Source organism: Hyaena hyaena, unplaced genomic scaffold (genome assembly GCF_003009895.1).
Source record: "Hyaena hyaena isolate Hyena2069 unplaced genomic scaffold, ASM300989v1 scaffold_2, whole genome shotgun sequence".
Taxonomy (NCBI): Eukaryota; Metazoa; Chordata; class Mammalia; order Carnivora; family Hyaenidae; genus Hyaena; species Hyaena hyaena.
The window spans coordinates 8,477,562-8,549,650 of record NW_024080634.1 but is presented as its reverse complement, the minus strand read 5'-3'; the positions used below and the strand labels follow the sequence as shown (position 1 = coordinate 8,549,650).

The window sequence follows — 72,089 nt, the reverse complement described above, 5'->3', positions numbered from 1 at the left end:
AGTTGATAATAAACTCCCTGAACAACATGGCTAAAGCAGAAACATCGCATCACGGCAAGAGGCTACTTTTCATCCCACTTCATTTCTATTGGAAAACTGATGGCAAAACCAAATAAGCTAGCGCAATGGAAGGATCACATTCTAACAGTAGGAACCATCTTAAAACAAACCCATTTTAGAAAGGATGGTGTTTAGAATCCCGTTCAGCCGTTTGAGACAGCTTTGGTCCCTGGGCATTTTGGGCATAAAATGAGAGAGACTGAAAGAGCATGTCCAGACTCTGTGGATGAGCCCTAAGTGTGCTTCTGCGGGAACACGTGCGGTAGGCAATGATACCTTTTAGGAGAGGAACCCAAATCACAAGGGGAAGTTCATCAGGTTTGCTAGCATTAAAAAAAAATTTTGTTTTGGGGCGCCTGGGTGGCTTAGTCGGTTAAGCGTCCTACTTTCGCTTGGGTCATGATCTCACGGTTCATGGGTTCGAGCCCCGCGTCGGGCTCTGTGCTGACTGCCAGCTCAGAGCCTGGAGCCTGTTTCAGTCTGTGTCTCCCTCTCTCTCTGACCCTCCCCTGCTCATGCTGTCTCTCTCTCTCTCTCTCCTAGAAATAAATAAAAATATTAAAAAAAAAAGAAAAAAAAGATAAAAATTTGTTTTAATGTTTATTCCTTTTTTGAGACAGAGAGACAGGGAATACAAATAGTACAAATAGAGACAGAGAGACAGAGACAGAGAGAGAGACAGAGAGAGAGCGTGAAAGCGGGAGAGAGGCAGAGAGAGAGGGAGACACAGAATCTGAAGCAGGCTCCAAGCTCTGAGCTGTCAGCACAGAGCCCGACTCAGGGCTCGAACCTGTAAACCACGAGAATATGACCTGAGCTAAAGTCAGACATTTAACCAACTGAACCACCCAGGGGCCCTGAGGTACGCTAGCATTTTTTATTCATTTTGACATCAAATGATTAATGATGCGAAGATTGAGACTCACATCTTTCCCTCACAGGTCCTTGGGCTGAAGGTTTGTCAGCCACTGTCCCAACCCAGGGCTCTCCCGGGCCCACTTGAACACAAAAAAGGCTTTGTTATAAGAATTAGCCTCCTGGCCTGAGCGCCTTTTGCTGAGAGCTACTTCTTTGTGGCAATGCCGTTGCCATAGCTACCAGACCCCCCTCCACTCTCCTTTCCACACCTCACCACAAAAGACTCAGGGGAAAAAAAATAAATAAAGCTTTAAGCTGGGCCACATGCTAGTAAATTAGCCTAGATGATTAGTTGTTGACATCAAATATGAAAAGCTATTTTGAAAAGAGGAAAGAAATGTGCGGAGGATTTTAGAAAGCCATCCATAATTGCTAACCTATTTGGATTTGCAAATTGACAAACAGTTTGTCAGGGAATAGAGGGTACTTTCCAGATTATACGTGTTTCTTTTTTTAACTCTTTTTTCAAAGTTTATTTACTTATTTATTTTTAAAAAATTTTTTAACATTTATTTATTTTTGAGAGACAGACGGAGCATGAAGAGAGGAGGGGGAGAGAGAGAGGGAGACACAGAATCTGAAACAGGCTCCAGGCTCTGAGCTGTCAGCACAGAGCCCGACGCGGGGCTCGAACCCACGAACCGTGAGATCGTGACCTGAGCCGAAGTTGGACCGACTGCGCCACCCAGGCGCCCCCAGATATTTCTTGAAAACAGACTGGTTCCTTGGTGTCTATTTATGCAGTTTCTACTGGTTTTATTCTTGAATGGAAAACCATTGTGACCCTCTCACTTGGGAGAATAATCCATCTTCGTGCCAGCATTTGACAGTCCCTGCAGCACAGCATGGCCTTACCAGTAGGGACTTCTGCATTACATAAATGTCCTTACGTTACATCTATTTCATGCCTTAGTGGGAGTCACTACAATAAGGAAAACAAAGACTCCTCCTCTTCAAACATGGATTACTGGTAGAATAAAGTAAAGGTAACAGTCACCAACTAAAAACCATCACTTATGTTTTGTAGGCATGAATGGGAAGATTACATAGGAGACAGAATGAGGCTCCGGCGGCGTGAGGTGCTTCCGAAACTCTCAATCATTCCCTGTTCACTTCCTCCTCTCGTCTCAGTGGAAGTCATTGTGTTCCCATGTCCATTCCCCAGAGCATAGCCAAAGCGGGGGCATCAGAGGCTGGGTTCTTGCTCAGCATTACTGGGGGCCACTAAATCACCCTCTTCATCCATGAGGGGCAGTAAAATCGGGTGCTGGCTGGACTTCTAGCCACAGGAAATATGAGAGGCCATCTACTGCCACCTGCAGCCTTTATTGGCTTCAGCACTGGGCTTGGGAAGCAGGGAGCAAAGATTACCAAAGAAATAGGCTTAAGGATTTTTCCATCGTTGCTGAGACATTTCCACTAAGCACCAGATGTATTTCTCTGATTCCAAGAGCAGGTAGCTGCGCCATCCCCGCATTAGATCCAAGGGTGTGTGTGTGTGTGTGTGTGTGAGTTAAACATTTGAAACACAATTTATGGATTGTTAGAAATCAACTCTGCCTTTGCACACACATCAAACATTCTACTCGATCACAATATATATTGCCCAGAATAATAAAGGACTACACGCGGTCCCAGCCTCCACCATAACGCGAACAGGTCGGAAGGTGCGTAGAGTAACAATGCCTGCTTGACGGCCAACATTTTAGTGAGGAGCTTACTTAATTCCGTCATTGTACAGTGTGCCTCAAACAAGTAACACTTCAGTCCCTGTGACCTGAAGGTCTGGTGTCCTTGAGGATTTGTTCAGCATCTTCATAGACTTGAGATTCATATAGACTTGGCTTGGTGGCTGCCATTGCTTTTCAGACCCATCTCTTCAATGTGCGGCCACCTTACCCGGCCACCACGCCGATGGCCTCCAGGCCCATTTTAGCAGTATTCTCTAGTACTTTGGTGTTCCCAAAACAAGGCATTTCAGTGTTATCTAGAGTCTTGAGGTCTAAGATTTAGTGCTATTTACCTTCCTGATATATTAGCCATGTCTTCTGCTCTGTATTTTTTTTTAAACGTTTATTGTTTTGAAAGAGAGAGAGACAGACAGAGTGCGAGCAGGGGAGTGGCACAGAGAGAGGGGGAGACACAGAATCCCAAGCAGGCTCCAGGCTGAGCTGTCAGCACAGAGCCCGACTCGAGGCTCGAACTTGTGAACTGTGAGATCCTGACCTGAGCCTAAGTCGGCTGCTTAACCGACTGAGCCCCCGGGCGCCCCTTCCTCTCTGTATGCTGATGCTCTGACACCTGGGTCTCTGCTGACCCTGAAGAGACTGCCCTCCCCGGATTAGTCACTTCCTGCAGACAAGTAAACAACGTGCATGCTTTTCAAGTGCAAACCCACCAATCCAGAGCCCACACCCCTGACCACTTCCTCTCATACTCTGGGCCCCTAGCCGCCTGGCCTCACCACCTGGGGTCAGGTACCAAACAATGAGGGACAGTCTCCGTGCCCCAGAGGCTGCCGAAATTGTTCCAACCAGCCTGTACGATGCCTGCTTACCCTGCCAAAGTTGTGCCTTCCTGTGGGAACCAGGGGAATGGCTCCTGCCCACATTTCCCCCTCCGTCTCCTGACCCACCTGGTGCTTATCCACGTGGCCCCCGTGGCATAGTGTGGTGTGCCCCTTCTTTGGGATCCGTGAATAACAAACTGTCATCTCGGTGGCGATCTATTGGCCTTACCGAACCTCATATTTCCTATGAATACACTATATTTGAAAACATCAAGGCAGCAAAGTTTTCCTGGAGGGAAGCGAGTCAGGGATTGAATGTTAGTGGCTGGGACCACACAGTTGCAGGCAAAGTGACCCCAGAAAGGAGTCTCTGGCTGTCACTGAGAGGAGTCTTCCATCTTACCAAGTCATAAGTCCGTGCTGATGTTTTCAGCCCAAATCTTGTGTCACTATTTCTTACAGTGATCAGTATGCATCTCCGTTTTTATTCTCTTTTCCTTTGTGAGCAATGACTTTTTAATGACCTTTTTGAAATGACATTTTTGTGCCAGCTTTCATGTATATAGTGTATATATAATCTTAGATCTCAGGACTCTAGATAATTCGAAAATGCCTGGTTTGGGGAACCCAAAAGTACTCAGGAATACTTCTGGAACGGGCAAAAAGGCTATTGGCGAAGAGGCTGCATAGGGTGGCCCCACATTGAGGAGATGGGTCTGAAAAACAATGTATATATTGTTACAGATACACAATTAATTATTCAACATAGTTATTGGGCACCTATTATATGTACTGTTTCAGACCCAAGTGATACAGCAGTAAGCAATACAGACAAAAACCTCCAGGGGCACCTGAGTGGCTCAGTTGGCTGAGTGTCTGACATTGACTCAGGTCATGATCTCATGGTCCATGAGTTTGAACCTCATGTTGGGCTCTGTGCTGACAGCTCAGAACCTGGAGCCTGCTTCAGATTCTGTGTCTCCCTCTCTCTCTGCCCCTCCCCTACTCAAACACACACTCTCTCTCTTCGTTCAAAAAATAAAAACATTTTTAAAAATTAAAAAAATAGATGTAAACAAAATTTCCTATGCTGAAAGTATATATATGAATCACGAAGGGACAAAACAATGGTTAGTTGGGGTTTTTTCATACTAAAAACTGGGGTGAGAACAAGACTGACCTGATGCCTGTACATTCCTGTTTTGAAAATAACTTATAGGGGCACCTGGGTGGCTCAGTCCGTTAACTGTCCGACTTCGGTTCAGGTCATGATCTCATAGCTCACGAGTTTGAGCCCCATGTCGGGCTCTGTGCTGACAGCTCAGGGCCTGAAACCTGCTTCAGATTCTGTGTCTCCTTCTCTCTCTGCCCCTCCCCTGCTTGCTCTCTGTCTCTGTCTCTCAAAATAAAATACAGACATAAAAAAAACATTTTTTAAAAATAAAAAAAAGAAAACAACTTATAGCCAGGAGCTATAGTCAAACTACTTAACAATGTTGTGTCATGGGGGCCAACGAAGGGGGAATGGATATGGCCAAGGCATTGGAACAGGGTTCTGGAGGCCTTCATGCAGAGATGGAGGCTAACGTCTAGATGCTGGATCCAGGGGCAGCAGAGGGGAAGGGCCAGGGCAGTTCTCCACCTGCTGCCACCAGAGCTCAACCCATTGTCAGTGTGGCCGCACGGGTGCCTTGCAGGGCTGGTCAGGCAAGCCTGAGCCCACTCTGTCCTCACTCAGCACTGCGGGCCGCGCAGAACTTGGTAGCAACCGCTCTTCTGTACTTCACTTGGAGGAGGTGGGTGAATATAGGATGTTATAGGACCCCAGATCCCCGCAAACTCTTCCTTCCAGAGATCCTGGTGGCCCAAGAAAAAGGCTTCAGAAGAGCCCGTGGATACGGTGGAAGCGTTGTTCACTATGACTCAGCACAAGAAGAGAAAATTTGTCTACATTTCCATGAGGTGGCAATTCTTGAGGGTTTTTTTTTTTTAATATTTTTTAAACTTATTTCTGAGAGAGAGAGAGAGAGACAGATAGAGAGAGAGAAAGACAGCGTGAGCAGGGGAGGGACAGAGAGAGAGGGAGACACAGAATCTGAAACAGGCTCCAGGTTCTGAGCTGTCAGCACAGAGCCAGATGCGGGGCTCGAACCCACAAACTGTGAGATCATGACCTAAGCCGAAGTCGGACGCTTAACTGACTGAGCTACCCAGGCACCCCGCCAATTCTTGAGTTTAATAGTCAAACACTGATAACATGGAAAATGCAGGTAAACTGTAGCAGATGACTCTCTTTTTTTAAATGTTTTATTTATTTTTTTGAGAGAGAGAGAGAAACAGAGAGAGAGCATGAGCAGGGGAGGGTCAGAGAGAGAGGGAGACACAGACTCTGAAATAGGCTCCAGGCTCTGAGCTGGCAGTCAGCACAGAGCCCGACGTGGGGCTCGAACCCACGAACCGCGAGATCATGACCTATGCGAAAGTCGGACGCTCAACCGACTAAGCCACCCAGGCCCCCCCCCTCTCTTTTTTCTAACCCTAGTAAATGCTAGGGTCAAATGGTCAGTGTCCCAGTGTTACAGGCTGACTCAGACTTCATGGTAGCAGGATGCGACTTGCTTCAGCGGCCGGAAAGACTTTGCTTCTCCCACAGAGGCTCTCTGGAGATTTTCAGGATTCTCCTGCAAATTAAATTGCCTTAACTGTTTGGGTAGGCAGCCAAAAATAGTAGCGACAAATAAATCTGGCCTTTAGAGTCAAACAGAGGGTTTGACTCCTACTCCTACTCCCTACTAGCTGTGTGAGCCTCGGCAGCCTACTTGACATTTCTGAGCTTCTATTTCCCCCGTAGAAATAAAGCTCTATAAAAAAAAATAACACTTAGGGGGCACCTGGGTGGCTCAGTCAGTTGAGCATCCGACTTTGGCTCCAAGATCTCATGGTTTGTGAGTTCGAACCCTGTTAATAACATTTAGTTCTTATGGTCATTGGAAGGGTTAAAGACAATAAATTCAAATCCTTTAAAGAGTATTGAGCTCATATCAGTTCCTTTCTCCGACCAAGAAATTCATTTAAGACGTAGGCTCAAGGTAACCGCATGGAGCCACAAAGATGAATGGCATGTGAATTGCGTCCTCAAAAACCTATAGTCTAAATTCCACTACTTGGTATTTACTGGAGAGAAATAAAACATTTGTGCACAAAAAGACTTGTGCACAAAAAGACTTGCGCACAAATGTCCATGGCCGCTCTGTTCAAAATAGCCCCAAACCGGAAATGACTCCAATGTCCATCCCCGGACAGAGGAACAGACTGTGGTAATTTCATACTGAGCAACGAGAAGACACAAGTGCTGGTATTCGCACAAACATGGATGCGTCTCCAAAATATTTTAAGGAGGAAAACAATCTAGACACAAAAGAGTAAATAGTTATTTTGCTCATATATATGAAGCTTTAGAAAAGGAAAATCTATAGGGTCAGAAAACAGAATAGTAGTTTTCTGGCGAGCAGGTGCAGGGGAGGGAGCAGCTATCAAAGGAGCACAGGGGAACTTTACTGGGTGATGGAATGTTCTGGATCTTGGTAGGGGTATGGGTTACATGAATATACACATTTGCCAGAACAAATCAAATGGATGCTGTGGTCTTTGTTTCCAGTTCCTGACAGAGCTCCTAAAACCCTTGCAATTTCCTGAGTGAGAAGAGTGTCTTTTGTTATTCATAATGAGCCCCACTGCATCTAGAGAAGACTCTTGGGGGTGGGGGGGGGGAGGTGTTATGGGAACTGATTGCCAAAAAAACCAACCTGTGATGAGAAGGTTAGACCTTCCTGCCCACCTTACCCACACATCCTGGAGTGTGAGTTCGATCATCAAGGGCCAGTGATTTGTGCCTAGATGATTCATGCCTACATAGAAAACCTAGATAAAAAAAGCTCAGAAACTAACCCCAGGAGTATAGCATCAGAACTGAATTGTAAGATACCTGGTTGATATCAAAAAATTGGAGAATTTGCCAGTGTTAGAAAAGCAGCACAGGCGCATATTATCGTATAAAGTACACCTCAGTGAAGCTGATTTAAAAAGAAAAGCCTACAACCAAGCAAAGAGCTTCAAAAGTGCTCTCTGCATTGGGATCCTCTTTGGGGCCAAGGTCCATAAAATTCCACTACTTCCGTCTGATTTTTACTCTTGGAGATCCATTTAAACTGAGAGCTCCATGGCTTTAAAATATGTATTTGAAAACCACGGGTTCCTTTGTTAAGAGTCCCTTGGGAGTGATTAGGCTGCCTGGCCCACACAGGTGAGAGAATGAGGGCTTGATTGTTTCCCAGAGTCTAGATTCCTTCTGGCCAACATTTCTTAAACCCAGAGGCGCATCTCATCGTTTGAGGCACTTCCAAAAACACTCTGGTGCCTACGTGGTGAGTCAAAGACACCACTGTTGTACAAAAAGTCCCCAGGAACGTTAGCCAGGCGGAGAGCGATCTCCAAGTGTGTGTTCAGAAACTATCCAGAACTCTCATTCCCCTGCCTAAATATCTCACAGAGAACCCCCTCAGAGCCCTGAAATCCCTTGTAACCGCTCTCAGACACCATCCAGCTGCCTGCTTAGTGGATTTGGCCTAATGGTATCTCAAGATTTAAATCTCTATGAATCTAATTAAAGGCTGGAGATGTCTCTCTCTACTCCTTAGAGTAAAATAAAACCATGTTTTATTTTCCTGCTTCAGTTTTGAAAAAACCGAAGAGAAATTAGACTGTGAGTGTGAAGTTTTTAATACGAGCTTCATTTTCCTCCCTAGATAACTCTGTTTCCTTTCAGTGGTAGACATTTTTTTTTTTTTTTTTAATAAAGGGAACACAGAAATCCGATGTGCTACAAAACCCAGCAAACTAAAAATTGACGTCCTGGGACTCAAATGTATTTCGCCTCATTAAATCTTCCTCAATGAGGAGCCAGAAGGAACCAACATCTCTGCTAAAAATACCGTGAGGAGCTAGTTGAGACACTGGCACATCATTGGGTGGCCAGTGACAGCTAAGCCCCAGAGGAATTCTGGGTGTATCCTACAGCACCAGCGAGCGAGGTATAGCCGAGGACAAGTAGACTGGAAAAGGCAGATGACAATTTTGTTTCTTCCCTCTGCAACCTGAGACTCTGGGTCTGAAGCCGCCGACCCATTTCTAGAGTAATGTGGGCTGACGGTGCTTCACGTCCCTCTACAAGTGGGCCTGGCGCTGGCGGCCACAGCAAGCGGCCCAAGAATCTGAGAATGAAGGGGATGAAATTGCTCCCTATGGTTCAACTGAGAAATCAGCACATGTGGATCACAGCTGGGAAGTTCCAGTCCCCTTCCGCCAAGCTTGAACGTCTGGACTGTGGTACTGAGTCTAAAGGCAGAACATGGGGGACCATCGGAGGACAAGGCACCCGCTGCCCAACCAGGAACTGTCCAGGGGCTGCGACCGCGGTCAAGACCAAAGAGGAAAGGGTTTATTGGGAAGGCTGGTCCTGTCCATGGGGTGGAACACAGGTAGATCTCAGTCCCAGCTTGGCCATTTCTGGGCTGCGTGACCTTACGCAAGCACCGAACGCTCTCCCCCGCCCCACCTCCCCGCCACCTCACTTTCCTAATCTGTAAAATGAGGATGATGTCTACCTCATCAGGTTACTTGTAAGGATTACATGAAGCCCTTAATACAGAGCCTGACTCACAGCAAACACCCAACAAATGTCAGCAAATAAAAACGGTATGAAACACAATAACCAGGGTCCAATTTTAATCCTGAACTGTGAGTTTGAATCTTGTGACCCGATGAGAGAAGGCATCACACTCCTGTGCAAATGCGTTCCGCCCAAGCTACACCCTGACCCGCCCCCCCCAGTATGCACCCGCCTAGCCCAGTCATCTCTCACTGTGCACCTTCCACCCCCGAGAGCATCGCCACGTCTTTCGACAATCTCTGGATTTCTAGTCCTGGAAAACAACCGGATCTGCCGAAAGGTTTAAAGATTTCACAACTCATTTTTTCTACTTATAACAAAGTCCTTCCAAAAGGAATAGAAAAAAAGCGCCAAGGATCTTAGACAATCATGAAAGACATGCTTTTGTGAGGATCGTGAATATATCTCTAAACATTTGGAAATATGCTGTATTAGGGCTGAAGCGCTTGGAATGGGGACAGGCAATTGGCCGCGTGGCTCCTCCGGGCTCTGTTTATACTCCTGGGAGGGAATAGAAACATTTCTAGGCTATAGGAGGATCCTGTACTTTTACCAAAGTGACCGTAGGCCATCAGTTGTTGACCGAGTTTAGATCCCTTCAGTGTAAGGCAAGGATGTGAAATTCAAACAATCAAAACAATTGTTTTCATGGTATTTAAGAATGCACAACAATTTGGGGGCGCCTGGGGGGCTCAGTTGGTTAAGCGTCCTACTTCAGCTCAGGTCATGATCTTTCGGTTCATGGGTTCGAGCCTCACTGTGGGCTCTGTACTGACAGAGCCTGCTTCAGATTCTGTGTCTCCCTCTCTCTCTTTGCCCTTCCCTCTCTCTCTCTCACACAAAAATAAATAAACATTAAAAAAATTAAGAAATCTATTAAAAAAAGAATGTACAAAATTTTGCCCAAATGATCTCGGATAAAAGCGTTATAAACGACGTGCTAATTAATTGACCAACGGGTGTGCCGGGTGTCTGTTTGTCCTTCCTCTGTCCAGTTGACAGACCCCTAGACTCACCTTCTGGTTTCAACAGCACCCTATCTTTTACATGCTGCCAGGGGGCTTTGGGGACATACACTGTGTCCGGAAGCTGGTGTTTTATCACCACCTAATGGTCTCTCTCCATTATTACAATTCACTAGGGTCACTTCACACTTGCACAGGTGTTATATGAAACTGGGTTTGCAAGGAAACATTTAAAAATATTCCTCAAAGGGGGCGGTGCCTGGATGGCCCAGTCAGTTAAGCATCCGACTTCGGCTCAGGTCATGATCTCACGGTTCATGGGTTCGAGCCCCGCGTCGGGCTCTGTGCTGACAGCTCAGAGCCTGGAGCCTGTTTCAGATTCTGTGTCTCCCTCTCTCTCTGCCCCGCTCCTGCTCATACTCTCTCTCAAAAATAAATAAACAAAAAAAAGGAAAGGAGAGTAAATAAAAACACACTCATATGTTAATTTTCTGATTACAGAAAGACGATATAAGAAAAAAATAATTCAATTTAAAGAAGTGGTCATTTTTCTTATCTTGCTTATTATTAGCGCAGATGGTTATTTTCATCTGAAAATATGAGAAGCAGGAGGAAAACTAGCATCCAGCTAAATAAACCCGTCTCCTGCTGACTCCACCACAAAAGAGCTAAAAGTCAACCCCAGCAAAGCAAAAAGCTTGAGGCTTCTTATGAGTGGAGTTATTACAAAATTAGGCATGTTCTCTGGACGGGACAACATTCACTGCAATCAAGTACAAAACAGACATTAATTTTTAATTATATGAATTTTCATTTCACTGTAGTCTCAGCTCATTTTTAGCAAAAAAGAATTCTTTTGTTTTTTAATAGTTTTTATTTATTTGTTTTGAAAGCGAGGCAGAGAGAGTGAGCAGGGAAGGGGCAGAGAGAGGCAGAGACTGAATCCCTAGCAGGCTCTGCATGGCCCTGACGTGGGGCTCAGACCCACAAACCCTGAGATCACGACCTAAGCCGAAACCAAGAGTCGGATGCTTAACCGACTGAGCCCCCCAGGCACCCCAGAAAGAAACCTTTTTCAGGTAGCCTGCTTCAATGGTTAGGAACAAAGTCATCTTGATTCTCTTCAAAATGCCTCGTTTTGTTACCAGGGTAACAAGAAAAGAGCAGTTTCCAGAGTCGCCGTGATGCCTGCAACTTCAGCCACCACACAAGACGTTCCCAAATGACCCAAACAGGCTTCACCGCACAATCAATAGTCAGGCTGAGGGGAAGGTACTGTTTACGGCCACTGCAAGTGGAAGGGCCAGAACTGTCCTTAAACAGGAAAAACTCCTTTCTGACAGAACGGGAGCAATGCTCTTGCAGCAAGGGAAATATAAGGAATAGCAGAGACGCAGAGAGCAGACGGATGGCCACAAAATCGGACAAGACAGAAACACTACCTCTGATGATCGGAGATGGGGTGGGCGCGAGGAGGGACGCTGCCAGCCTATCTGGTGGACAGCACGGCGGCTGGACCGGCTCTCTTTGAACTGTGGTATCAGGAGATGCGATGGCAGCGGCGGGCTCTGCCCGCACAAGCCCTGCCTGCAAATCAACGAAAAGCCACAGGAACAGACGCATAGACCCTGGGGCGCAAGTGTATCTGTCCTCACCATCATCCCCATGCGTGCGGACCACAGACTTACATTTCAAGAAGACTTCCAAGGGGCGCCTGGGTGGCTCAGTCGGTTAAGGGTCCGATTTCAGCTCAGGTCATGATCTCACAGTTTGTGAGTTGGAGCCCCATGTCGGGCTGTGTGCTGACAGCTCAGAGCCTGGAGCCTGCTTGGGATTCTGTGTCTCCCTCTCTCTCTGACCCTTCCCTGCTCACACTCTGTTTCTCTCTCTCAAAAATAAACGTTAAAAAGAAAAAAAAAGGAGGCTTCTAAGATAATGTGCTCAGCTGGGTGTATAACACAAAATATGACCTAACAGGATGGACAGGGTCGTTGGAAAATATGGGCCAAGTAGGTGATGACAGAGGAAACACGGAGCACAGCGTGCTCAGGAAGAGTGTGCTAAGGCTTCAGACTTGGTGACAGACAGACGGAGTTCAGGCAAATACAAGTAGACGCTGTAAACAAAGAAATTAATGTTCCTTGGGACAAGATGTCTGCTATTAATCTTTATTTGGAAGACGGCTTTCTGGAAAGCTCTTTATTCTCCAAGGTCTTTATGTTCAGCGAATTCTGGGACACGTCGCATAAGGCACATACAAAGAAACACTTTGATTACATCACAAAGAGAAGCTGTATGTTGTGAAATCACTTTTCAAAATCCTTTCCCCCCCCAGGGTATTAGTAAGATCTATTCATGCAGAGCAAAAAATAAAATAAGAGAAAATAAATAAGCAAAGGCCAAAGATGTCAGGCACGTGAAGGTACGTGTGTGTCGTCCTCACAGAGAATTCCGCGTTGATACGATTAGGGAGACATACCAGCATACGTCTCCCCATGTCAGATAACACAATTCCTCAGTGAACCCCGGGTGTACCGAGGGAGGGGTGCTAGCTTCACGCCAAAGCATTTTGCTGAGGTTGGTTTGAGGGGAGACGGTTGAAGTACTGCTTCGTGGCTTGAGTGTTCTAGAAGAAAGGGAAAATATTAGGGAGAAGACTGCGGAGGAGAGACAGACAATGTTCAGCACAATCTTCATTATTTAACATGCATTGGGGGGGTTACCTTTTACTCTAACATCCACTACTCAGCATATGCCTCCAAGTGCAACAAGAAAGTGAACGCTTTTCATGGAAAACTTATATCCTTTCCCTGTGCTAACGACTATCGAACACCACAAGGATGTCAACATCTCCAATCACAGTTTTCCTCACTGAAATTCTATGGAGAACGGAGATGCCGAAACTATACAGCTTAGTCCTGGACGAGGACGTTTAAATGGTCCACACCGACACTGGAGGATTGAGAAGCAACCGTCCTGGGGACGAAGAATTCGGTTTCATACTCTATTTCTCTTGGGGCATTAATTTAGCATCAATTTCAAACCCAGGAAATGAGAATTGCTTCATATGCTGGAGCCGCCCCGGGCTCGCTGGGTGACAATCACAGTGAGGAAACGGCAGCGTTTGCGCAGCTCCTGCCATCAGAAACGAAAACTGGGATCTCCTTCTGCTACTACTGACTCATGTTGGAGATGAGCCTGCGGGTATTGACCAGGCCTCACAATATTCCAGATCAGACCGATATTCCGCACACAGATTCCTCATAAGGAAAAGCATATTCCTGCCTTTTCAAAAGAGATTTTAGATGAAAGCACTGTGGACGATTGTCAAAAGGCTCTTCCTAGGGGCCTTGCAGATCCAAGACTTAGATCATAAAGGGGGTTCAGAACACAAGAGTTACAATTGAGCCTAGCCCTGGGACAAAGAGCCTAATTTAGAGTTAAGGTACAGATAAGGGCAGAACTTAAGTTAATACTCAGACCTTTTCTAACTGGTGATGTATGGCAGTCCCTTCCCTAAGGTCTACTTTCTGCAAACACCCTCCCTTACACTGGTGGCTGGGTTGAGGATAGATAAGAGTAGCCAAAACATAAACCCAAAAACAAAGTCCGACACATTTAGGGCCTCCATGGTGTTTACAATTCAGCATCAAGTCAAAAAAGTTTCCGCAAACAGCTTATTAACCAGCTCAAAAACATTCGTGCTCTTAAGAGCCAAACAAAATGACTCCCAGCCTATCTATATACCACTTAACCTATGTCCTAATCCTAGCGTTATTAACTTAGAACAAATATGTATGTCTCCTGTTTTTCACTAAAAACATCCTGTTATTTCCTTAGTTGTAAGATTTACTCAACCTCACTATGATGGGGGTAATTCTGCAAGAATAGTTCCGAAAAACCTGTTTTTGTACACTTTGCAAAGCATCTTATCACGAAGAGTTTTCCATTGTAAAAATTCCTTTTTCTGATGCCATGTTATCCTTTGACCTATAAATAAAGACACCAAAACTGACGGGATGGAAATGCCTGCCTGGTGATCAGAAAGAATCTCAGGGCTCTCTCACTCTCTCTCGCCGACACTATCCATCCTTCAGGGACCCCTGGACCGGCTGGAGCCAGCCTCCGGCATTCATAGTTCGATTCACTGTTCTCCCCATGTTGTGCCTAAAACCATCTTTTCAGATAAAATGCCTGGATTTCCCCTGAGCTATGAGACGGGGTTGGCTTTGGATGGACAGACTGTCTCCAGGAGTCAGGGGCGGGACTTTAGGGGGATGTCATCCCCCACTTCACTATCAGGCATTTTAACCTCACAATAAACTACCACCTACTGGATTCCAAACTCTAAGAATCAGTGAAACGGGCAAAAGGTACTGGCCGCGGCTGTACTTCACTTTTCTCCCCCTTTGAATCAGCTCAGTATTTGAGCATTTCCTCCGGGTCCTCAATATCCATGTCATTAGATACTATCATTAACTTATTAATATGTTTACAAAGTGTTAGGAATCACCCAGCTAGTCTACATGGTCAGAAGTTTAAAATGACCAGACAGCAAGCACACTTGTCAACGACACCGCAAGGTGATTTGCACCGCGTTCCATGATGTTTCTACAGGAGTATTCTGGTGACTATTCGGTAAATGAAAATGTCTGTCGAGTACTTCTCGCAAAATCTCTAGCAGCGATGTTTTTCTCTCGTGACCAGCGGTCAGCGTTGTGATTTTTTAAGGTTGTGATTTATTGCCATATTGTGAACCCCAGCTGTCGTTTCCCTGTAGATGCGCTAAGTTTACGGGGAGGCAGGCGTCTGCATAATGGGAGACGGACAATAGAACACACCCGTGCTTTCACTTACATGAAGGGCACACAGAGGACGAGCGGGAAATACATACAAAATAAGCTCCTCCTTGCCTCCACGGCACGCTTTTTTCCTAGAAATCATGTGAGCCACAGCCTTCCATACCCTGGCACACGCGACACGGTGGATCGGACGGCGCTCACCCGCCCTGAGGCTCCAGGACGGGGCAGCCTGGGGCCTTGGGGGTAGACAGACAGGCCTGAATTGGGTCTCCTTCTCCCACTGCCAAGTGAGGGGGCCTAGAGACCCAACAGGGAGGGGCGCCTGGGGGGCTCAGTCGGTTAAGCTCTGACTTCAACTCAGGTCATGATCTCAGGGTTTGTGGGTTCCAGCCCCATGTCGGGCTGTGTGCCGACAGCTCGGAGCCTGGACCCTGTTTTGGATTCTGTGTCTCCCTCTCTCTCTGCCCCTCCCCTGCTCACGCTCTGTCTCTCTCAAAAATTAGTAAGCATTAAAAGATTTTTTTTAATCTTAAAAAAAAAAAAAAATCCAACAGTGCAATGAACACCAGGACTTGGCGATTACCTGGAAAAGTTGGAGAAATGAAGCATGAAAAGGCCTAAGAATCTTCTTCTCCGGCTTCTTCTTTTTCTTCAGGTTCCTCTTCCTCTGCTTCCCCTTCTGCTCCCTCTTCGGTTATTCCTTCCGTCTTAATTTTAACAAAAGTTTCATTATTTTTGAGAAAGGCCACAGATAATAGCGAGGAAACAAATGTAAAATCTCAGACTAAAGATGAAGGCTTCCCACATACCCCACCCAACACACACGCATCACATACACAATACACACAACACACGGCACACATCACACACACACTACACACAACACACATGCATCACATACACAATACACAACACATACTTGCACATAACACACACGCGCATCACATATACAGTACACAACACGTCACACATCACACAAACACACACACATAACACACATCACATACACACACATAACACGCACATCACATACACAATACACGTCACACATCACACACAAAACACACACTTGCACATAACACACATGCACATCACATGTCATACATCACACACACATACACATAACACACATCACATACACAATACACACAACACACATCACACACACAACACATACACATATGTAACACACTCATCACATACACAACACACAACTCATGTCACACATCACACACATACGTAACACACATAACACACACATCACATACACAATACACACATCACACATCACACACACAATACACACACCTACACATAACACACACGCATCACATACACAATACACACAACACACATACACATAACACATAACACATACACACCACACACAATACACATCACACACAACACATACATACACACATTACACACAAAACACACACAACATACATCACACATACAATACACACATCGCACATACACACAATACACACATCACAAATGCAATACAACAACATACACATCACACACCCACACGTCACACCCAATACATACAACACACAGCACACACACACGATAAACATATCACACACAATACATTCAACAAATCACACATCACACAAACAACACACATAGCACATACACACAACACATACACACCACACACAATACAGACAACACACATCACATACACACAACACACAATACACATTAACACACACACAACATAAGTGTACACACCACACATGCGATACACACAACACAGTATACAACCACACACAACACACACAATACACACAGTACATACATAACACAGCATACACACAACACACATATAGCACACACACATAATACACACAGTACACACACAACACACACAGCACACACATACACAGCACATGCACACATACAATATACACACAATGCACAGCACACATACAACACACAGCACGCACGCACACACAGCACATGCACACACAACATACACACAACACACAGCACACACACAACACACAATACACAGCATGCACACACAACATACAGCACACACACACAATACACAGCACACAAACAAAACACACAACACACAGAGCCCACAGTTTAGGACGGTGCGCAGAGCGGTACATTAATCTAGTGGGTTTCATGATTTCTTTTAAGCATATGGTCTTTACTCATATTAATGGACTATTCTCATCAAATTACTTTTAAAAATTCAGAAGGCGGCTGGCAGAATAAAATACAGAAAGACTCTCAGCAAATAGAATGTTATCAGGGAAGATGTAGAAGCTGCCTGTATTCTGTCACAACGAGAAGCCCAGCCGCCAGCCAGTCACACATGTAACCTGCAATTACGTCCAAATTCATAGCACCTGTGTCTTATTTTATATATAAAAACGATTTTTAAAAATGGAACCTTGCCTCGCAAGAGAAAAACTATTTTTGGAAAGGAATAACTTATAATTTTAAAAATCAAAGCATGAACAGGCTAGAAATAACCTTTAGGTCTAAAAACGGGGATTAATTTGACAAAATGACATTAAAAATAATGAAGTAGGTGACGATTTACTATCTCCTCCCCTAAAATACATACACATTCCATGAGTGAAAGTAGATTACAAGAATTTCATCGAGGTTTGATACATGTGTGAGTGTGTGTGCACATGTGCGTGTGCTTGTGCACATGTGTAGACATGTATGTGTGTGTTTTGTGGATGTGTTGTGTGTAGTAGTAGTTCTCTCTGGGTAATCAGGCTGTAAACTATTTTTGTGTTCTTTTATCTGTATTTTCTAAATTTTCAACAAAGACCATGAACTATTTATAATTTTAAAAAGCAACACAGGGCTCAGTCAGTTAAGCGTCTGACTTCAGCTCAGGTCATGATCTCACAGTTCGTGGGTTCGAGCCCCACGTTGGGCTCTGTGCTGACAGCTCAGAGCCTGGATGGAGCCTGCTTCAGATCCTGTCTCCCTCTCTCTCTCCCCCTCTGCCAGTCTCTCTCTCTCTCTCAAAAATAAACAAACATTAAAAAAAATTTTTTAAAGCGACCAAAGTTTTTTTAGGGGAATTTCTTTTGACATGTGAATTCTCTTTAATGTTGATGACCTTCACACCAATAAAGGATTTGAATAAACACCGAGCCAACACATTTGGTGGTTTTTGGTAAATTATTCTCCCTTTTCTGAGTTCTCCATTTTGATTTAGCTCTTTCTGATTAGCATTTTAAAATGATCACTCCAAAAATGTTCACTCATATGAACATTAAAACTCTTGATTACAATGAAAGTCACTGAGAGTCAGCTAACACGAGGGGCCGGAATATGAAGGGGGAGAATTGAGGCACCTGCTCAGTCGGTTAAGAGTCTCATCTTGGTTTTGGCTCCAGGCATGATCTTGCATTTAGTGAAATCGAGCCCCCCACTCGGTTCTGTGCTGACAGTGCAGAGCCCGCTTGGGATTCTTCCTCCCTCTCTCTCTGCCCCTCCTCTGCTGATGCTTGCTCTCTCTCTCTCAAAATAAGTAAGTAAACTTAAAAAAATATTTATTTTTAAAAAAGAAGAGGGAGAATCTGAGAATGTCCCTTTGGACCTGCCCTCACAATCCACTAACATTCTCTCAACTGATGCCAAAATCCCCCAGTGCCCAGCTACTAAGCCACAATCCCACCAGCACGCGGCCGGCCAAGATCTCGATTCAGCTTCATTCTGCCATGGAGTGCCCCTTGCACCCGGTCCGCAGCACAAAACCAGCATGAGCCGTTAGACTCGTGAAAATTATCATGAAGTTCCTTATAACAAAGTCTGTCCCCGGTGCCTGACAGGAAGCCAAACAAAATTTCTCCAACAGGAAAAAGATCGTTCTTGGAAGCTTTCACAATTAAACTGATGAAATTAGAACATTTCAAGAAGTGGGGAAAGAACGGGAAAGAAGAGAATTCTTCTTAGGTTAAAAAACCTAAGCCGAGTGTCAGACCTTCCTGGGTCTGGGGTCTCTATCCCCCTTCTCATCCTCTGTTACTCATTTCAATCAGCAAAAGAAAAATTAGGGTTTGGGGTTTTATTTTACCAAACACAAGTTCCTAACATAAAATCAACACTATTGTCTTTGAAATTCGATGGACTTTTAATGATGAGGGTCAAACCAGTGGCAGTTCTTGGGGCACCTGGGGGCTCAGTCGGTTAAGCATCTGACTCTTGATTTTGGCTCAGATCATGATCTCACAGTCTGTGGGTTTGAGCCCCACATCAGGCTCTGCACTGATGGCTCAGAGCCTGCTTGGGACTCTCTGTCTCCATCTCTCTGTGTGCCTCTCTCTCACTCGCACATGTACACACTCTCTCTCTCCTTCAAAATAAATAAATAAACTTAAAAAAAACTGTAGGAGTTTTTGCAATTGCCCCCCGCCCCCCTGGCAAAGACATCAGGTTACCTAGAATTTAGGTTCTAATCCAGCAGCTCTCAGACCTGATGGGGCCTCAGAAACACCTGAAAAGCTTGCTAGACCACAGTTGGCTGGGCTGCACCTCAGAGTTTCTGATTCGGTAGATCTGGGGCAACGCCTGAAAATGTGTGTCTGCAGAGGTTCCCCGGTGAGACTGTGGCTGCTTCCCTCGAACCCCACTTTGAGAACCCCTGCTGCAGTCTACATTCTCTCCCTTAAATCACGCTAGTTGGTGACCAGAGCATGGCGGGCACTCACAGGAGTAGGTGTGCTGTCACCACCCACTGGAGTCTTCACTCTCCAGGGTGCGTTGTGTCTGTTGACATACTTGTGTGTGCAAGTTAGAGCCCTTCTGTAATTGAAACACTGATGTTTCAATAAGCATCATGGAAATCAAGGAAATAAGAGTATGGAAGGATGTTTCTCCTTATGTGAACTTAATAGAATGCTTTGGAAAGGCCCCGAACATGTAAGTCACCTTAAAAACTTGTCATCGGGGTGCCTGGGTGGCTCAGTCGGTTAAGCATCCGACTTCAGCTCAGGTCACGATCTCATAGCTTGTGGGTTCAAGCCCCATGTCGGGTTCTGCACTGACAGCTCAGAGCCCAGAGCTGCTTCGGGGTCTGTGTCTCTCTCTCCCTCTGCCCCTCCCCCGCTCATGCTCTGTCTCTCCCTTTCTCTCTCTCTCTCAAAAATAAATAAAGACTTAACCAGCACTGCTAAGCACCATGCAAGGTGCATGAAGTGTGCACACGACGCAGTAAAGGGGAAGGCAGAGGGGAAGAAGGACTCGGTCGGTCCAGCCTGTTCCGACTCTCAAACAGGAGGCTCGGGAAAGGTCCGCAGCCGCCCTGCTTCTCTAGCCCCCCTCTTTGATACATCTCCCTCCCACTTGTTCTATTTCCCTTCTCAGCAGGCTAAGAGGGGCTTTGGGGGGCACAGGCTGTATAGGCTTCTTCATGTCATGAAGAAGAAGGACAGGGCGGCTAAGGCTGCGATTCTCTGACCTGAGAGACTCTTCATTAGGCATCACCGTTCAATAAGCTACTGTACCTCTTCCGTTGCCGTCTCTCCCTCTTCTTCCTGAGGTCCAGAAAGAGAAAATAAAGAAAAAATATGAATTCACTGAAGTTTTAAGTTGAATCTAAAAATTAAGCCAACTATGACAAAAGCACATTTCCATCAAAATGAAAAGACGGTAATTTATTGGTAAAATATATAAATAGCCAGTACATGATAACTAAGCAATGCCTACTTATTTCATGTGTTGTATTTCAAGCCCTTTGAATATCATGAGATTAGTTACATCTTCCACCACTCTTACTCCTGAGAAGATATAATGAATTAGTAATACTGCCTAGGGGAGCTTGGGGGGCTTAGTCAGTTGGGTGTCCGACTTCGGCTCAGGTCATGATCTCACAGTTTGTGGGTTCGAGCCCTGTGTCGAGCCTGTTTCAGATTCTGTGTCTCCCTCTCTCTGTGCCTCTCTCATTCATGCTCTCTCTCTCAAAAAAAATAAACATTAAAAAAAAGTTTCATAGTGCTTAATTACATATTTAATTTTTGTCTATATCCAGAGTATTGCCGATCTGTATCACTATCTAGGAAAACTCAGACCATACACATAAGCAATTAGAAAAATCTGAACAAAATTATGTCTTTTCTGACTTTCTATGCCCATAACTATGCCTTTACTTCAGCTTTGAACCAGCAGATAAAGATAAGTTATCAAAAACTTTTCTTCCATCAAAACAAAACAATAACATTGCTGGACCATTTAGTAGTCAAACACTGATTTCTGGTTAAAGAAAGATATTTGCAAGGTAAGAGAGGGTGAGGCCATCCCAAGTTCACACAGGTCTCGCCTCTGCCAACCCACTGGAACTTCTATTTCCCTGAAGCCATAAGACAGGCTCCATCTCCTAAAAAGGCAAAGAAAGAAGAGGTTTTGGATCCCTTTCCCGAAATGGCCCTAGGACAAGCCTCTGGGAGGCCGGTGTACTACAATCACTTTAATTAACTGAAGGGAACAGCACCTAAAAGTTCCTAACGCCTTACAGCTCAGCAGTGAGCTCACGGAATCTTAGGCTGGGGGAGATGAACGGAATCTGTATTCCCAAAGCCTCACGCTCAATCCCTCCTTTGGACAGGTGAGGACGCCGAGGCCACAGAGGTTAAGTAATTTGCCAAAAAGATCAGAGGCCACGTAAGCACCACAGTCGGGACTGACTTCCAGGCTCCTGGTCCCTGATTCAGTGGCCTCCCCACTTACATGCTATGTCTCAAGATCAGTAACAGAAAAGGCAAAATCATACAAGGCGGGTGATGGGGCCCACCACACTGCCACATCCCCTCCACCCCGTCCAGCCCCCATGTTCTCGGCTACTTCCGGAATAATTCTCTCAGATTTCTGAGGTTGGCGTGGAAAACACAGGCTGAGTCAGGAGTCTCCAAATGCATGCTCACGTTCAACACCACTGGCCACACGCCAAGTTTTAGGGCTAAGATAATGTCCGAGGAAAGAGAGGCTCACACTTGTTGCAGAATTTGGGTGTCGGTTCCTCAGCAATGTGCTGACTGAACCTCTCTAGTCCCGCCTGCTGCTGTCCAGGCCTCCCCTTCTCTGCCAGGACCCCCATCTTCTCTCACCCAGGGCGCCACTTCTCTGGGCTTCCTTACCCACGACCTCCTCTCCACACTGTGGCCACGGATGTGGTTCTAAAAGACAACACCCTGAGGTGCTTGGGGGGCTCAGTCGGCTAAGCATCCAACTTCAGCTCAGGTCATGATCTCATGGTTCATGAGTTCGAGCCCCGCGTCGGGCTCTGTGCTGACAGCTCAGAGCCTGGAATCTGCTTCAGATTCTCTGCCTCTCTCTCTCTCTGCCCCTCCCCTGCTCACGCTCTCTCAAAAAGAAATAAGTATTAAAAATAATAATAATGAGGGGCGCCTGGGTGGCTTAGTCTGTTAAGCGTCCGACTTTCGCTTAGGTCTTGATCTCTCGGTTTGTGGGTTCTAGCCCCGCGTCGGGCTCTGTGCTGACTGCCAGCTCAGAGCCTGGAGCCTGTTTCAGTCCGTGACTCCCTCTCTCTCTGACCCTCCCCTGCTCACGCTGTCTCTCTCTCTCCTAGAAATAAAAACATTAAAAAAAAAATAATAATAATAATGAAAAATAAAAGACAACCATGCTTCCCTCATGGGGATCACATCCATCTTTTCAAGGAACTTCTATCCATTATTCTCAGAATGGATTTAGATTCTTAGAATGGATTCTGAATACAGAAAATACATCTCAATGCAACCCTGTTTCCCCTCTGCCCTTGTCTCTCCCCACCCTTTATTTCAACCTTATGGACACATGCAACTTTCTCACATCGGCCACGCCTTCCAGGACGCTACTTAAAGTGACCCTCCTGACCCATAATGCTGAGTTAGGGGACCACCTTCTGCTCCCATGGCCACCATTTCTCTGTCTCTCTGACCTGTCTGTGTACTTGTTGTGGATACGACCTGCATCTGTTTTCATTCTGGGACCTCCAGGATCTAGCCGCTGCCTGGCACCGAGGTGAAGGCTTAGTGCTAAGTGACTGGATAAATGAACGTGTACTCTGCTAGTAACTGTTTGGATTAATCTTCTTTGTATCCACATGGGATCAAATTAAAATGTGCAACACCGAATTATCAACTATGTAGAGTTTCAGCTTTTTCTGAATTTGATTATATGTATGAACTGTATTCAGCTGAAACAATGCATTAACAAGATGTACATTGTGAAAAATGAGGATACCCTCAGAGAGCGGCTGGGGGACATTCCCACAGGAATACGTGCCTATCTCAACTTCTACAGGTCAGATAGGAGCAATTACCGAGGGACCCAGGACTCTCTATCAATATCTGAATTGTCCCTAATTTCCTGAAAGAGACATTAAATGGGTTAAGCAATTGCCCATGGAATTTATGGAAATACTTAGCTGCAAAAACTCAATTATGCTTTGAAGAACCCGGGATGTGACCATCACCGGCTCTGGCAGAACATAAGCTCTGTGGGAGCAGGGACTCTGTCAGTTTCATTGCTCTGTCCCCAGGCCTTGGAATCTGCCTGGCACGTGGCGGCACTCAATCTGTCAATAAAATGTTGAGTGGTTGAGTTTATATTTGCTAGTTCTGCCTCGAATCCCTTGTAGGAGGAGGTGGGGGGGGGGGGTTATGATTTCTTTTTGAAGTTTTTTTATTTTGAGAGACAGGCAGAGAGAAAGAGAGAGTGTGAACACAAGCAGGGGAGAGGCAGAGAGAGAGGGAGAGAGAATCCCAAGACATGGGGCTCCATCCCATGAACCTTGAGATCCTGACCTGAGCCGAGGTCAAGAGTCAGACAATTAATGGCCTGAGCCACCCGGGCGCCCTGAGGATGTATCATTTAAACAGAACTTAAACTTCCATCCTTAGCTCAGAGAATTGTAAAATATCAGAATTAGACAGATATTGAAAGCCCTCTATAGACAATGCCTGAACAGACATCTATGACTGGCAAATCATTACACTGGCAAAAAGGGTATTTTTTAAGATCATTGTAATCACGTGGTCCATTAAGCTAAGCTCTCGCTTATCACAGCCTGTGCACCATTCACCCGACCAAGCTACAACTTAAACTCACTGTACCTTGCTGTTCCTGGAAGAAAGCTAGCGAGGGGAAGCCCCCGAGGTGGGGAGTCCTGGAACCTTCACCAGCAGCTATTTTTGCCAGGACTTGGCCGGAGAGGCAGGTGGCAGAGACGGCAGCCAGCCAGCTCCAAGGACAGGTGTCGGCCGTGGTGAGTGTCAGGCAGTGGCTGGTGAGGGCAGGTGGCTGGTGTGGAAGGAAGCCCGAGGGCCAGCACAGGGTGACCTGAGGTGGGCGGGTGGCCTCGACTGGCTGGAAATGTCAGGGACAAGGGCAGAGTCCTCTCAATCTTCCGGGACCCAGCCTGAGATTCACCAGCCCCTCACAGACCTAGACCACCGTCTGTCCCTCAAGAAAGCAACTGCCCTCAGGACTGGCTTTGGAGGAGGCCAGGTGGGCTTTACAAGCCATTGTCATGTAGCCAGTCAAGCTAAGATCTTAAAAGGTTTTGGAGAGGACCGCTGAGCTGGCAAAGCACACAACTTAAAATAATTTTACCTCCAGGGAAACCGAAGACAAAGGCAAACAACATTTCCAGGCTCCTGTAAAGTCCTCACGATGCTCCCAGGCCCTCACTGTGCCCTTCCCCCTCAGCTACCATGCCCAAGCCTCCCTCCCCAGCCCCTGGTCCCTCCCGGATCCTCAGGGAAGGGGACCACCAAGTCCCCTCTCTACAGGGACCTGAAGCAGCAGGCGAGACCTTCTTAGGCACGAAAGAACGGGGTCTCCAGTGTCCACCGCCCTGTCTCCCCAATGCCCAGCCCCCCCACCTGTCAACATGTAGGTGACACCCATCTCAGCATCTGGAGCTGAAAGCCCGCAGGCTTGGGTTGGGGGGGGGGGGTTCATTGCATTAAAGGAGATAATGATTTGTTTCCTTTTCTGTTTTTTTTTTTTTTAAATCAAGAGTGATATTCTTAGATAAATATTTCTCCCCGTTAAAACGGCATTATTTGAGGGGCGCCTGGGTGGCTCCGTTGGTTGCGCGTCTGACTTCAGCTCGGGTCGTGATCTTGCAGTTTGTGGGTTCAAGCCCCACATTGGGCTCACTGCTGTCAGCGCAGAGCTCACTCTTGATCCTCGGTCCCCCCCTTCTGCCCCTCCCCTGTGTGCTCTCTCTCTGTCTCCAAAATAAAAAGCACTTAAAAATAAAAGAAAATAAAACGGCATCATTTGGGTGCTCCGTGGGCACGTGCAGCAGCTGCGATCAGGTGAGCAAGCCCAGGCCTCGGACGCCGCCCCAGCTGGTTTGTCGCTGGTTTCACACTGCCCCCTGCCGGACGTGGTGGTTACCGTCACACCTTGAAAACTGCCGGTAGCACACGGATGAGCCGTGTTCAGCACACAAGTGAAAGGTCTGAGATAACGGTGCACACCGCATAAGGTCTGCGGCCCTTCAGGGAGGCACCGACGCCGTGTCCCTGGTGTCCCTACGGTACCGCGGCTGCCTGCGACATCACCATGGGGCGCTGAACGACGTCCCGTAGGTCTATACTTATTTCACAATAAGAGGTGAAAACGCCTTTGTATTCTTTGTCCTAAATAGCGTGGCTCAACGCCAGGATATGAATTACCTCGGGTTGTCCCCACCGCACAACACAGGGGACAGGGTGTCGAGTCTGCCCCTCCCTCACGGCAAGGGGACGGCCCCAGATTGGCTGTGGCTCTGGGATCCCAGGGGAGAAGTTCTCGGCCTCGCTTTTCAAAACCCTGGGATGGGGCGCCCGGGGGGCTCGGTTGGTTAAGCGTCCAACTTCGGCTCAGGTCATGATCTCACAGTTCGTGATTTCGAGGCCCACATCAGGGCTCTGTGCTGACAGCTCGGAGCCTGGAGCCTGCTTCCCATTGCGAGTCTCCCTCTCTCCCTGCCCCTCCCCGCTTGCTCTGTCTCTCTCTCAAAATAAAGACATAAAAAAAATTTTTTTTTAAATTTCCTTTGTAATGGGCTCACAAAAAAAAAAAAAAAAAGTACCAAAGAAAACTCCCAGACCAGAGAGCTTAGCACCTCACTAAAGAATAGCTGAGAAGCTAAAGCAGGCCCATCCTTGCTGTAGTAACTAGCGTCCAGTTATGAAAATGCTACCTTCTTCTTGGTCCCCAGGAGATAGGGCTTCCGGTATAAAGTTTCTTATCTTTGTCTCTCTGTCTCACAAGAAGCAAACTGAATTTCAAAGTAGAAATCAATAACACCGTAGGAGTGCATTAGGCAATTCCTGTAAAGTCCGACTTATAAAAACATGGATTTTTAAATTACACGGTAATGAAATTGTTGCTATGTGTAATTTGACATTTATTGTCTCTGAATCATACAGGCTGCTGTCAAACCCCATCTAGCTTCTAGGTCAGGATTTAAAGCTTTTATCTTTCTTCCAAACCAAAGACTTCAGCGAGTCTTAAGTAATCTTGGAAACAGCCATCTTTCATATGAGGAATTTACCGCCCTGGCCCCTCTCAAATTTAAATTCCTTAAGATAAGAACAAATTGATGGCCACCCCCAACCCAGTTTTCCATAGCCTGTTTCCCTAGTGCCCTTCCTCACCACATTCTACCTGCTGCGAATGTGAGTCCAACAGCTTTCCCGGAATCAATAAGTAGGTAGAGATGCAAATCATCAGCATTCAGTAAACAGACCCCTGAGACTCTAGGGGAGGCCAGCAACCACCCCCCCCCATTCAGCTCCCTGCACACCAGGGTCTCCCCTTACCTGGCTTCCCAGGTACATGTTCAGAATTCCTTGACTGAGTGGCCCATCTGATGCCCCTTTATCTCAGCTTGGCCATTCTAGAACCACAGTCTCCTCTTCCCTCCCATACCCGTCCCCCGCCCCTTATTCTGTGGCTCCTGAACTGGGACCCCTTTAGAATTAGGTCCCAGGCCTTGGAGCAGCTGCCATTCCCAGGACAGGATGGGAAGTGGGTGTGGCTTCCCCCCCCACCAAGGGCCCTTCATTACCCTCAGCTCCTGATGGCTTCCCACAAAACGCCCCACCCCCTTACCTCTGTGTAAGGCAGTGTTCTTGGCAGGTGATTGCTGGGAATCCATCATCACTCATGGCCAAGGAATAAGGTCCCTTGTTCTACAGAGACCTTGAACCTAACCCAACGCCAACATCACAACTGCCTGTCCCTCCAGGCCTGGGTTCAGGGTCCCGCCTCTGCGTCCTGTTAGCCCTCTGCCTTGACCACAGCCATTAACCCTTCCTCCTGCTTCCTCTCTGCCTAAACCCTCAGCCCCAGGCTTCCGTGCTCACCTGAGAGGAGCTCAGAAAAAGTTTGGTGAATCGAATCCAGTGAAATTATGGTGGGGAAAAAAAAAAAAAAAGCAAACACTCACCTTCTCTGAAGACTCAGCAAGGTTGCCCGAATCCTCGTTATCTTCTTTTTGTGCCTCATTTTCTCCACTTTCTTCAGCCTTCTCTGTTGCCTGGTTGTAAAGCAAACCCGAGGTATCACTAACCCTAGATAAGCTTTCCAGGGAAAACCAGGCTGCACATGGTTCTGTTTTACTTGGACACACAGTATAGAAACAAAGCAAACACAGACTTGCTATTTATCGGGTCACTCGGCTACTGCAGGATAGAACCCCAACCCCCAGTATCGCTCACAGCAGCTGCTGTTGGCAGTCAGCAGTCCTGATTCACGTGCCTGGGAGAGTAACAGACTCACTAACGAGGAGCTGTAACTCACCCATTTAAGGCTTATGAAGAGAACTCCAAAGGATTCAATGTTTAGGTAGAATTGTTTTCTGTTGCTTGAGTGGAGGCAGGCTTTATAATTTTAGAGAATAAAAAAAATGACAGATAGCTAGATAGCCAGATAGATAGATAGATCGATCGATCGATCGATCGATAGAGAGATGGATGGAGGATGGATGGATGATGATAGACAGACAGACAGACAGATAGGTAGATAGATGCAGACAGATACATAATGAGTAAATAGATGGATCGATACATGGACGATGGATGGATGGATGTTGGATGACCATAAGAGAGAGACAGAAAGATAGATAGATATTCTATATACGTAAAGGAGAATGACAGAAAAATGAGAACCAAGTAGACATTCGGAGCAAGCTAGTCTGATGGAAGATGGTTCAAGACACCAGCTCGTACCTCTGTGGCGCCCTGCACCTCTCCCGCTACATCGCCGTTGGGAAGGGAAGATGCTTCCTCGGATGATTTTGTCACCTGCATCATATAAATTGAGAACGGCTGAGAATTTTCTTGAGGATAATAGCTTGCATTTTAACACCTTTTAACTATTCAAATTATGTTTGTCTTCGGCCCCCATTTTATCTTTACAGCAACACTGTAGCCTGATCAGGAGCCGGGTCATTACCACTCACACTCTAGAGACAAGAAAGTCAAGGCAGAAAGTGTCATATTGCAAGTTCGGAGTGGGGCTAGGTCCACACCTCCTCATTGATGCTCTTTGGACTTATCCACAGTTCCTCATCTTCTAAAAGTTATTTTTCTCATCACAAGAAAACTGTAAGGTGTAACTGTGAGGTGGTGGATGTCAACTGAACTTATTGCAGTAATCATTTCACAGCATATACGTACATCGGATCCTTATGTTGCACACCTTAAACCAATACGATGTTACATGTAAATTATATCTCAATAAAACTGGGGCGGAAATCAGTTACTTTGTTACAAAGGCACTTAAACCATACACACACCCTCCAGTAACATGTTCCTATGATAATCAATACTAAAATTGTGATACAGGGGCGCCTGGGTGGCTCAGTCGGTTGAGCATCCGACTTCGGCTCAGGTCATGATCTCAACAGTTTGTTGGTTTGAGCCCCATGTCGGGCTCTGTGCTGACAGCTTGGAGCCCGGAGCCTGCTTTGGATTCTGTTTTTCCCTCTCTCCCTGGCCCTCCTCCACTTGTGCTCTGTCTCTGTTTCTCAAAAGTAAATAAATGTAAAAAACAAAACAGAACAAAACAAAACAAAAAAACCTAAAATTGTGATACATACCTAAATCTATCCTAATACTTACATAGAGGCTATATTTTTTTGTGTGCTTGATTGCTATTTTTGTCTTATTTGTATGTTTTTTAAAACAGACATGGGAACACGGGGTATAACTTGGTTGTTTATTTTAACATATCATGGACATTTGTCCAGGTTAATTCAGATGGTTCTAACTTCATTTTTTTAGCATCTGCTGAATATTACATTTATAATATATCCAAGTATTCCCCAGCTGATAGTGAAGAGACTAAATAACGCCATTTTAAAATTAAGACCCTCGGGGCGTGCGGGTGGCTTACTCGGTTAAGCGTCCGACTTTCGCTCAGGTCATGATCTCGCGGTTCGTGGGTTCGAGCCCCGCGTCGGGCTCTGTGCTGACTGCCAGCTCAGAGCCTGGAGCCTGTTCAGTCTGTGACTCCCTCTCTCTCTGACCCTCCCCTGCTCACACTTTCTCTCTCTCTCTCTCCTACAAATAAATAAAACATTAAAAAAATTTTTAATAAAATTAAGACCTCCATTAAAAGCAACCTCGGGCTGCACATAGCAGCAGTCTCAGAAAAAAACTGCAGATTGTTCAAGGCCGAACCCCCTCCCCAATTAGCCAGTGAGAAGAGGTTAAAAACATTCCTGCCGGCTGAGAGAAGGGCTGCTCCTCCGTGCCTAACTCACCTCATAATTGGTCATTTTCAAAGGAGTCTCAAAAGGCCATAATTAGGCTCCGCCAAAAGTAACGGACACCTCACAGGTACTGAATGGTCAAGGCTGTTGCCAGGGGTATTGTACAAATATGATTGGTGTACTATATGTGTACTGTAACACCCCCATCCCTTACCCCTTAAAAACCCTGCTGGCCATTGTTCGGGGCTCCCCCCTACTGCTGCTGCCGTGTAGGTAGGTGGGTGAGACCCGGCTCGAGCTTGTAATAAAGACCCTTTTGTTCTTGCATCGGTATTGGCTTCTGAGGTCACTGGGGACTCGTGATTCGGGCACAACAATAGTTGTTCAGAATGTTTACATATATTTGTGCTTCTACAAACAACACTATACTAAGCTGAATGGTGGGTTTTTTTACTAGATTTATTTCCAAAAAGAGAAATTGTAGCAATTCATATTCCATAGTAAATACATGAATGTCCTCTTTTCCTTTATCTTCACGACCAATGAGGGTGATTGCTCTTTGTGATCTCACCAACGTGTTGGGGAGAAAATGGAATTTCTTTTTTTTTTTTTCATTTACAGTTTCCTAATTATCAGAACAGAAAAGCATACTTTTCATGAGTTTTAGCCACTTACTTTTCCTGTTCAGATATTTGCCTTCATATGTTTTGCCCCTTTTTACTTGAGTTGTTCGTTTTGTCAGTTTCTAAAGGTTATTTAGATAATAGAAATTATTAGCTCTTTGTCAGTTACCACTTTTATTTTTACTCTAAATTTTTACAAGTTTGGGCTTTTTAAATTCTTAGCTTTTTATTAAATTTATCTAATTTTTATTCTCTGAAATGCAGCACTATTATTTTACATGAGTTATTAACCTCTGGAGCCTTAATCATCTAGAACTTAATTGTGTATATAATGTAAATTAGGGCTCTGTTTTCATCCAGATGAACAGCAAAGTACGTCTGCACTATTTATATACCATCATTTTCCCATTTAATTAAGATGTTATTTACCATTTGCTAAGTTTTATGTATGTATTTGGATCTGTTAATACAGTATCCCATATATGAATATATAGGCATATCCATGAATAAACTGATCAGTTCCCATGCCAATATCCTGCCTTTATCAGTGTAGCTTTTAATATGAATTTTAATATCAAGAAAGGCAAGGTGCTACACAAAGTCTTTTTAAAAATTTTCCTGGCTCTTCCCAGACATTTATTATTCCGATTAATTTTAAGGTCATTTTTCCTTGTGTCAAATATTTAAAAAATAAGCTTTTGTTTCAAAGAGAACTACATATATTTTTTAGTTTAGAAAGTTTTCAGTTCTTACTGTAAAACCATTCTACCCAGAGACATTGTAGGTCTCTCTATTACTTTAGTAGCTGTGGGCGAACTTCAGAGTAAAATTATGTTCTTCAGAACATTTATTCCCTCTTCATAAATTTATTCCTAACTATCACCGCTGTGAAGGAGATTTGATTTTTACATTGCAACTTCCTATCTATTATTGCTGATATAAATAAAAACTCCTAATTTTTTAATGTTTTTCTTTTATCCAGAAATTTAATAAACTCATACTAATTTTAACAGATTTTACGGTTTCTTGAGATTTGCAGGTGTACAGTTGTATCGTATAAAAATAAAGATAATTTTTAAATTTCATACCTATTACATATAGATGAGACATTTTCTTCTTTTACATTACCATAATAACGGCAGCTTCTAAAACAAAGTTTAATAATATAGTGATGACAGACATGTCTGTTTTGCTTCTAATTTTAATAGATATGATTCAACATTTCATGATTCATTGTGACATAGCTGCTTTTTGATAATTGGTTTTTATCATGTTTAGTTGGTTTCTTTATATTTTAATCCATTTTAATTAAAAAAAATTTTTTTAATGTTTATTTATTTTTGAGAGACAGAGCATGAGAGGGGGCGAGAGGGAGACAGAATCCAAAGCAGGCTCCAGGCTCTGAGCTAGCTGTCAACACAGAGCCTGATGCATGGCTCGAACCCAGGAACTGTGAGATCATGACCTGAGCCGAAGTCGGCAGCTTAACCAACTGAGCCACCTAGGACCCCGAATCCATTTTAATTTTACTAGGAATATTTGAAGAACTGTTTCAAATCTCTTCTTTGTTTTATGGAAGCAATCATATACACTTTCTCCAGTAAGCAGTTCTGTGTAATTATGTTAACAATAAATTCTGCTTTGCATTATACAATTTGCTAACATTTTTAGACTTTTCCCCTCAGCATTTCAATTCCCCTACATATAACTGAAAGTATTCTAAGTAATCTGTCAACTGGTGAGGGGTTTTATCTATTTCATTTCTCTGTTAAAATTATAAATAACCAAATTTCATATATGTGTATTCAAATTAGACTTACTCAGATCATATATAAATTATATATGTACATACACATGTCCATATGCACACAGACACATACTTTTCTCCCTCTTTTGTGTTTAAATGATTTTGGTCCTTTTTTTTTAATGTTTATTTTTGAGAGACAGAGCATGTGAGCAGGGGAGGGACAGAGAGAGAGGGAGACACAGAATCTGAAGTGGCTCCAGGCTCCGAGCTGTCAGCACAGAGCCTGACCCAGGGCATTGAACCTGCAAACCATGAGATCATGACCTGAGTCGAAGTCAGACACTTAACCGACTGAGCCACCCAGGTGCCCCTGGTTTTTCTTTTTATTAGTTCATACTGCCTACTTTTTAATTTTATTTTCTTGTTGTCACTTTTTTTTTTTTAGAGAGAGAGGGTGCACATGCGTGTGCACACATGAGAAAGGGAGGAGCAGAGAGAGAAAGAGAATCCCAAGCAGGCTCTTTGCTGTCAGCCTGACTCAGGGCTCAGTCTCATAAACTGTGAGATCATGATCTGAGCTGAAATCAAAAGTCAGATGCGTAACTGACCGAGCCCCCCAGTGCTGGAGCCGCACCCACCTCGCTGGATGTCAGTGACAGCGAGGAAACGGCAGCGTCTGCACAGCTCCTGCCATGAGAAACAAAAACTGGGATCTCCTTCTGCTGTTGGAGATGAGCCTGCAGGTACTGACCAGACCTCACAATATTCCAGATCAGACCGATATTCCCCACACAGATTGTTCATAAGGAAAAGCATATTCCTGCCTCTTCAAAAGAGACTTCAGATGAAAGCACTGTGGATGGTTGTCAGAAGGATCTTCCTACGGGTCTTGCAGATCCAAGACTTAGATCATAAAAGGGGCTAAGAACACAAGAGTTACAATTGAGTCTGGCCCTGAGACAAAGAGCCTAATTTAGAGTTAAGGACAGATATCCACCCCCACCCAATTGTTTCTGCTTGGAGCATTTTGTAAGTGACTTATTCTGGCTTTAAATATGCTGATTGCTCCCTGTATAGGAACCTATTGAGGAACTTCTTCTTTTGTGATTATGGGAGCAAAGGTGTTTCCTGAAAGACCTGTTTTTCTTGATACTTCCACCTTAAACAAACAAGCTATTGACCCCTGCCCACAAAGAAGTAACTTCACCCTTTTTATGCTAAAAACATTGTCTGGCATGCTAAAGATACCTTCTTCCCCATAGGATAAGCATCTAAATCCCCTACCTCAATCACTATTGATAAGGTTATGCAGAAGTCTTCTACAAATCTATGTTCTGGGAAATTCTTACATATCAAAGAAGTTTGTTATTATAAATCATTGTCTTAGGCAAATGCCACTTCTGTGGCGTCCCCCAAACACTTAATGATAAAATAAAGTTGAGCCCCAGTCAGAGCGGAGATGCCTGCCTGGTGACCAGAAAGAATCTCGGGGCTCTCCCACTCTCCCTTGCCGACACCTTCCATCCTTCAGGGACCCCTGGACATGCCGGAGCCAGCCTCCGACACCCCAGGTGCCCCTCCTGTTGTTAATTTTTAACTTGAATATCTATTTTACTAAGCTTCTACCTTGATTTTTTAGAGTGTTTAAATTTAACAATTTCACTCTGTATAGAGATTTGGCTCTATATTGGGGTTTGGGTATGAAATAATCTCTCTTGCTTATTATCTGATGATCTGTAATATAGCTTTATTTTCTTTTGGATACAGAGTTATTTAAAATGGTGTACTGCATGTTTATTTCTTAATTTTTTACATATCTTTTTTTCAGATTGTGATTCTGTATTTGGGATATGAATGTAGTCTGTAAAACCATCCTCTTTTGAAATTTATGAAGGTTTTCTTTGTGACTCAGTGTATGACAGCTATGGAAATTGTTTTAGTAGGCTGAGGGGAAGAATATATATTATTAACATCTATCTAATATGTTGTTATTCTTGTGTGTGTATGTATATGTATATCCTATACATACATATTAAATGAAGTTTCTAATTATAGTTGTGCATACACTTAAAAAGAGTGCCTGATGAATAACTTTATTGAAAGATATTTTTAACAAGTTTTCATTGTCTTTCTAGGAGTTTTTGATTTATGTACTTGACTGCTGTTTAGCATGACCCTTAAAGGTCCATGACTACTGTATTTTCTTCATAGATTTTTATTATATCTTTTTCACCTCATTAAATTTTTTGGCCTTGAATTCCTCTTCATCAGATATTAATGCCACTCCAGCTCTCTTGCTGTTTGTATATGCCTGCTGTATACTCATCCCTTTATTTCAGTTTTCCTTTGAATGATTGTTTTCTTTTGCTCTCATAAATAACATGGCTCAATCTTTGTTAAAATCCAATTTCACTGTCAATTCCATTTCCATTAGCCATGTAATCTCCTTTTAAACCCAACCCTCCAAGAGATAATGACTATAAATTCTGAGTTAAAAAGATTTAAAACAAAACAAAACAAAACAGGGGGGTCTGACTGGCAAGATCAGTAGAGCTTGCAACTCTTGAGACCTATTTTGGGTGTGGAGCCTACTTAAGAATACAAAACAAGACAAAACAAGGAAACAAAACAAAAGGAAAAATAAGAGGAAACCGAACCAAAGCAAGAAGATTCAAGAGGGAGTTGATACTTAAAATGATAAAAATTATTTGCATGTTCATGTTCATTGCAGCATTATTCACAATAGCCAAGAGGTAGAAACAATTCAAACGTCCATCTGTGAATGAATCAATAAACAAAATGTGGTATGTACGTCCAAGGGAATATCATTCAGCCTTAAAAAGAAAAGTTATCCTGAAGCACCTGGGTGGCTCAGTTGGTTAAGCGTCCAACTTTGGCTCAGGTTATGATCTCACAGTTCGTGGGTTCAAGCCCCACATCGGGCTCTGTGCTGACAGCTAGCTCAGAGCCTGGAGCCTGCTTCACATTCTGTGTCTCCCTCTCTCTCTGACCCTCCCCTCATGCAGTCTCTCTCTCAGAAATAAATAAAACATTAAAAAAAAGTTATCCTGTCACATGCCACAGCACGGAGGAACCCTGATCACATTATGCTAAATGAAATAAGCCACTCACAAAAAGACAAACGTCTTTCATTCTACTTATATGAGATATCTAAACTAGTCAAATTTATAGAAACAGAAAGTGAAATGTTAGTGACCAGGACCTGGGGAGAGGAGGAAATGGGAGTTGCAGGAGTATAGAATTTTGCAAAGTGAGAAAGTTCTGGAGATCTTTTGCACAGCGTTATGAATATACTTAACATTACTGAAATGTACACTTAAAAATGGTTAAAATGGTTTAAAAAGAAAAGAAAGATGAGGTGCCCCTGGGTGGCTCAGTGAGTTCAGCAGTAGACTTTGGCTCAGGTCATGATCTCACGGTCTGTGAGTTGGAGCCCCGCCAAAGGCTCTGTGCTGACAGCTCAGAGCCTGGAGCCTGCTTTGGATTCTGTGTGTGTGTGTGTGTGTGTGTGTGTGTGTGTGTGTGTGTCTGCCCCTCCCCTGCTCACTCTGTCTCTCAAAAAAAAAATGAATAAACGTTTAAAAAAATTATTTAAAAAAAGATAAGGAGGCGTCTGGGACACTCAGTCATTTAAACATCCAACTCTTGATTTCAGCTCAGGTCATGATCTCACAGTTAGTGAGTTCAAGCCCCGCATGGGGTTCTGTGCTGACAGGGAGAAGGCTCCTTCTTTCTCTGCTCCTCCTCCCACTTGATCTCGATCTCTCTCTCAAAATAAATAAACTTTAAAAAAAAAAAAACTAAAAATGATGAGAATGACAAAGAGTGAGTTACTGTTTTCAGGGCTTAAGTCTGACAATAAGCATATGTTATCGGGGAACTAAAACTACAGCAAAAACACTCGGGATTTTTGGCCTGAAGAATCAGAAGGCAGCACTTGAGGCAACCACATCTACCAGGAAGGGAGGGCAGAATACTGGACAGGGGAGAGGGAACCCCAAATTCTGTATATAAACTCTGCAAAATCTGCAGCTGAACCCCTAACCATGCATGCCTGGGCCTGCTGCAGCTAAGATACAAATAACTCAGCTGAGATTTGAGCTGCTACTAGAAACATAAGAGTTTGCAACCTGAGTCCCACAAAATAAGTGTCTACTGGAACAAAAAAAATCAACACTTTTCAGAGGAATGTAACAAAATACAGTCTGCACAACACAACATTCCCATGTCCAAAACACAACCCCAAATCCTTGACATATAAAGAACAAGGAAAATATAACCCATGCTCAAGAGAAAACACAATAAACGTGAAAGCACCCAGATGTTGGAATTAGCAAGCAAGGATTTCAAAGCAACAGTTCTACCCATGGTCAAAGAAGTAAGGGGAAATATGCCTGCAATGACAAGACAATTGAAAAGTGTTCCTCAGCAGAGAAACGAAAAGTATGAAAATCATTTTGGAAAAATGTATGAATTTTGGAAAATGTATGAACATTTTGGAAAAAAGACAGTACGTGAAGTAAAAAAGCTCACTAGACTAGATGTAGAATGCAGAGTGAAGATGACAGAGGAAAAATAAGTGAACATAAAGATAAGATCAACAGAAATCATCTAATTTGGAGATGCCTGGGTGGCTCAGTTGGTTGAGCATCTGAACCTTGATTTCAACTCAGGTCATGATCCCAGGGTCATGGGATCTAGCCCCAAGTTGGGTTTCGCACTGAGCCTGCTTAAGATTCTCTCTCTCCCTCCTTTTCCTCTTCCCCCGGCTCACTCTAAAATATAAATGAATGAATGAATGAATGAATGAATGAATATAAATAATCATCTAATCTGAAGATCACAGAGGAACAAGATATTTTATTTTATTTTAAAATTTTTTAATGTTTATTTACTTTTTTGAGAGAAAGAGAGAGACAGAGGCGTGAACAGGGGATGGGCACAGAGAGGGAGACACAGAACCTGAAGCAGGCTCCAAGTTCCAAGCTGTCAGCACAGAGCCTGATGCAGGGCTCAAACTCATGGACCATGAGATTATGACCTGAGCTAAAGTCAGGCGCTTAACTGACTGAGCCACCCAGGTGCCCCACAAGATATTTTAAAAATGAAAAAAGCTTCAGGGCAGTATGGAATAATAACAAAAGTTTTCACATGTATGTAAATTAGAGTTCTAGAAGGAGAATGAGAGCAAATGGGGCAGAAATAATATTTGAAAGTATAATGGCTGAAACGGTCTTGAATGTGGTGAAAGACATATTTTCACAGAGTCCAGAATCTCAGCAAACCCCAATGAAGATAAATACAAAGAAAATCATGGTTAGGCACATCATAATCAAATGGCTGAAAACCAACGTGAAAGAGAAATCTTGAAAGTGACCAGAGAAAAATGATGTATTACATACAAGGAACAAGGATTCAAATAATCCTCAATGCCTCATAAGAAGTATAGAGGCCAGAGGCACCTGGGTGGCTCAGTCGGTTAAGTGTCTGACTTTGGTGCAGGTAATGATCTCACTGTTCATGGGTTCCAGTCCCACATCGGGCTCTGCGCTAATGGTGTGCACACTTGGGACTCTCTCTCCCTCTCTCTGTCCCTCCCTTGCTTGCACTCTCTCCCTCTCAAAATAAATAAATACACTTTTAAAAAAAGTAGAGACCACAAGACAAAAGCAAAAAACACTTATAAGGTGAGAAAAGAGGGGTGCTTGGGTGGCTCAGTCGGTTGAGTATCTGACTCTTGGTTTCGGCTCAGGTCATGATCTTGCAGTTTGTGGGACTGAGCCCCACATCAGGCTCTGTGCTAATGCAGAGCCTGCTTGGGATTCTCTCTCTCTCTGTCACTCTCTGCTCCTCCCCTGAGTGCTCCCTCTCTCTCAAAATAAATAATAAAAAATAATGAAGTGCTGTAAAAAGAAAACTATCAACTAAGAAGTCTACGCTCAATAAAAACATTCTTCAAAAATGAAAGCCAAGATATCTACAGATAAAAACAAACACAGAAACAAACAAAAAAACACTAAGAGAGGGCATCTGGGTGGCTCATTCGGTTAAGCATCTGACTCTTGGTTTCAGCGTAGGTCATCATCTCACAGTTCATGGGATCGAGCCCCAAATGGGGCTCTGCACTGACAGCACAGAGTTTGACTGTTTGGGATTCTCTCCCTCTTTCTCTGCCCCTCCCCTGCTCACATGTGCTCTGTCTCTCAAAATAAATAAACTTAAAAAACAACAACAACATAAGAGAACTCATTGTCAGCAAACGTGCCTCTGGAACAACGCTCAAGGCTAAAGTATGCTCTTGGGGCCGAAATGGCACTAGATGGAAACTTGATTTTTCAGAAAGAATAAGAAGCATCAGAAAAAAAATTTTAAAGTCTGAGTAAATAAAAAAGATTCTTTTTCCTCTTGTTTTCTTTAAAATACATAGGACTGTTTGATGCAAAAATTACAATATTACAGAGTTGATATACACATAAATGTAATACACGTGCTAAGACAGTATAAAGATTGGGGTTCGTAAATGCACATATATGACTGCAACGCTTCCGCATATTATAAAGTGTTAAAATACTAACTCTGACTAAACTGTGAAATGCTAATATACACTACAATCACTTGAGCAGTCAGGACACAGTAGTTCAAAGGACACAGTAGTTCAAAGAGGCAGAGCCAAAAATCTAGTAGATAAATTGAAAGGGAATTCTAAAATACATTCAAATAACCTGAAAGAAAGCAAAATGTCATCAAACTAAGGAATTAAAGGGAACAAATAACAAAACTAATAATAATAAATATAAACAAAACCAATTCAATGATTACTTAAAAGTTAATGGACAAAATGGTGCAACCACAGAGATTGTCAGAATGAATGAAAATCCACAAGCACCAATTCTACTTCGTCTGGAAGGACACACCATAAAAACAAAAGCACAGGTAGTTTGAAAGTAAAAGGAAGGTAAATGATACACCATGTGAAGCGCAAGCGGAAGTCTGGAATAGATTAGTTAATATCATGATGGAAAGACAGAAAGACAAAGAAAATTACAAGAGACTAAAGAAGAGACCTCTGAAATTGATAAACATGTCATCCATTAGGAAGTCATAACGCTCATCAGTACGAATGTGCTTAATCACCGAGTTGTGAATGATACAAAGCATAAGGAGCAAACAACTCACAATCGTAGTTGAGAGATCTTTTTTTTCCTTTATTTAAATTCAAGTTAGTTAACATACAGTGTAGTCGTGGCTTCAGAAGTAGAACCCAGTGATTCATCACTTACACAGGACGTCCAGGGCTCATCCTGACAAGCGCCCTAATTGACGCCCATCACCCATTTAGCCCATCCCCCACCCACCTCCCCAGGAGCAACCCTCGGTTTGTTCTCTGCATTTAAGAGTCTTACGGTTTGCCTCTCTCTCTGTTTTTATCTCATTTTTCCCTCCCTTTCCCTATGTCATCTGTTGTATTTCCCAAATTCTGCATATGAGTGAAATTGTATGATATCTGTCTTCCTCTGACCTATTTAGAGATCTTAACACCCCTCTCTCACCAGCTGTAGGACAACTATGCAAGAATCCGAACTGTCTTTTTTCTTTTCTTTTTCTTCTTTCTGGGAGAGGGGTGGGATGTGGGCAGGAAGTTTCAGCCTCTTCAAACTTATTGGAACTGATACAGTGAATTCAATTCCTTCTGCCATATTAATTCATTATTCATCTGTCTTCTCCACTCTATTCCTTTCCTTATTTTCCTGGCTTAAGTTTCTTCATTCTGTGTTGCTCAGCTCTGCCCTCTCCCTTGTTCATCTAAATGTTCTGAAATGTTTTTTTCCACTTCTGCCGAGTTTCCTATTCATAAAATTTAATGCTCCCTATTAATTTATCACAATTAAATAATATACAGGACCCCCATCAAAATGGCTTACCTGCCTTCCTCCAATTAAAACGAGACCCGCAGAACACCTGCACTTCCTTTCTTTTCTCCGTATTTCCATCCATAATGGATAAACTCACATGAGTCCTTTTTTACATAGTCCCTTCCACAACTCCTGGATTCTGAGATTGTTTAAAATTCTTGATGTCACTATTATTACAGAGTTTTCCCTCACACACTAGTAGCATGTTAAATTCTGGCTTAACTGAGCTTGGAGTCGGGCCGGAATCATACAGCGTTAACAGGATCCCGGGGGCTCCTGAAGTGCAGCCCGGGCCGGTCACCCCTGTCCCCGCCCCCCTGGGGAGGAGCCGCCCCGGGGCCGCCCCCCTGGGGAGGAGCCGCCCCCTGTCCCTGCCCCCCTGGGGAGGAGCCGCCCCGGGCCCGCCCCCTGGGGAGGAGCCATCCCGGGCCCGCCCCCTGGGGAAGAGCCGCCCCTGTCCCTGCCCCCGCCCCGGGCCGCCCCCGCCCCCGCCCCGCCACCTCTGCAGCCCGCTGACCACCGCCCCGCTTCCGGGCGGCCCCACATCACCCCCCAGGCCCTCCCGAGGCTGGAATGCACCTCCGGGGCCCCCCTCCCACCCGGGCAGGGCTCTGGGCCTTCGGTTCCCCCTTGGCGTCAGCCCTTTGCTCCCCACCTTCGGGCGCGCCTCCCCGGTTCCTGGTCCACAGACGGCCCCGCTCGGGGTTCCCGCGCGCTCAGGGGGCCGGGGCGCCGCAGCGTCACCGGGAAGGCCCTCCCGCGTGCGCACTGCGGACTCGCGCCTTCCACGCACGGCGTACCCCTCACAGCTTCGTTCCTCCCGCGTGTTTCCCGCGGCTGGGCCCCCGGACCACCATCGGGTCCCCGCGTCCGCGCTGTGGGGCGCCTTGCAGGGTCAGGTCCGGGGATCGCAGAACGCGGGTGGGCGCCCCTCCGCGGCTCCCTCCCCGGGGCTGGAGGCCGCCCGAGTCCCCTGCTCCTCGGGCCCGCAGGTCCCCGGGAGGGGCCGCGCTTGCGGACATGTGGCGCCTCGCTCAGAACTGCTCCCAGCGGGAGCTCACCGGTCATTCCAGAAATGGGTGTCACAACTTTTCATCACACATCATTTGGGGCCCAAAACAACACGTCATCTGTGCGTCATTCACCAGACGGGGACGTGGCCTAAGAGCAAACCCACCTTCCCTGAGGGGACGCGGCCTGACGGGCCAGAGGGACTGGAAGGCTCTTCTGAGCAACGGGGGCGTTGCTGTGGGCAACGTTAGAGCCTCCGGGGGGGGGGGGGTGCCGGTGAGAGGGAGAGTGCTCCCTGGAGGCTAGATTCTGGGGCCCAGTCCTCCCCCCACGGCGTGTGTGAACAGCACAAATGGCTGTCTCCATCTGCAGCTCGAGGCAGTCTAATTACATATATAGGTGGATGTTTGCCATTGATACCTTAGTAATATTCCCGAGCCTGAGATAATGTGCCTCTTTTCCTGACACTGGACAACCATGGTATATAAGTTATCAACCATGACTTAAGTAATTTGCTTTAAATCTTAAATGATCATATCTTTACTTCTTTCATTTCAATCTAGCATCTTCTAGAATAGTAGTTTTCAATTGGGGATTCCCATCACCCATTCATATAGTTTTATTAATATTAGGTGTTTAGGGTGTACTCTAGGCCTACTGAATCTCCTTACTGGATATTCTTGATATATTCCTACCATATATGGTAAGAATGTGCTTGGCACTCTATTTCATGGCACATATGCTGGGTATACTCGTGGTCTAGGATGTTTCTGGATAATTTTGTTGTATCAAGAGTTTTCCTCAGGGTGCCTGGATGGCCCAGTTGTTAAGCATCTGACATTGACTCATGTCAGGATCTCACGGTTCATGAGTTCGAGTCTCACATCCGGTGAGCATGAGACCCACTTGGCGTGCGCTCAAGCCCCACTTTGGGTAAAACACACAAGGCCTGCTTCAGGTGAGCTCTGCTTCTCTCTCCCTCTCTCTGCTTCTCTCTCTCTCTCTCCCCCTCCTGGGATTCTCTCTCTCTGCCGCTTGCTCACTTGTGATCTCTCTCTCTCTCTAAAAAAACGAAACAAAAGTTTTCCTCTATTCATCCATTTTTACAAATAAGATATAATGTTTTCTGTCTTCTTTGAAAATAGGCAGGAATCCTGTTTAAGATACTTTGTCTAAAATTTTCTGGATCGTCTTTGTTTTGTGTGTTGCAGAAAAAAGCAAATTTTCATATCAAGGCCATTATTCTTGTTATAATTCCCATAAAGCCTTTCACCTTTGAAAATTATCCGTTATAAAATTAACCCGTTATTTTAAATCTTTTGCCATCATCCGCAGAGATTTTTCTTAGCTTGTTTTACTTGGATGCTTCCCTGAAAGCTTCCACAGACCACGGGGAGCCAGAATGCCTCACCTGCCACACAGAATGACCCAGAGCCCCATAGAAAAGGATTATATGTCAGGTACTTTGGGGGATAGACTTCTGAAGCCAACACTCAAAAGATCACTGAGACCATACCAGCGGACTGAGTCAGGATTTCCAGAACTTGAGAAGCAGATGGGTTCATGCAACTACCAACCTCAGGCCCAGTGGAACAAGAATTAATTACATAGGGATGCCTGGATGGCTCAGTCGGTTGGGTGACCAACTTCTGCTCAGGTCACAATCTTGCAGTCTGTAAGTTCAAGCCCCACATCAGGCTCTGTGCTCCTCCCCTGTTCACAGTCTGTCTGTCTGTCTCTCTCTCTCTCTCTCTCTCAAAATTAAATAAACATTTAAAAAAGTTTTTTAAAGAATTAATTACATAGACCTGAACGAATCAGTGAGGAATGAGGGATGAGTACAGGTTTTGTTTGGAATACTGTTGATACTATTTTAATGTCTTACTTTCTGGATATATAAGGAAGTTCTCGGTCTTTCCTCTTAAGCTTTTTATAAATTGCAACAATGTAGGAGACTCTATTTTTGTAGGCTGAAATGAGACATTTGTAAGTGATACTCTCTATGCCTGACCCCTTCAGAATTAGAAGATTCTTATGTCCATGTTTCAGGGCAATATAGTCATTTGCCTGGGATTAGTAAGAATGTGTATTCCTGGCTGCCAGGGCATTAACTGGAAACTGGTTATGCAATCAAAGCCTTGCCGGGAGTGTGGTATTAAGAATGATGCTCATTTAATCAGATAGGACCAGATGGTTTTAGAGAACTAAAGTTGCCTTTAGGGAGCCAGCACTCACTTGCAAAGCACTCTTGGGGAATATTGACTTGGCCCGGCACAGCCTGTCTTTGACAAGAACAACATTCTAAGAGCAAAAATGCTGTGTACGATACTTAATATCACTTTATAAGAATATATTTTCTATGTAATTGTCAAGATGTCTATTTTTAGAGCTAGATTCATTTCCTTGCTGATACTTCTCCTTGGTGTTGTTTACTACAAAATGACAGAGGCAAATAATATCATTTCCATAAATCATTAAGTGTCTGTCTTCCCAAAGGACACTTGAAGGACTCTCTCCGTGTGCGCATGCATAAACGCCTATAAATCCAAGCAATGCTGACACCACATTCTAGCACAGTCTATGCTGCTAATGAGTGGGGTATCTGTAAACCCTGTGGGCCTCAAGTACCTCCTCCCATAGGAGAAGAATCTGGACTGGATGGACTCTTAGCTCTCACTAGCCTGGGTTTTATGATGCCATGGCCATCCCTTTATTCTACTTAGTTAAAGAGAATCTCATGCAATATGATAGTACTTAAGCCCAAATCAAGGCAGGGCTTAAAAATTGAGATTTGATGTTTTTTAAATGGGACAAGATAAAACATAGCAGAGGCTGAAATAGGTTTACATACGTTAGTATAAATATATCTCAAAGCATAAATGTTTTTAAAGAGCCAGCTATAGAATATTCTAAAAATGGTAATACCAATTAGGCGTTAAAAATACAAAACAACATATGTGCTATTTATGCAGATAAATATACAGTTTTTATATATAGTTTTTTTTAAAATATTTTTTTATTTATTTCTAGGAGAGAAAGAGACAGCATGAGCAGGGGAGGGTCATAGAGAGAGGGAGTCACAGACTGAAACAGGCTCCAGGCTCCGAGCTGGCAGTCAGCACAGAGCCCGACGCGGGGCTCGAACCTACGAACCGCGATATCATGACCTAAGTAAAGTCGGACGCTTAACCGACTAAGCCACCCAGGCGCCCCTGTTGTTTTTTTTTTTAACTCATCATGCTTGTGGTCTCCAGGGAAGGAAGGAAGCAAAGTGATCTTATAGTTTCTCTATAATGAGTTTTTTAACTAAAGCAAATATGGCATCACATTCATTTTGAAGAAGCATGTACATGAATATTTAAATGAGTCCCAAACAGATGGTGCATCTCAAGCAAGGAACTTTTTAAAAAAATTTTTTTAATGTTTTTTTTTTCTTAAATAATTTATTGTCAAGTTGGTAAAACTTGAGACAGTGTGGGTAGGGGAGGGGCAGAGAGAGAGGGGGACACAGAATCTGAAGCAGGTTCCAGGCTCCGAGCTGTCAGCACTAGCCAGACACAGGGCTCAAACTCATGAACCGTGAGATCATGACCTGAGCTGAAGTCAGCGCTTAACTGACTGAGCCACCGAGGTGCCCCTTCAATCAAAGAACTTTTTAAAAATGAAGATCCTTGGGCCTCTCCCCAATAATTCAGGGTCAGTGGGTCTGAAGTAGACCTCACGTATCTGAATTTTTAAACATATGCACGTGATTCTCTTGCATAGCAGCCGGTAATAAAAAATAGCACTATTTATTTTAAAAAAAATTTTTTTAATGTTTTTTTATTTATTTTTAGGAGAGAGAGAGAGACAGCGTGAGCAGGGGAGGGTCAGAGAGAGAGGGAGTCACAGACTGAAACAGGCTCCAGGCTCTGAGCTGCCAGTCAGCACAGAGCCCAACGCGGGGCCCGAACCCACGAACCGCGAGATCATGACCTAAGCGAAAGTCGGACGCTTAACCAACTAAGCCACCCAGACGCCCCAAAATAGCACTATTTAAAATAAAATTAAACAAAAGGCACAAAAATGGTCATAAAAGCATTTCTCATAATAGCCCAAAAATGAAAACAACTCGAGTATCCATCAACTGGTGAATGGATAAATGTGGTCTATCCACACAATAAAACATTATCTGCATAAAAAGCAAAGAAGTCCTGATATATACCAGAAAATGGATGAACCTTGATAACGTTATGCTAAGTTAAAGAAGCCAGGCACAAAGGATAAAATGTGTGATTCCATTTATACAAAAGGCCCAGAAGAGGAAAGTCTACATAGAAAAAAGTATATTCGTGGTTTTTATTGCTGAGAGAATGGATAGTTTGGGAGGGCGGGGGGTTGTAACAGCTAGTGGGGCCTGGGGTTTTGGGGGAGTGACTGATGAAAATGTTCTGGAAGTAGATCATGATGATGGCTGCACAACTCTGTGAATACACTAGAAAGCCGTTAATTGCATACTTTCAGTGGGGGAATCGTGTAGTGTATGAATTACATCTCAATACAGTGGTTTTAAAAAGACAATCAAGGGGCGCCTGGGTGGCTTAGTCGATTAAGCGTCCAACTTTCACTTAGGTCATGATCTCGCGGTTCGTGGGTTCGAGCCCCGCGTCAGGCTCTGTGCTGACTGGCAGCTCAGAGCCTGGAGCCTGTTTCAGTCTGTGGCTTCCTCTCTCTCTGACCCTCCCCTGCTCACGCTGTCTCTCTCTCTCTCTCCCCCCTAGAAATAAAGAAAAAAAAATTAAAAAAAAAAAATCAAAAATTACACCTTTAATTTCACTATACAACTGAAATAAATTAGATAGAATTAACTGACATATGTAAAGAACTTAATAGAAGAATAGAGGATGATACTTATTTTATGAGAAGATGGGGGTCATTGAAAATGACAGGCAGTTTCTAGCTATTCACGAGAAATTAAATGCAGGTATTTGCCTTGGCTTCTTCCTGGAACCCCACTGACATGACTTTTGGGGGCGCCTCTGTGGCTCAATATGTTAGCATCTAACTCTGGATTTCAGCTCAGGTCTGCAATGAGTGTGGAGTCTGCTCAGTGCTCTTTCTCTCCCTCTGCCCCTCCCCCACTTGTGCTCTCTCACTCTCTCTCTCAAAATAAATAAACATTTTTTAAAAAAAAGACATGTTCTTTTAAAGGATAAACTTACAAGGACAAAAAGAACAAATAAAAGGCTACTGTGTTAAAAACAAACCAACAAACAACAGTCCACAAATTCTGAAGGCAGAAAAGGAAATGTCTGAGTAATAACTGACTTAACCGGAAAAAAATCTAAGACATCACTTCATATACAAAGCGATGTGGGGAAGTGAGAAGCAGATTCAGATTCCTTCCTCATCCCTGGATGGCAGGGAACTGCCCGCTCCTAGATGGACAGGATTAGTCTCTGCACAAGTTGAACCAGAGGGCAGAAGGACTCTGGCCTCTTGGTCATGAGGGCAGCTGAGGTGGGGACCCAGACCCAGGACAGGGGATCCATCTGAGAAGTCCGTATCTTAAACAAGAAGACATTCCTATCCCCTTCCCAATCTGCATCCAGAACCCTGGCAACCAGAATTGCTCTCCACTTAAGTCATCATCTCCATTATCACCTCCACAACCGCCACCGCCATCATCACCACCATCATCATCATGGCTACCGCCTTCACCTCCACCTTCACCTCCGCCACCACCACCACCTTCACCTTCATCACCACCACTTTCACCTCCACCACCACCTCTACCATCATCACCACCACCTCCACCACCACCCTCACCTCCACTTTCACCTCCACCACCTCCACCTTCACCTCCACCATCACCTCCACCACCACCTCTACCATCATCACCACCACCTCCACCACCTTCACCTCCACCTTCACCTCTGCCACCACCATCACCTCCACCTTCACCNACCACCTTCACCTCCACCTTCACCTCTGCCACCACCATCACCTCCACCTTCACCTCCACCACCACCTCTACCATCATCACCACCACCTCCACCACCACCTTCACCTCTGCCACCACCATCACCTCCACCATCACCTCCACCTTCACCTCCACCATCATCTCCACCACCACTTCCACCACCACCTTCACCTCCACTTTCACCTCCACCACCACCACCTTCACCTCCACCATCACCTCCACCTTCACCTCCACCACCTCCACCATCATCTCCACCACCACCTCCACCATCATCTCCATCACCTCCATCACCACCTCCACCATCATCTCCACCACCACCTCCACCATCACCTCCACCTTCACCTCCACCTCCACCATCATCTCCACCACCTCCATCACCACCTCCACCACCATCACCTCCACCACCATCTCCACCACCTTCACCCCCACCATCACCTCCGCCACTATCTTCACCTCCACCATCACCACCATCATGAATCACATCTCAGTACAGTGTTTTTAAAAAGACAACCAAAAATTAAACATTTAATTTCATTATATAACTGAGAAATAAATTAGAATCAACTGACATATGGAAAAAGCACTTAATCGAAGAATAGAGGATGATACTTTATGAGAAGACTTGGGTCATTGAAAATGACAGGCAGTTTCTAGTTATTCATGGGAAATTAAATGCAGATATCTGCATCATCTCCACCCCACCATCATCCCCACCAGCACCACCACATCTACCACCCCCACCACCTCCACCATTACCAACATCGCCACCTCTATCACCATCAGCACCATCACCACCTTCACTATCACCTCCACATCCACCACCATCACTTCCACCACTATCCCCTCCACACCCACTAACACCATCACCACCACCACCATCCCCTCCACATCCACCACCACCATCACCTCCACTATCCCCACTACCACCTGAAGAAATGGAAAATTCCTCCCTGGGGAAGATCACCTAAACCAACAGAAAAAGCCCAAGTCCAAGATCCCTAACAGAAAGCCATTAAGTCCTCTCGAAATCATCCCATGGTAAAGTCTACCACACAGAGAGTCATGATCATGATCATCGCTTTTTAGCACCTTAATCTTAAATACAATCAAGGGTCCCCAGACATCTGAGAAAAACATCTTACATAAAAACAAAAAGGAAACCAGAGAAAGGGGACACTTAGAGAAACAGAGAATGCAGACAGTTGAAGAAAATGTGTGAAAAGAAAAACCATATTTAATAAACTCAGAGTTCAGAAAAATCATGAACCTGTACAACAACAGGAAGCTATTTAAGAAGGGAGTAGCCGAAGAAAACAAAAAGAAAAATAAGTTTGAGACATAAAGCATGATCTTCGATCCCCCATAAAATATGATCCTCGATAGGGGAAAAAATAGACCGTGGTATAAAAAGTGGAAGAAATGTCCCAGAAAGGAGAGAAAGACAAAAACACAGAAGAGATTAGAAAATTGGAGGGTTAGTGGGCGCCTGGGGGGCTCAGTCGGCTGGGCGTCCGACTTCGGCTCAGGTCACCATCTCGTGGTTCGTGAGTTCAAGCCTCATGTCGGGCTCTGTGCTGACAGCTCGGAGCCTGGAGCTGCTTCAGATTCTGTGTCTCCCTCTCTCTCTGACCCTCCCCTGCTCACGCTCTGTCTCTCTGTCTCTCTGTCTCTCTCTCTCAAAAATCAATAAACAGTTAAAAACATTCTTTTTAAACAGAAAGAAAATTGGAGAGTTAGTCCAAAGGTCCACTATGTAAATTAAGAGGAATTCTGAAAAGAATGAAGGAAAGAACATGCAAACTAACAGGAAATGAACCACCACAAAGGTAGTGTCCCCATCCTTTCCCAGAAGCAATGGGCACGATTTTGCAGATCCCAAGGGCCCAGCAAGCACCAACAATGAGGAAAAGACCTCTACCCAGCACCTCATCTTCAAAACATAAAGGTGGATCCTAAAGTCTCCCAGAAAGGAGAAAAACAATAGCAGGCACAAGAGAGAGACTGGCATCGGGCTTCTCAACACTGCCATCCGGACAGAACAGGGAGCCGCGCCTTCACACTTCCCAGACCCATCTGTCCAGCCTGGAACTCTGTGCCTAACAGGAAAGGGAAACCATGCAGTTGGGGGCAGGAGCATCCACGTTTTGTGGTAATCCTTGTGGCGCCTTTAGACCTTGACCATATTACACAAATATTAATTTGATCACAGTTGCTTTGTTAATATTCAAGAAACAATCTTTTCATAGAGAAACGAAAATACCCATTGGGTTACAAAGACGCCCATAAGATAGAAATTCATCATCCCGTATTTCCTCTTTGTAGTACAGTAAAATCAGAAACTAAAATTTTAAATAGAATATTTGTTAAATAAGCCACGGAATGAATGGGGATATGTCTTTTCAGTCACAGAATGGAGAGGCTTTGGAAATTTCTTTTAAAGAAAATTTTGGCAGTTGGGGCGCCTGGGCGGCTCAGTCAGTTAGGAGTCCAAGTCTTGATTTTAGCTCAAGTCACAATTTCATGGCTTGTGAGATCGAGCCCCAAGTCAGGCTCTGTGCTGACAGTGCGAAGCCTGCTTGGGATTCTCTCCCTCCCTCTGTCTCTTCCCCTCCCCTGCTCACTCTCCCTCTTTCTCAAAATAAACTTAAAAAAATAAAATAAAATAGAATCTGGTGATCCTAAAAGTAAGGAGATTAAACATGGTCATCAGTCTTAGTGTGAAGGGAGTGAGCCAGGGTGCCCAGGATGAATGTCACCAGCCCAGCACAGAGCGATTTGGTGTCACATGTCAAGCCCATAAAGATGCCGGTGCACCTCCATCTTACTAAAAGCACTACTGGAATGCATCCTAAGGAAATACTCCAAAAGAAAGACAGTATGTTTCACACCAAGAATCACTGTAAAGTCATTTATGATAAAAAACAAATGTTCAAAAATATAAGCATAGTGAAGAAAATTAGGACACACCAACTTGATCAACTATTATAAGAACTATTTAAATGACCACTGTGACTGTCAAAGCAGGAACAAGTTTATGATACAATAAGTAAGATTAACTACAAAGGAATAAAGTAAATCAATTAGGATGCACCCAAAGAACAGAGTATTTAAGTTTTAAATGATCATTACAAGGGGCGCCTGAGTGGCTCAGTTGGTTAAGCATCTGACTCTTGATTTAGGCTCAGGTCATGACCTCGTGGCAGCCGTGAGTTCGAGACCCATGTTGGGCTCTGCATTGACAGTGTGGAGCCTGCTTGGGATTCTCTCCCTCTCCCTCTCTCTCTCTGCCCTCTTCTCTCTCTGTCTCAAAATACATAAACAAACAAACAAACAAATAAATAAATAAATTTTAGGGGCGCCTGGGTGGCTCAGTCATTTAAGCATCTGACTCTAGCTCAGGTCATGATCTCATAGTTCGTGGGTTCGAGCCCCACGTTGGGCTCTGTTCTGACAGGTCGAAGCCTAGAGCCTGCTTCAGATCCTGTATCTCCCTCTCTCTCTCTGCCCCTTCCCTGCTCACGCTCTGTCTCTCTCAAAAATGAATAAATGTTGAAATAAATAAATAAATTTTTTAAAAATAAGAAGTGATCATTATGAAAAACAGCACATTACAAGAAAAGAAATGAAGAGCACATGACGCCCAGGACTGTGAACAGAGTGCGCGCTGCTCTGCTGCCCCTCTGCCCCTTGTTCACTGCGACCCCTGGGGCAGACAGGGCTCTAAGAATGTGATCTGTAAAAGGTTACTGGAAAACTCTCCTCCCAGGATAGAAAACTCTGTGCTGTTTACAAAACCACCAGCGGGTCTTCAGCTGTAAAATCTAGACTCCCCTCCACCGCCCGCCGATCTGGGGTCTGGAAAGTGGGGGCTGAGAAGTAGCAGGATTCTGTCCAGCAGGTGGCAGGAGAGAGAAGGCAAGGACACCTGCGCCCTGGGGGTTGGGGGGTGGGGGGGGGGTTTGGTGGGGGAGCAGAGCAGCAGGGCTCATGGTTCAGGGACAGGAATGAGCCGGCGCTTGTAGGGACAACGCTGCTGCCGTCCTCTCCCGTCCCTGGGACACTCCCCAGAGATGACTGACCACGTGTCACCCCGCCTTCTTACCACCAGCTCTCCTTCGACCCCTCCAGCCTGGCTCCTGTCTTCACCCCTCCTCAGAAGCCACTTCTGACACGGCCACCAAGGACCTCTGTGTCATCTAGGACAACGGTCACTTTTTTGTCCTCACCGGACTCAGTCTCTCGGAAGCAGCAGACCCTCCAGTGTGAAAAATGTTCCTCCTTGGCTACCTTAACACCACACGCTCCTGGTCTCCTCCTGCCTCAAAGAGGGTCCCCCTTTGCCCCCTCAACTGGCCTCTGCTCAGCCTCTATGCAGCTCTAAGCTCGGGGCCCCTCCGAGCCCAGCATCCTCACTACTGACCCCCCCCACTTTAGCTCCATCCACGTTAGCTGGATTCCATGGGCCTCTTCCCCCAGAGCTCAACGAGACAAAGCTCAGTCTGCAACCATCTACCTCACTTCTTCATCTGGATGTCTCGTTCAAACTTAACCCCCCTGCAGAGATGGTGCCTCCGCTGAAGTGGGTGTCTACACTCAATGGCTAGAAGCAACCATTCATTCCATCCCCACCCCCACATTCAATCCATCAGCAAGATTACCAGGTCTTCCTCCAAAACAGGCCCCCAAATCTCCACTTCTGTATCGTTCTATCCCGCCACCCTGGTCTAAGCCGCCATGACACCTCATCCGTTACCAAGAAAGTTTGTACCCTTTTAGTCCATTCACCCCATAGTAGCCAAAATGAGTTTTCAAGAAGGAGATGAGATTACTTCTCCACTTAAACCTCTTACATCATCCCCACTGCATCTGAGAGAGAACCTAGAACATCGCTGTGCCCCATGGGCCACCCACCCGAAGCTCCCACCTCCTGTGGTACCCCCACCCCTCATTCTGGCAATGGCGGGCTCATGGCAGCTCTTAGAACTTTCTAAGCTCTTTCCTGCCTCAGGGACTTTGCACTTGCTCTTCCCTTTGCTTGAAACAGCCTTCCCTCTACCCTTCCTTCCCATCTTCAGACATAAGTGACCTTAGTGTCCCCACCAAGAAATATACCTTAACACCAAGGTGCCATGTCTTAAACATAATAACTAAGCTAACATGACCAAATTAACAAACTCCTATACCAAATAAAACTCTCATGCCAAACTCCTACACCAAGTAAAAAAGATTACATTGCATGTAATAGCCTTTTTAAAATTGTTGATAGGGTGTATGAAATGTATTACATTTAAGTTGCCCCAGGCCACAAAGGTATTTCACTAAACGGGAAGATTTTCTTCCTCCTATAAACCCACTAACCAACTGGGAAACCTACATGTTACGTTTGGATAAGGTACTGGTACTCGAGCTGAGCACTGAGGTCCCAAATGCTATCACCTGAAGAATGCTGACGTATGAGAGACAGCATAGCCACACGCCTCTGAGACCAACCTGTCTCTCTAAGGTAGCACTTTGAGTGGTTTCTCCTACAGTGAGAATTAATTTGGACTCAGTTGTCACAAGTCATTTCTGAAATGAAGCTGAGTACAAACAACCAAGTCAAAAAATACATGAATTAAACAAATGTGTACTTGTATCTGTGGAGAGTCATGGGTGAGATCTTGGGAGAAGTAAGGATGCAGTGACTGGTGGAGAGACTGAAGCCACATGATCTCCAGGAGACAAATTCCTAATATTAGCCTCATTAGCATAAATCTGCATTGAATTGAAATAATTTTAATTGATGCTTTTAATTTTAATTAGTTTTAATTTTAATTAATAATTGATTTTAATTTTAACTCATTTTAATTGATGTTAATTTTAATTCACTTTAATTTTCATAATTTTATGTCTGTATTTAATTGAAAGTAATCAAAGATGAGACAACACCAGAAGAAAAAAAACCTGTCGAGACTGTGACTAGATCTTACTTTCCCCCTTTATCAGACTAAAAAAGCAAAATTCAACTCATTTTAAAAAGAAAGAATTAAAATAGGGTGATGCAATATTATAAAATTAACTACAATAAGTTACACGAGAAGTCACTTCATTACAAGATAGCTTCGTAAACACAATCTGGGAACTCAAATTTGTACGTATTTATTTAGTGTATTTAAGATGACTGAATGCAGTATTTCTTTATTTCAGTGTTGTAAAACTTACAACGAGTTATAAAATATAGAAAAATACAGCAAAAATATGAAAAGCATAGATTTGGAACATGCGTTAGTAAAAACCAAACCTTGCATTATCTCTATGCATAAGACTTCATCAGGATAAGGAATATATTAAAAGTCATGTTAACTTAAAGATCATTATTTGAGGGGCACCTGAGGGGGTCAGTATGTTAAGCATCAGACTTCAGCTCAGGTCATGATTTACCTGTTAGTGAGTTCAAGCCCCACATTAGGCTCTGTGCTGACAGCTCAGAGCCTGGAGCCTGCTTCAGATTCTGTGTCTCCCCCTCTCTGTACCCCTTCCCCACTCACACTCTGTCTCTCTCAAAAATAAAAAAACATAAAAAATTATTTTTAAAAGATCATTATTTATTAAACAGTCTTGGATGCTGATTTTTATCTGCATTTATGATGACTTGGGCCTCAATGGGGTGTTCAAGCTTACCTTTGACCCAGGAGGGGGAGCCAAGCCAAGAAATGAATAAATAATATTTTCTTCTTTGGCAGAGAAGAAAGAGTCAAAATCCTTGAAGAAAAAAAAAATGTTTAAACTCATTGGGCACTTGAGAGCCAGAATATTTTCCTAAGTTGATCTTTTCTATTAATCATTAAGTTAGAAGCTACACAAAAGGCTATCCCAGTTCGTTTTGTCAAAGATGACTAGCCCCCAAAGGTAAGAATCTCTGACTGTGAACTTTACATTTGTTTTTCTCATTTCACTGTGCAGAATACAGAACAGTGAGAACTCACACACAAACACACACACACAGACACACAGACACACACACACACACACACACCTGGTGGTGCTCTGAAATTGCTGATAAGACAGATATACAGAGTGAGGGGTTCTCCGAAAGTTTCACATCTCTAGCTGGTTTCCTTGCAATCTGGCCCCGTGGATTTGACCCTGACCAGTGGGGACGAAGACGACACAGGATTTCTCCAGTGTTGCTATAGCAGCTTCTACCGGACCACCCCTATCTCAGACCTTCAGATACCAGCAGCCAGAAGGCTACTGAGGGCTTACCGCATTGCTTGTTTTGGCAAAGTGGGAGAAACTACAGAATGAGGTGAGTCCTGGTAGATGACTGAAATCTGAAGCTCAGCTAAGTCCCCCGCCACCCCGCCACCCAGCAGGTGGGCTCAGCCCTACCAGTAATGCGGCTGTCCAAAGCTTGGAAGAATTTCATTTCATATCATTAATATGTTTGTTTGTTTATTTATTTATTTATTTATTTATTTTGGAGAGAGAGTAAGCGAGTGCCCAAGTGGGGAAGGGGCAGAGAGAGAGAGAGAACCGAAGCAGGCTCCAGGCTCTGAGCTGTCAGCACAGAGCCTGACGCCGGGCTCAAACCCACGAACCATGAGATCATGACCTGAGCCAAAGTTGGACACCTAACTGACTGAGCCCCCCGGGTGCTCCTCATTTCATACAATTAAAACATAAAAGATATTCCCTGGACTACTTCCCCAGACCGCTGATCTCTGTCAGCAGGGCAGGGATGCAGCCTCTTTGCACACTGAGGGTGGTGTGTCTGGCCCAGCTTGAACACACGGCACTCAGGGGAAGGGGGAAGACCTTCCCCATGAAAGAAAATTAGATAGATAATTAGATTGATGAGTGGCTTCTTGATAGCAACTCAGAAGTCAGAAGAAAGTAAAATAATAATTTCAGTGTGTTTAGAAAAAATAACCATCAACCCAGAATTTTAGACCTGGTGAAACTATATTTTTTAGACATGAAGTAAAAGAGACATTAGTCTTTTTTTTTTTAAGGGAAGAGACCACAAGCGGGGAATAGGGGCAGAGAGGAGAGAGAGAGAATCTTAAGTAGGCTCCACGCTCAGCACAGAGCCCGACACGGGGCTTGATCCCACAACCCTGGGATCATGACCTGAGCTGAAGAAAAGAGTCAGATGCTCAACCGATTAAGCCACCCAGGTGCCCCCGAAAAAATGTTCTTTTTACCTCAAAATTTAGTGAACTTAGCACCAAGAGAGACTCACTTATTAGAAATGCCTACATTGTGGGGTGGGATGAAGGCCAACAAACTAAGGTGCTAAAACAACAAAACACAGGGCACCTGGGTGGCTCAGTCAGTTAAGCGTTCAACTCTAGATTTCAGTCACGATGTCACAGTTCATGAGAATGAGCCCCAAATCAGGCTCTGTGCTGACACTACGGAGCCTGCTTGGGATTCTCTCTCTCTGCCTCTCTCTCTGCCCCTCCCACGCATACACTCTCTCCCTCCAAATAAATAAGTAAACTTAAAAAAAAAAACCTCATGTAAGTAAGGAAACAGTGAGTGAGGAGTTAACGTCTCTTTTGATATCTGGTGCATGCGTAGTTTTTTGTTTTGTTTTGTTATTTTATTTTTAAAATTTATTTTGAAAGAGTGAGAGTGAGAGAGCAGGGGAGGGGGAGAGAGACGGGGAGAGAAAGTCGCAGCCAGGCTTCATGCTGTCAGCACAGAGCCCGACTGTGGGCTTGAACCCACAGACCATGAGATCATGACCTGAGCCAAAACCAAGAATCAGATGCTTATCCTACTGGGCCACCCAAGCCCCCCTGGTGCCCACATGGTTGAACATTTTATTATTCCTCTTTAAACTCTATTTTTATCACGTTATATTTCATAGTAAGCTTTTTTTTTAAGTTTATTTATTTATTTTGAGAGAGAAAGAGAGAGAGACAGCACAAGTGGGGGTTGGGGGGGAGACAGAGAGAGAGGGAGAGAGAGAAACCCAAGCAGACTCCGCACTGTCAGCAAGAAGCCAGATGTGGAGCTCGAACTCATGAGCCATGAGATCATCAATCAAGAGTCGGACACTTAACCTACTGAGCCACCTAGGCGCCCGTCATAGTAAGTTTTTAATCATGTGAAATAGCTCCTTCAGTGCCACCTGTGGTGGAGTGAGCCCTGCCCCGACCCTTGCTGGGCTGGCATCCCGCTTCCCTGCAGGCCTGAGGATGCCCGCCTGTGCCAGGGGGCCAAGGTCCCCATTGGCTGCGTTCAGGCCCCAGCAGGCACCCAGCCCGTACCTGGGCTAAGACGCGCAGCCTCCAACCCAGCACCCAGACACGTCCATGACGTCCAGCTGGTACTCCCTGGGCAGGCGGGTAAGTGGGCCTTCGCTGTGCCCGGCTCCACGTCGGATGTCTCCTTCCTCTAGCTAATGGCTGCCTGCCATGCCCTTGTGACACGCTCTTCATCTGCTCTGCACGGGGCAGCACAGGCAGGGCCATGGAGGTGCACAGAGCTGCCCTCCTCTCCCTGCCCTGGCGCGAGAAGCCACTGCTTGTCCCTCAATTCCCTCTACCATGTTAAACCTGACATAGCCTTCAGAACCATTGAGTCTCCTTTTAAAATCCGAATCTCCAGGGGTGCCCGACTTAGTCGGTTGAGCGTCCAACTTTGGCTCAAGTCACGATCTCACGGTTCATGGGGTCGAGCCCCACGTCGGGCTCTGTGCTGACAGCTCAGAGCCTGGAGCTGCTTCGGATCCTATGTCTCCCTCTCTCTCTCTGCTCCTCCCCTGCTCGTGCTCTGTCTCTCTCTGTCTCTCAAAAATAAATGTGGGGTGCCTCAGTGGCTCAGTCGGTTAAGCGTCCCACTTCAGCTCAAGTCATGATCTCGCGGTCTGTGGATTGGAGCCCCGCGTCAGGCTGTGTGCTGACAGCTCAGAGCCTGGAGCCTGCTTCAGATTCTGTGTCTCCCTCTCTCTCTCTGACACTCCCCTCCTCACACTGTCTTTCTCTCTCTCTCTCTCAGAAATAAATAAAAAACATTTAAAAATTTTTAAATTAATAAATGTTAAAAAAAGTTTTTTTAATCTGAACCTACAATACAAATAATCATTTTTAGCTACTTTCGGGAAACAAAGCCCTCTGCGTCATCAGTGCACTTTTCTTAAGAGTGTCGACAGACTAGGGGTGCCTGGGTAGCTCAGTCGGTCAAGCGTCCGACTTTGGCTCAGGTCATGATCTTATGGTTCATGAGTTTGAGCCCCACGACAGGCTCTATGTTGACAGCGCAGAGCGTGGAACCTGCTTCAGATTCCGTGTCTCCCTCTCTGCCCCTCCCCTGCTCACCTTCTGTCTCTCCCCCCCCCCCCAAAAATAAGTAAACGTAAAAAAAAAACACATAAACAAAGAGTGTCCGCAGACAGCAGGAAAGCAAATTTGGCAAAGCTGCTCATAAGACAACCTACTAATACCTCTCTGAAGGCAGAACTGGAAAGAATTAACATTAATAGCTAAAGATAAAATAATATGTGGGCTCATCTCATTAGATCCATACTTGTAACAGGAAAACATTACAAAATAATATTCAAAATGTTCCAATATTACAAAATAATATTTCTTCTTTAAAAGTAGAAGTCATTTTCTTAGTAAAAAGGAAAACTTTTCTTTCCCTACCCCCACAACTAAGATGAAAAGAAATTGCTAGATCACAGCAAAACAGGGTAAGAAATGCCTTCGGAGTTTTCTTTTTACATAATAAAACCTAACTACAGAATGTTTACCCCAACATAGGTTGAAAGCTACATACTTCAACACTGTCTCTACTGTAAGTAGCCTTAATTTAAAAGAAAATAAGCAAAAGTATATTTAAAATATGACTTTCATTGGAAAAGTACTAAAGGAAAAAATGAAATTATTCTTTTGATAATTTCAGGGAGCAGAGGGCTTTTCTAAGCAAGACTCAGGGTCAGGAACCATAAAGAAAAAAGATTAATGAATCTTTCTACATAAAAAAAATGTCAAGTTCTGCATTCCAAAAAACATCACTTTAAAGAGTCAAAAGACAAAAAATGTGGGAAAAGAATTTGCAACATCTAAGGCAGGAAAAGGCCTACTTTCCTTCATAAATAAAGACTTGTACCAAACAATAAATATTACCTGTGACCCAAAAGAAAAACAGTAAGGCACAGAAAAACACAGATAGCTCATAAACATAGGAAAAGGAGTTCAGCCTTACTCATACAGACAGAAATCCAAGTCAAAGCAGTGAGAATATATTTTCCATCTATTAGATTGGCAAAGATTCAGAAGTTTGCATATGCAGTATGGTCAAGATCACAGGGAACTAGTCACCCTCAGACTAGGTGGGGGGAAACCGAAGTTGGCACAGGGAAGCACCGGGCCATTTGCCAATGCCTACTGAAAATACAAAGTGCACACTTGCTTTAACTCAACACATCTAGGAATTTATCTCTACACACATATATCCATACTGCGTATAAGGTTCTGCATGTATAAAAGATTTTTGGGGGGTACCTGGGTGGTTCAGTAAGTTAGGCGTCTGACTGATTTCGGCTCAGGTTCTGATCTCACGGTTCACAGGTTCAAGCGCTCTTGTGCTGGTGGTATGGAACCTGCTTGGGATTCTCTCTCCCCCTCTCTCTCTCTCTGCCCCTCCCCTCTGCTCGCTCACTCTCCCTCTCTCTCAGAATAAATAAATAAACATTAAAAAAAAGAGCCCCAAGTCTTAGAAATACGGGTCGGGGTACAGGGATGTCAGGCGGCGGGGAGGGGCAGGGAAGGCAGGAGAGGAGGCGGAGGGAGGGCCCTTCCTCACACAGGAAATCCGTTCCACATCCTGAGAAGCCCCAGCTTAAACCCACAGGAGGCTTGGGCTGGACCATACGTTCTCTTAAATAAGTGCTTGCCACATTCATACCGTTTGACAACACCCCCCCACCCCCCACCCAGGACTGAGCTAAGCCTCTGAGGAATGCTAACACGGCCACGTAAATCCACACAGCCCTGTTCAGGGTGGAATCCTCTTCCGGACAAATCCCTGTCCACCCAGAACCTGCGAAAGTGACCTTACTCGGAAACAGGATAGTCACAGATGTAATCAGTTACGGTGAGGCCATACTGGAGTGGCATGAGCCCTATTCCAATGACTGCTGTCCTTACAACAAGCCGAGTGAAGACGGGGAGACAAGAAGAACACAAGGAGAGATGCAGACGGAGACTGGAGAGAGTATCTGCGAGCCAGGGCGCACCGAGGGTTGCTGGCAAGCACCAGAAGCTACGAGAAAGGCATGGAATGGATTCTCCCTCATAGCCTTCAGGAGAAACCAACGCTACTGATGCCTTGCCTTCGGACCTCTGGCTTTCAGAGCTGTGCGAGAGTGCATTTCTGTTATTTTAAAGCACAGAACTAGTCAGCTTGGGTGGCCTAATAAAACGCCACAGACTGAAGGGCTTAAGTGACAGAAATGTCTGCCTCACAGCTCTGGGGGCTGGACGCCAGTACGGTTGGGTTTTGGCGAGGACTCTCTTCCTGGCTTGCAGACAGCCGCCTCTGGCCGTGTGCTCACATGGTGGAGAGAGAGGGATCTCTCCCTCTCTTCCTCTTCCTCTAGGGACATTAACTGCGTCATGAAGACCCCCCCTTCCTGTGTGACCTCATCTGAGCTGATACTTCCCAAGGGCCCCATCTCCAAATACCCTCAGCATGGAGGTTAGGGCTTCAACCTATGAATCTGGGGAGGGCACAGACAGCCCACAGCAGCCACCATGTTTGTGGTGCTGTGTTACATCAGCCTTAGGGAACGAATACAAACTTCCAATAACCAAACATCAGAGGCAGGCCTCCAGAGCTTTTCTGTGGATGGACACCTACTAAAAAACCGTCTGGCTTTGGGGGTCATACGGAGTCCGTTGCAACTACCCAGCTCTCCCATTATGCAAAATCAGCCACGGGTGATGGGTCATTGAATTAAGGTGGATGAGTTCCAAGAACACTGTATTTACTAAAACGGGCAGCTACCGGCTTTGGCCTCTGGTCTTTAATTGGACCATGCCTGCTTTAGACCAGAAAAATAGAGACGAACTCATCTAAAGAACCAGCCGCTCTGTGTGCAAGAAGAGGCGAGTTAAGATTCCCACAGGTGGCTCTAGTCTTCAGGAGCAAATCAACACTGTGTTCCCTCTACCGTCCGGAGCCCTGATGGCTGTATCTGACAAATGGCCTTAGAAGGCTCAGATGATACTCAGATAGCTTCTGGGTCTCGTGTTCTGAAGTCCTTTGAGTGTTTAAATGTTTCTTTTCAACAACCTGACTTACTAAGCAGAACTGTAAACTCGGGGGAAAAAGTGATTTTCTGGTGAAGTGAACTGCTAAATGTATAAAATAAAATTGTTGTTGTAATCTAAGTGTCCAGGACAGTGTTTAAGCTATCTAGATACATTTAAACAAGTTTAAGGTATCTATATGAAGACCTGACTTCTGAAAATCATTTTTTTTTTTTAGAGAGCGCAAGCAGGGGAGGGGGAGAGGGAGAGGGAGAGAGAATCCCAAGAAGGCTCCATGCTCAGTGCTGAGCCTGACATGGGGCTCAATTTTACCACCGTGAGATCATGATGAGCCCAAATCAAGAGTCGGACGTTTAACTGACTAAGCCACCCAGGTGTCCCTGCAAATCATTTTTATAAAAGTGAAAGAAAGCTGGGGTGCCTGAGTGGCTCAGTTAAGCGTCTGACTTCAGCTCAGGACATGATCTCTCAATTTGTGAGTTCCAGCCCCACATTGGGCTCTGTGCTGACAGCTTGGAGCCTGGAGCCTGCTTCGGATTCTGTGTCTCCCTCTCTCTCTGCCCTTCTCATACTCATGTGGTTGTGTCTCACACTCTCTCTCAAAAATAAACATTAAAAAAAAAAATTTTTTAAGTGAAAGCCTATCTCTGTCTGGCTGGGTTCATGGATCGGTACCTTGCAAAACTGATCAAAATTCCTTTCCAACTGGGACACCTGGATGGCTCAGTCACTTTAATGTCTGACTCTTGATTTATGCTCACATCATGATCCCAGTGTTGTGAGATCAAGCCCCAAGTCACACCCCACACTGAGCATGGAGCCTGAGTGGGAGTCTCTCTCTCCGTCTGCCCCTCCTCCCCCCACTGCTCATGTGCATGCATGCACATGTGCTCGCTCTCTTGCTCTAAAATTTAAAAAATAAGTAAAAAAAGAATCCCTTTCCAACTAAATGCATACTTTATTTGAACAAGTGAACTCAACTCTACAAAACAAAATAAAGAACCTAAAATAATCTGAGGAACTTCCACGTCCTTGTTTCTCTCCTTTTGTAAATCTTACGCATTGATGACTCACAATGGGTCCACCGTCCTAGTACTGGGAGAAATAGATCATGTCCTGAAACTGTCAACAAGTTCAAATTCTGCCTCCAAATTACTCTGCTTTAAACAATTTCTGGTAAACACACACACAAGAGAATTTTCCAGGAAATCTAATACTCACCCCACAATACTGCTCTTCATTGAAGATCTGGGGGGGCAAAGGGATCCCGTTTTGAGGTTTCTTCTCTCCAGGAACATTCTCCCTCATCCACTTCCTATTTTCTTCATCTCCAGCGATGTCTAATTCCTTGAAGTCAATCTTATTAGCTTCCAAAAAGCCCACTACTTCTTGCTGCTTTTTCCTAATCTGTGTCAAGAGTAGAGAAAGATTACTATTAGACTGGCTTTATTTTGTAATGTCTTGCTTAGATTTACAGAAATTAAATCCTTTCTCCTACTATACTATGCAACACAAATAATCTTGCTATTATTTAAATGAGGTAAACAATGAAATCACACCTCTTCATTAGAAAGGATCAACAGAGTGATTATTTAAAGTCTAAAATTTTAATCTTACCAATGTTCCAACTGTGGTATAATCAACCTAATATAGAGATGCCTTCATCCTAGGTTTTAGTTGACGTCTTTGACTTGCTTTTAATTCTCTGCTAAGCTTTCATGCCAAAAAATAAGAATTGGTTATGAAGGAAAAGGGGGATTGGGAGAAGAGAAAGAAAGAGAGAAAAGACAATTTGCTATGAAACTTAAATACCAAGCACACCCAACGAAAAAGCACTTCACTCACAGTTATGAAAATGGGCACAGGCATCACCTTGAACAAACGTGGCTTTAGAAAGAATACAGGAGACTGGAAAGCCCATGTGGAGATGACTGAGAGTGGGAAGAACAGAGGACAAGCCAGAAAAAGCCAGTGGCCGTCCCCCAGCTCACAAAGAGCAACACAAAGAACTCTGTTCTCTCTCGGGGTTTCTCCTTTCCACCCACGTGGAGAGCAGGGCGCCAGCCTCACCTGAGATACGACTCTTGGTGCCCTTCTCCCCCCCCCAGAGCTCTCGTCTCCCAGCCGCCATTTCTCAGGACTCTGGTCCTCTCCACAGCTCAGACCTCCGTCCCCAGAGTCAGCTACAGCCAGTTCCTCCCTTCAGAGAATTCACTCCCCAAATGCACGACACCCGCTTTCATACACAGACACTATGGCCTCACTTAAGAGCCCCTGAGAAAGAGGCCCAGACTGGTCAACTGAACAATCAACACTGATTCATCCACTCTACTCTGCAGAGGAGGACACTGCACCAAGTTCTTCCTGTGAACAGATTCATATGCTGCTTATCTGGGTGGAAAAAAATCCAAATAACTCATTTGTACTTTCTAGACAGTGAACATGCTGTAGATGATCCACAAAATAAAGCAAAATAAGTCATTTCCTAAAAATATGGCTAAAATTTTAAATAAGCGTTTTCTTTGACATGAAAATACCTAGTATCTTACTGTTTTTTTAGTAGGCGCCACACTGGGCATGGGGCCCCATGTGGGGCTTGAACTTAACCCTGAGCTCAAATCAAGAGTCAGATACTTAACCAAATGAGCCACCCAGGTGCCCCTAATATCTCAATGTTTTAAGTCCTCTGCAGAGAATATTGTCTCATACCAAAACAAGTCATTAAAAACATTTTATAAGAAAAAAAAGGGAAGCCTGGGTGGCTCAGTTGGTTGAGTGTCTGACTCTTGATTTTGGCTCAGGTCGTAATTCCAGGGTCGTGGGATTGAACACTTTGTCAGGCTCCATGCTGAGCATAGAACCACTTGGGATTCTTTCTCCCTCTCCCTTGACCACTCTCCCTTGCTTGGGCTCACTCTCTCTAAAATATAGACGTATATTTTATATGTATACATGTACACATGTATATATATACACGTGTATAGATGTATATATTTTATAGGACCCTTGTTATTCTCATGTAACTGTATACCAGTAGAGGTACAAGAATTTGAGAATCCCCAAAAAATGTTATAAAAAAGGCCTATGCCCATCCCTCTTTGGGTCAAACCCAATTCCTTCCAGAGATATGTATACAAAAATATGATTATTATTATTTTAACTAGGCTCCCTGCTAGGCAGGAGGCTTGAACAAATGACCTTGAGATCAAGACCTGAGCTGAGATCGAGTCAGAGGCCTAACCAACTGACCTACCCAGGCACTCCCCTCAAAAATTATTTTGTTCATTTTTCCCAAAATAAATAAGTCTTTCAATGACATGTGTGTAGAGTGTTTCTTTCTTAATATGAGGAAAGAGAAGGCACGTATGGATGCTTAACCCTGGACGCAAATCGCCACCAAAACCAAGTTCTATATAATCTGATTTTGGTGGTGATCTGATTTCATGTTAACTATAAATGTAACATAAATGACTATAAATAATTTGTAAATTCCTTACAATATAAAGCATATACAAAATTGTATATATGTTACGTGTGGACACTTAGGTATAAATGGTAATCACACATTTACTTTTTCATGAACATTTGTTCTACCAACATAACAAAGGTGACGTGTCTGAAAGGAGGGGACCACGAAATTGAAGGCTGCTGTTAGCTACAGTACAACACTTCATCAGCAAGACTCCGTTTGGGGCACTCGCGGACAAAAATAAAAACTAAAAGTCAAACAGAAAGGTGTGGGGCGATGGCCTTTCCCTTAGGCTCCTGGCACATGCACGCCGGCACATTCCTGAGTGTCACATCTCTCAGAAGCAAAGGAAGAGCTCGGATTTCTCCGCCCACGTGCCCTCCCCCCAGGCTGGGCCCTCGGGCCTTCTGCTGCCCTGCACAGAAACTGTGCTCCAAATGCCTTAGCTTCACCGCTCAATCTCGGAATACGACAAAAATCCCATTGGACCTGATGACAAGTTGTTGGCCTAAATTACTAGGTTGATTACTCATGTTTTCTACACGTACTCTGCAAGCTGTCCATAACGATCCGTGCCATTCTATAAATTACTTATTCCCTAAGCTATTTCCAGAGACGACTCTGCCACTTGAAGAGCAGAGAGGTCTTCATTTTAGGCAGGTTTGCTTGTGATTAAATATTCAGAAGGGGGAACATCCTTCATTCTGTCCAAAGCCCCATTCTCCTTCCTTCTCAGATACCCTCCCCGGGAGCCCGGAGCAGCCTGGCCGAGGTCCACCGCCACCTCACCAACATTATTTCCATCTCTATTAATCATGCCTCAGGACTCGAGGTGAAACACAAGAAGGGTTTCATCTTATTCCGCGATTTCTGAATAGATGCAAAGCCCTTCCCCGAGTTCTGACTTCTGCTTCTTCTGTTAGACGGTCAGAGGGATGGAGAACAAGGGAGGGGAAGACCTGCTATTATTTTTTTTTTAATGGTCTTAATGTTTATTTATTTTTGAGAGAGAGATACACACACAGAATCCAAAGCAGGCTCCAGGCTCTGAGCTGTCAGCACAGAGCCCAACGTGGGGCTCAAACCCACGAACAGTAAGATCATGACCTGAGCCGAAGTCAGACACTTAACCCACTGAGCCACCCAGGCGCCCCTGTTATTTCTTGCCAAACAACTGCATGTGCAGGAACTTAACAGATGGTTGGGTGCATGATATTGCCTTAAGGGCTATTTCTCAGCCCCTAACCTCCCAAAACAGAGAAGAAAAATGAAATCTGCACCCTGAGTGGGGGGCGGGGGGCCTCTCCCCTCCAGTCCTCCCTCCCGGTGGATATCTATTCATGCAGCCCCACCGGACCCTCGCAGGCAGAGTGCTCACTCCTCTTTACCTGGCCTTCCGAGCTGACACCCCCCCCCGCCCGTGACATCAGCTCCCAGAAGGCACCCGGGGGGCGGTGCAGGCAAGGCACCCAGTGGTTCCCACCAGACACCCGCCCCTCCCCACCTCCTGCCCTTCTCCTCCCTCCACGGCACCGTGGCCAGCGCTGGCCCCACAGGCGGCAGCATCTTTCTAGGTAGCCCCTCCAGAGGACCCGGGGGTCCCTGGGGTCTGGGTCATTTGGAGCCTTTGGGACTTCAGCATCAGCAGAGGCTCAGAGATCTCTGCTTTCCCATCCCGTTACATTCACTCATAAGAAAGTGCTGTGCTGACAGCTCAGAGCCTGGAGCTGCTTCCGATTCTGTGTCTCCCTCTCTCTCTGCCCCTCCCCTGCTCATGTCCTGTCTCTCTCTCTCTCTCAAAAATAAATAAACTTAAAAAAAAAGTGTCATTTTCCTGAAGTCACCGGCCACCGCTGGTTACTATAATTACTCTAATGTGTCAGAGTGATCGCTGAGCCACTAGTGTGGCACTTCCCTTTTATTGTCTTGTACAGTGAGGAGCTTTTCCAACCGAGGGCATTGCACTTAGTGAAATGCGCGCTGCATGTGAGTGGAGGCGACCTGCACCTCCCTCCTGGCTCAGAAGCCTGCTGTCCATCTCTGAGGAGATCCCATCTTTAACTGCCTCGCCTGCAAAACGGGTAAAGCGCCAGGCTCTAGTGAGAACCAGGGAACACGGTGTGTGGACAAGCATTTTGCACAAGGTGAGAGGCTGCGTGGTCAGGCACCCACACTGTTACCTCACTGACCCATCCCCATTACCAGGCCAGGTAAAGTACTCCGATCACCGTTTTTAAAAAAAATTTTTTTTAAGTTTATTTATTTTTGAGAGAGACAGAGAGAACAACCAGGGGAGGGGCAGATAGAGATGGAGAGAGAGACTCCCAAGCAGGCTCTGCACTGTCAGCACGGAGCCCAATGTGGGGCTCAAACTCACAAACTGTGAGATCAGAACCTGAGCTGAAACCAAAAGTCAGATGCTTAACTGACTGAGCCACCCAGGCGGCCCTCTGATCACCATTTTAAAATTACAATGCTGAGGCACTGGTGAATTAAGGAGTTTTCCAAGATTTATGCCCAGATCCATCTCATTAAAGAGCCAAGATTTCCCCCACTATATTTACACTCAATCAAGGCTGGAGAAAGGATCGAGAAACACAGGAGCCACCATTAGGGTCTGTCCTTAAGATCAAGGTTCCAGGGGTGCCTGGGTGGCTCAGTTGGTTGAGCGTCTGACTTTGGCTCAGGTCATGAACTCACGGTTCACCAGTTTGAGCCCCACATCGGGCTCTGTGCTGACAGCTCAGAGCCTGGAGCTGCTTCAGATTCTGTGTCTCCCTCTCTCTCTGCCCCTCCCCTGCTCATGCCCTGTCTCTCTGTGTCTCTCTCTCAATATAAATATACATTTAAAAAAATTAATGAAAAAAAATTTTTTAAAGATCAAGGTTCCAGGCGCTATGCATCTAAAAAAAATGAGGACAGTCCTCTCTCCCCTGGTCCCCTCGGCCTTCGGCACTGGCCTTCAGGAAGACACAGATCTGCTCCTGCGACCAGGGTCTCTTCACCCACAGTCCTCTGTAAAGCGCTAAAATACATGGCAGTGCTTTGTGAACAACCGTTCGGATATGTGACACACAGCTGCATATGCGGAAGCCCTCATAAAGAGATTACACTTTGCTTTTTCCTTTTTCTAAAAACAATTTTTTAATGTTTATTTATTTTTGAGAGAGAGACAGAGCACGAGTGGGGGAGGGTCAGAGAGAGAGGGAGACACAGAATCTGAAACAGACTCCAGGCTCTGAGCTGGCAGCACAGAGCCCGACGCGGGGCTCGAACCCACGGACCGTGAGCTCATGACCTGAGCCGAAGTCGGACGCTTAACCGACTGAGCCACCCAGGCGCCCCTGTTGTTTCCTTTTTCATTAATTTTGTTCATCCAACAGAAATCACATGCCCTCGTCGACTAGGTTGCAGGCAAGAATCCATTTTTAAAACTAGAGACACTGAAGAAATAAGTAGTAAAGGTTTTGCAGAACGACCACCACATACACAGCATCAGTGCTGGCAGATGCTCTGGGGTGCCCCTGCAAAGAAGCTTCTGGATAAAATCCCCCTGCCCAGGAAAAATCAGTAGCACTGATACCATGGGAGTAATCAGTTCTCATTCTTTAAGATAAGACAGAAATCATTCCACTTAAGTGGCTTGGGGCAATCCTTCTGAAACACCATCATCACAGTACTAATATTAACTAATTATAACAACTACAATAATACTGATCAATATTAACTAACATGAGCTAACAATATAATACCTAATAGCTATAATAATTAAATTAAGCAGCCATATGTAACAATTATAAAATTAATAATTGTACTACGTATTAAGCACTGACTGAGCACTCGACACCACACAGTGCACTCCATGCCTTCTTTCCTAAATCCTCAAGAGGACGCCCTGAGATGAGTCCTATTCTTATCCTCATTTTACAGATAAGGAAATTGAGGCTTAGCAAGGTGAAGTAACTTTCCCAAGGTCAAAGAGTTCCAAGCGGCCACAAAACATTTGCTCAGGGAACCAGAGGTAACGTGGCTTTTCCGAGACCCTGGAATGAACGGTGCCCTTCCAGATCTTCCAAGGCTAACTCAATCACGTACGCAAGCGTCACCACTATAAGACCTCAGATAATCCTAAGACACCCACAAGTTTGTTCACGGTCTCTGGAATGAAGCCTAAGGCACAGAACATGTAGGAAAGATCGGCAGGTCAGTGGAAAGAATAGCCCACAATGAGTGTCAGCAGCATATACTGAAAGCCCACTTAAGCCATTTTCTTCAAGAACAATCACGTTTTATCTAGTAATCCAAAACTGTGCTCTCTGAGGATCAACTCAAAGTTTCTGAGTCAACACAAAAGATTTTGCAGCTTTACATCTGGAATGTTCCCTCCCGTTTCTGTTAAAAGACATTTTCAGAGATACTGAGCGGTCGCTTATGCGCTGTGCCCAGAGGGACCTGCGGGCTCCTCTCTTGTTTTCTTCTTGCCCTCTAGAAACTGCGCGAACTTTCAGGGCTGTGGGTGGGGGCGTTCGAGAGCCAGCACTGGGGCTGTTCCCGGCCTGCGCTGGCCTAGGGTATCACCAGGGCTGAGTGAAATCCAAGCAGCAAGACGGCCCAGGAACTAGATATAAAAGGAAACAGCCCCCTTGCTGGTGTCCAACCCTCAGGACTGATAAAACAGCTTTCTCCCTTTGGCCCCCTAAATGCCCAAATTCTCATGGAAATATCAGTCTCAGACTGACAGACACCGCAGGTTCAAGCCTAAAATCAAGGCGTAAATCACTGCCAAGGACAAGCAGCTCCCTGGGTTACCCCTGTAACATCAGGCAGGTCTATCCTGCACAGAAAGAAGGCTGGAACTGGAGGGATGAGTCTGAGCGGGGAAAGTCAGCCGCACAGTGTTAGGGGGGTCGGCTTTTTGTGCCTATTTTTGGTCTGTCTGAATTCCTAGAGCGTTTAAAACTGTCGCCTTAGAGATATCTGTTCTTGTCACTGTGACATCATTTTCCTCAAATAATACTATTACACACGCCAACTTTACACTTTCGCTTTGGTCACATCACACGCGCAGGTACCGATGACCCTTGAACAACGCAGGTTTAAACTGCACGGGGTCCACCTATGGGTGGATTCTTTTTCCTATAAATACAGAAAGTCCTATAAACGCATTTCCTCTCCCTCATGATTTTCTTAATACCTTTTTCTCTTCTCCAGCTTACTTATTGTAAGGATACAGTTTATATTACGTAGAACATACAAAACATGTGTGAACCGAGTGTTTATGTTGTCAGTCAGCCTTCCGGTCAACAGGAGGCCATTAGTAAAGTTTTGGGGGGTCAAAAGTTGTACAGGGATTTTCCACTGTGCAAGTGTCCGTGCCCCTAACCCCTGCATTGTTCAAGGGTCACTTGCAATCACACCCAGGAGTCATTTTAGGAATGGGGTTTGGCACACCTTCCAAATATTATGTATTCGCAATTTTAAACCAGTCTCAAGTCCTACAGAATGAATGGCTGAAACACGCCACCAAAAAATTAATTAATCAAAAGCCTCCGATTCTATAACGTATGCGACACACCACGACACAAATCACAGGTGAAACATTCTGGCGTCACACACGCCCCCTTCGTGGAATCCCCTTGCACGCCCAGCTTGCCCTGGCTCCCTCGTGTCACACACACGCCTCCGACACGTTGAAACGGCCGCACACAGCGAAGGCGCGCAGGCTTACGCACACACTTACACACACACTCCTCCAAAAACAAAGGAAGGCCAACGCCGGGCCGGACCCGCCGCGTCCGCTCCCCGGTCTGAGTTCCTCCGAAAGCCCCAGAGGAAGAAAGCCCCCACGAGTTGCGTCAGACACCTACCGCTATGGACCCCGAAGAAGTGGCAACAAACACTTTGATAACCATTTTGACAGTCGGAAAGAGGACTCCCCCCGACACACAGCCCCGGGCGGGGACGCGGAGCTAGCCCGGCCGGCCGAGCGGGCAGCGGGCGCCAGGTGCGAGCCGGCGGCCGCCCAGCGCGCTCTGAGCCCCCGCTCCTCCCGCCGCCACTTAAGCTCTGCGCCTGCCCGGAGCGGCGCCGGCGGCGGCCTGAGCCTCCCCGCCATTGGCCCGGGAGCGGGGAGGGGCGGGGCCCTCTGCCAGGCCAATACGTGATTGGTCGATAAAAGCAGCCTCTGCCTTTGAACGCCCGACAACAGCCCCTAAAAGGCAAGGCTGCGCCGCGCACCAATCAGACGGCGGGCGGGCGGGCGGAGGGAGGCGGGCGCCGGCGGTGGCGAGGCGCGCGGCGCTGGAAGAGCCCAGAAGACGCCAGCGGCGTCCCCGGGGACGCCGGGTTCGCGAGGCGTTTGGCAAACGCACAGCGAGGGTCCCTGAGACAAACGGAGGCTTCCCGACTTTCGAGCTTTCCGGCCTGTGAAAACAGCTCGGCCAACTCTCCTCCAATAGATTCCTTGACGCGTGGCCCGTGGCCAGTTTTCTCCCTTTGCCACCTGTTCCTCCTAAAACACGGAGGCTGACAGGCCGCAGACGGGTACGGTTTCACTGACGTCCCGGACGAGGCGGGGCGACGGAGGCGGGCTGTCCGAAGGGAGGAGTTCAGCGAGCACCTTGTCTTCACTAGTGCGCAGGCGCCGCGAGACCTCAAAGTCACAGTCTCTGTCCACCTGATTTATGAAGACCATTGAAAGGTGTTAAAAGTTAGAGGACTTAGGGACGCCTGGGTGGCTTAGTCGGTTAAGCGTCTGACTTTCGCTTGGGTCATGATCTCGCGGTTCGTGGGTTCGAGCCCCGCGTCGGGCTCTGTGCTGACTGCCAGCTCAGAGCCTGGAGCCTGTTTCAGTTTGTGACTCCCTCTCTCTCTGACCCTCCCCTGCTCATGCTGTCTCTCTCTCTCTCTCTCTCTCCTAGAAATAAATAAAACATTAAAAAAAAAACCAACTTTTAAAACCGCCATGTTTATTACTGTTCCCACAGCACCACCGGCCATAAAGTAGACATCTTTCCCAACTCAGCACAACAAAAACTGCTACCACCCACCTTATAGGAATAACTCACCATCCCAGGTTGTACAGACACAGCCCACCTGTAACATTAAGAGTGGGCACTCTAACAGCACGAGAAGGAAGGGGTGGTGACGTGAAGAGGAAGCCTTGTCCCCTACCCACCCCTAAAAAACAAGATCTAAGCAGAGTCAGTGTGGAAATGCCCTCTGCCCCTATTGCCTACAGTCCAAATGCAAAAGCCGTATAGGGAAAATGTGATAAAGCTGGCTCTGCACAAATATCAAAATACATTGCAAACAAAATTTGAAAGCAATTGACAAACTGGAGGAAATATTTTTAACATATACCACAGACCACGTTTTCATATGCCAGACCTGTGTTTCACAGAACATCAAGAGTTCTACAAACATGAACATAAGTGAAAAAATGGGCACAGGGCAGGAAAAGGCAAATCACAAAGTAAGTACAAATGGTTGCTAAAAATATGAAAAAATGTCTATCCTTCCTAGCAATCAAAGACGTGAATAAAATTGAAATAAAGTGTCCACCTTAAATGGGCAAACGTTTTTTTAAAGAAATTAAATTTAAAAGATCATCCCCACGGGCGCCTGGATGACTCAGTCGGTTAAGCCACTGACTCTTGATTTCAGCTCAGGTCACAATTTCATGGTTTGTGAGTTTGAGTCCCACGTCGGACTCTGTTCTGACCCTCTCTCTCTCTTTCCCTCCCCTGCTCGCACTCTTTCTCTATCTCAAAATAAATAAACTTAAAAATAAATAAATAAACTTAAAAACAGAAAGAGATCATCCCCAATGTGGGTTAAGGATTGGAAGAGATTGCCTGGAAGGCAAATTTTCCTACACCTTCAAAAAGCCTTGGGGTGCCTGGGTGGCTCAGTCGGTTAAGCATCTGACTTTGGCTCAGGTCATGATCTCACAGTTTGTGGGTTCGAGCCCCGCGTCGGGCTCTGTGCTAACAGCTAGCTCAGAGCCTGGAGCCTGTTTCAGATTCTGTGTCTCCCTCTCTCTCTGACCCTCCCCTGCTCATGCTGTCTCTCTCTCTCAGAAATAAATAAAAACATTAAAAAAAAAAAGCCTCAAAGTGGGTATATCCTTTGATCTTCCAATTTCACATGTAAGAATTTATTCCAAGGTGTCAGGAATGACCTCTGTTAACCTTAAAACTGTCAGAGGGGCTCCTGGGTGCCTCAGTAGGGTAAGCATCTGACTTCCGCCCAGGTCATGATCTCACGGTTCCTGAGTTTGAGCCCCCACGTGGGGTTCTGTGCTGACAGCTCAGAGCCTGGAGCCTGCTTCAGGTTCTAGGTCTCCCTTTCTCTCTGCCCCTCCCCCACTAGCACTGTGTCTCTCAAAAAA

At 45.2% G+C, this 72,089-nt stretch overlaps 1 protein-coding gene across 2 annotated transcripts; it reads right to left on the bottom strand.

The window, feature by feature from the left end:
• Window positions 1-12,327: 12,327 nt before the first annotated feature.
• LOC120229289 (SH3 domain-binding glutamic acid-rich protein-like) lies at window positions 12,328-69,746 on the bottom strand. 2 transcript variants are annotated; one of them, XM_039228191.1, is made up of 8 exons: window positions 69,565-69,746; window positions 61,450-61,635; window positions 53,621-53,701; window positions 28,197-28,271; window positions 27,416-27,505; window positions 20,475-20,504; window positions 15,566-15,689; window positions 12,328-12,806 (listed from the first exon to the last, which is right to left on the bottom strand). In XM_039228191.1, the coding sequence occupies exons 1-7, from the start codon at window positions 69,607-69,609 to the stop codon at window positions 15,600-15,602; spliced, it is 597 nt and encodes a 198-aa protein (XP_039084122.1). In that variant the 5' UTR covers window positions 69,610-69,746; the 3' UTR covers window positions 12,328-12,806; window positions 15,566-15,599. The 2 variants fall into 2 exon arrangements, with proteins under 2 accessions (XP_039084122.1, XP_039084131.1); XM_039228200.1 differs by lacking the exon at window positions 53,621-53,701.
• Window positions 69,747-72,089: the final 2,343 nt, after the last annotated feature.

What these genes read in the sequence shown, in the direction of transcription:
- LOC120229289 (XM_039228191.1), bottom strand. Translation starts at nt 69,609, where the DNA reads ATGGTTATCAAAGTGTTTGTTGCCACTTCTTCGGGGTCCATAGCG. An exon ending in ATGAAGAGCAGTATTGTGGG is followed by an intron (nt 53,702 to 61,449) that starts GTGAGTATTAGA and finishes TTTTTCTTCAAG; the next exon opens with GATTTTGACTCTTTCTTCTC. An exon ending in GAGAGACGGCAACGGAAGAG is followed by an intron (nt 15,690 to 20,474) that starts GTACAGTAGCTT and finishes GTTAAAATTAAG; the next exon opens with ACGGAAGGAATAACCGAAGA.